Source organism: Emys orbicularis, chromosome 1 (assembly GCF_028017835.1).
Source record: "Emys orbicularis isolate rEmyOrb1 chromosome 1, rEmyOrb1.hap1, whole genome shotgun sequence".
NCBI lineage: Eukaryota > Metazoa > Chordata > Testudines > Emydidae > Emys > Emys orbicularis.
This window is the reverse complement of record NC_088683.1, coordinates 244,147,075-244,219,163: the sequence shown is the minus strand read 5'-3', so window position 1 is coordinate 244,219,163 and position 72,089 is coordinate 244,147,075. Positions and strand designations below refer to the sequence as shown.

General features: G+C 41.9%; 1 protein-coding gene across 1 annotated transcript; it reads left to right on the top strand.

Annotated features, from left to right (window-relative positions):
* The first annotated feature begins 22,731 nt into the window (after window positions 1-22,731).
* JADE3 (jade family PHD finger 3) lies at window positions 22,732-56,215 on the top strand. The gene is made up of 10 exons (XM_065411757.1): window positions 22,732-22,780; window positions 24,726-24,808; window positions 40,038-40,195; window positions 43,980-44,170; window positions 45,307-45,518; window positions 49,411-49,578; window positions 50,758-50,874; window positions 52,259-52,732; window positions 54,149-54,266; window positions 55,317-56,215. The coding sequence occupies exons 1-10, from the start codon at window positions 22,732-22,734 to the stop codon at window positions 56,213-56,215; spliced, it is 2,469 nt and encodes an 822-aa protein (XP_065267829.1).
* Window positions 56,216-72,089: the final 15,874 nt, after the last annotated feature.

The window sequence follows — 72,089 nt, the reverse complement described above, 5'->3', positions numbered from 1 at the left end:
ATCAACTTGAGGTCTAGTTAATTTCCAAATTGTTTAAGATTAGCTTCAGATACTACACTTTTTCCCAAATGCCTTTTTACTAGGTTTTGTGGTTTTATAATTTTTCTATTTGTAAAATGTTTTGTTGCTTTTTTGGAAGAACTATACAAAAGGAGAAAATGTTATAAGCTAAATTGGTTTTAGAACAATTTATACAGCCTCAAGTCTGTCTGAAGGGTTTGGACTGATGTAGCTAAATCAACTTAGTTACACTGGTATACATGTTTTAATATAGAAATGGCTTTACTCTCAGCCTATCATGCTGTGGCTGGGATGTGAAAGTCAAACTGGCTTCTTTATCAGGCATTGTCATCAGTAATAAGTTTCTTCAGGTCAAATTATGTCCTAAGGGGTATCTGGGCCACCTTGTACTCAGATAATGCCATCAATGACACCTGTGCAACCTTTTTTCCTTTAATTGGTTAGCATAGTTTTAACTGATCAGAATTTTGAATTTTAGCTATGGTGATAGTTCACTAGAGAGCAGAATTCAGCTCTGGTTCTTATAATCGCTGTTAGCTTTGCAGGGCTATCAAGAGTAAAACAGTGAAAGCTAATTTTTGTCATTAAAATAAGCAGGTAAAATACCCAGTGAACAGATATCTTAATGTGCTTTTTTATGTAATCACTTTTCAGAATAAATCTTCTTTTTTAATGTCATCTGTTTTGAATGCAAAGTTTTCAGACATGGAAGATTTGGTACAAAGCTCCTCTATTGTAATTTCAATGGGTGTACAATTTCTCTTGAACATGGCTCCTACAGTAAGCATAAATGACCTCTTAATCATTTTATTAGTGCTGTTTCTTTTTGAGGGGAGACATGTACTTTAGTTCTCAGAATTGATGCTTCTATCTATGTTGAGGCTGAGAAATTGATAAATTATCCCAGTTACTGTAATGTCACTGAAACTCAGTGGTAGGCATGACTTCTGCGTTTATTTACATTTCTACTTTAATCCTTGCTGATCTCCAGTGGAAGCTGTGCTTGCTTTAAGATGTTTTGCTTTATATGTCAGTCTCTCAACACTGTTCTCGTAACTTTTTTTTAAGCTAATGGAGGGAGACTATGAAGATCTTGACGTTTTTAGACTATTTTATTAAAAGTCATAATTTTACTCTTCATAATACTCCTTCCTACTAGAGTCAACCTCTGTAAACAAAGGCTTTTAATCCTAACTTGATCTAAGTTTTTGGCCTGGGACACAGCAAAGCTAAGCACGTCTTAAAAAGCAAATCTCATTGTTGTCTTTTAGATTTCTGCTAGGAGCTAGTGAAGTCAGTAGATTGCAAAATCTTGAACCCATTGAAGTCAATGGCAAAACTCCTGCTAACTTCAGTGGTGCCAGGATTTCACTTCTTGTTTCTTAGAACTCCATGTTAATTCTGTCAGACTGAGGTGGTGCACGAAGGGAGTGTTATGTTAGATGAGGCTTCCCTTTATAGTAATAAGGGACACTGACAATTTAAATAATCTTTTAAGGAAGAATTATTTTCTGGGTACTGCCATGAAATGTGTAGCCACAGAGGTGAGGCTATTTAGGTCTAGTTTACTGTGTGTGGGCACTCTGTCTCTACTTCCAGAATTATTACCTTCTTTGTGTTCCACACCTTATTTTGAGGCCAAAATGGAAGTCTCTTTTCTGACTTCTTGGTAAATGTCAGGGATTCCTTCTGTGGATAAAGGTAGTGCACAGTTCATAAGTGCTAATGCTGAAAATCATAACTGGGCCAGTGGGTCTTCGAATGCAGATAAGGGGCAGTTACTTCTGTAGTCATAAAAATAGTCATGAACTGAGTCGTTTTAGCACCTGTCTTGCATAATTTTGTTTTCTTCATGATAAAATCATTGTGGTGTTTAAAACAGACCTTCTTTCTTCCGTACTCCCTCTTCTCCTGTGGGGTTGCCTAACATCATGTTGAATACTGGCTAAATTGTTGATATGGAGGGGTGGCCTCTTTAAGGTGAGCTGGTGGTGGTGGTGTCATTGTCTGTGGAGCTGTTCTAAGGCAGTGGTCACCAACTGGTTGATTGTGATCGATTGGTCGATCCTGGAGCCTCTGCGAGTTGATCGCGATCTCTGGCCTCTAAAAGTCCGGTGATGCAGTGGGGCTAAGGTAGGCTCCCTGCCTGCTCCGGTCCTGCACTGCTCCTGGAAGCAGCCAGCACGTCCCTGAGGCCCTGGGGGAGGGAGGGCAGGCAGGGGTCTCTGCATGCTGTTCCTGCTTGCAAGCACCACCCCCGTGTTCTTGATGCATCCATGCTGACTGTTCCTTATCACCTTATCTTCTAGGTGCTTATGAATTGATTATTTACTCAGTTATCTTTCTAGGTATCAAAGTTAATCTGAAAGGTCTATAATTAGCTGCATTGTTCTTACTCCCCCCTTTTATAGACTGGTACTATATTTGTCCTTTTTCAGTCCTCTGGGATCTCTTCTGTCCTCCACAAGTTCTCAAAGATAATCACTAATGACTTAGAGAGCTCTTTAGCCAATTGTTTAAGTAGTCTAGGGTGTATTTTGTCAGACTCTGCTAACTTGAAGCCATCTAGCTTGTCTAAGTAATTCTTAATGTGTTCTTTCCCTATTTTAGCTGCAGTTCCTGCTCCATTTAAACAAATGTTCACTATGATAGTTGTCTGATCGCTGCTAACCTTTTTGGTGAAAAGTGAAACAAAAGATGCTTAAGACTTTGGCTGTTGCTGTGTTTTCTGTTGGCTCTCCCTCCTCACTGAATAATGGGCCTACCCTGTTCTTGGTCTTACTCTTGATTCGAATATGTACTACATTACAAGGAAAAGAGTTGCAAAAATGTTCCAGTTCTGAACTTCTTTCTGTAAGTATCGTGCATAATTGTAAAAACAAAACTTAAGACACCTTACACGTAAGTGTCCAGTTTTCAGGGTAATAGCTGTAAACCTAGTGCTTAAGGTATTGACAGTTATCAAGAATGCCTTACTAAGAATGATATTTCAGTTTGAATTTGAGGTTTTTTATATATGTACGTTAAGATTCTTCAGCATAAAAAAGCAAACCAAAAACCCAATTCCAGAATTAACCATGTGTGGGGTTTAGAAATATATCTAAACCAAAGCAAGAAATTTCATATCCCCTTCCATAATGCATAGGAGTTCTGAGTTCTTTTAGTAATCTACAGCCAGGTATCTCAGGTCCCGTCTTCCTACTCAGTCTACGGCTATGTCTACACTACAGACTTTACAGAAGCGCAGCTGTGCAGTCGACCGTGTAGCCGCTTTATGCCAGCAGAGGAGAGCTCTCCTGCCAGCATAATTAAACCACCTCTAACGAGCAGTGGTAGCTATGTCGGCGGGAGAACATCTCCTGCCGACATAGTGTTATCCACACCAGCACTTTTGTCGGCAAAACTTTTGTTGGTCGGGGTGCGTGGCTTTTTTTCACGCTGCTGACCGATAAAAGTTTTACCAACAAAAGTGCTAGTTTAGACATCGCCTAAATCTAATAGTATCTGTTCTATTGTATTTTCATGTTAGGCCTTCTATAGCAGTGGTTCTCAAAGCCGGTCCGCTGCTTGTTCAGGGAAAGCTGCAGCCAGCACATCCCTCGGCCTGCGCCGCTTCCCGCAGCCCCCATTGGCCTGGAGCAGCGAACCGCGGCCAGTGGGAGCTGCAATCGGCCAAACCTGCGGATGCAGCAAGTAAACAAACCGGCCTGGCCTGCCAGGGGCTTTCCCTGAACAAGTGGCGGATTGGCTTTGAGAACCACTGTTCTATAGAACAATCTAAAAAGTGGCTATTCCTGAGTTGTCTGTCTGTGTCTGCCTGTTTTGCTTCCTAAGTATTTCATTTTTTAGTAGCCCTTCAGATTCCTTTAAAATTAGCTTTCCCCTTTCTCTCCCTAACCCACTCCATCCCTATGATCTCTTGCTGCTGCTTCCTTTTCTCCCATGACACTTTCATCTGTGTCAGGTAGTAGAAATAATGGGTCTGCTGGCTCAGTATATGGAAAGGCGTTGATGTTTCTCTCCCTCTCAGAAAATTACTTCTCTTGAGTTCACTGTAGTCTCTGCTTTTGACTTCATTAGACAATGAGGAAAGCGATTTGTGGGGATTGGCACTTCAAGCCAGAGAGATGTGAAATTCTCCCTCTGCTCTTAATATAGTGGGAAACAGCCATCTTTTCCTTTGAGGATGACTGCACTCTCTTAAAGAACTTTGGTTTGTTGTTGAACGAGCATGTGAAAACTGGTTCACCAAAACACTATCTTTCTCATGTTTTGTGGTATTAGTAGTACCCTCCATGCTTTGCATATGACAGAACGTGTCTTGCTATTCCTGAAATTAGTGAAACAATAGAGTTGAGAGTCTGCTTATACTTGTATAGTAGTACATGATTATTGGGAAATAGGATGTGAAGTTTTTGTTTGGTTTTCATCTGAGTTCAACCCTAGTATCCAATGGAGAAAACAAATGTAAGCTTTTCATGAACAGTGCAAAGAATAGCACATTAGTTTGACTGCTGGTTCAGCTACAACGCAAGGGTTGTGGTTTTGTTTCCACTTATAACCCATGTAGTATTTTCATGGCACCATTTGTGCTGCTGTGGCTAAAGGTTTCTTTGCACTTCCATTATAAACATATATTCAAGGGGATTAACTTGGCCATTAAAAAAGTTACTCCATGCCGAAGCTTGATGTAAGAAACCTTAAGGCCAAATTTCAGATATTGTTTTTGTACTTTGTTCCTTTTCAAAATACATATTGTGGCAGAAATTGCCTTTCATGACCCTCCTGGGGGGTCATGACCCACTGCTTGAAAAACACACACAGTCAAGGGCATGCAAGATATTGAAAACTTGATAATTCTAAAGAAAATCAATTTATCAGAATTTCAGAGTGGTCAAAACCTTCAAAGTTCGTGAGGTCAAATGCCGTAGATTTTATTACACATTTTTTAACTTATTTTATTACTTCTACTTTTATAGTAAATGTAAGGGTGCTGTGAAAATTTTCAATTCTGAATAAGGGGTCCCCAACTTGAAAAAGGTTGAGAAACTTTAGGCTAAGTAATAGCATCTCTTCCGCCCCGACAAGATCCGGCATGGTGTTCTTTTTCCACTAGAGAAGAGTGGTGCAACACAAATTTGTCAGCATGGTGCTGAACTTCTTGCCAGAAGTTCTCTCATTCCAATGAGAAATGGACAGTGTAGTAACGTGTTTTTTTTTTTTTTTTAAATGCTTTTTTCCACTTTGGCAACATTCCCATGCATTGGTTCCTTAGTTTCTACTTACATTGCTACTCTTCTATATTGTGTTTCTTCTTTTCCATTTTTATTGGACTTTTCTGGCTGGAAGACATGGAGTGTATTGACTGCTAGGGATGGGTTTCAATATAATGGTTGACCATCCTGAAGAAATGTTTGAAGTCTATCTGGTATGACAATCTCTATATAGGGTACAAAATATCAACTTCTCCTTCCTTGAATAATTATAGGCCTAGAGAAAGCATTGAGATTCTGAGTATGAACAGTTGGTTGAGGAAAAATTTCTTCTATCCCAACACTCTTACATTGTTCAAGGCCATTCACCAGTTTCAGAAGACCAACTAAACAGAATTCCTGCCAAGGAAGCTGAGGTATCTGGGACTGGCCATTACAGAAATATACTGGGAAATGAATGTGGGGTCATAGCTTTTCTTTTCTGTATTTTTGATTAGACTACAGTAACTCCTCACTTAAAGTCATCCCGGTTAACGTTGTTTTGTTGTTACATTGCTGATCAATTAGGGAACATGCTCGTTTAAAGTTGTGTAATGCTCCCTTCGTCGTTTGGCAGCTGCCTGCCTTGTCTACTGCTTGCAGGAAGAGCAGTCCGTTGCAGCTAGCTGGTGGGGGCTTGGAACCAGGGTGGACCGGCAGCCCCCATATCGGCTCACCCTGTCAGCTCCCGCTCCCCTAAGTTCCCTGTGCTGCAGCTGCCCAGCAGGCTAGCAATTGCGGCTGTCCCTCCCCCCACTGCCATGTGCTGCTCCTGCCTTCTGCCTTGGAGCTGCTTGCTGTGCGGGGGACAAGGGAGGAAGAGGGGGGGCTAATGTCAGGGTGTCCCCTCCCCCCTGCTCCTGCATCCCGCTTACCCCATCTTCCATAGAGCGGGGAGGGACACACCAGGGCTCAGGACGGAGGGAGCTTGCAGCAGCTGCGGTCTCAGCAAGTTGATCTAATTAACAAGGCAGTGTACTTAAAGGGGAAATGCACATATTGCACTCATTCCTGCTGCCTTGTAGAATGAGAGAGTTAACCCTTGAGGGCTTAGCCAATTGCTAGTTCATCATTTAGCAGTAAGGGAAATATCCCACCCTCTGACTTCTCCACCTCAACCAAGCTTCACAATCATCACTGTGTACCAATATTAAATTGTTTGTTTAAAACTTTGTGTAAGTCTTTTGTCTGGTGAAAAAAATTTCCCTGGAACCTAACTCCCTCATTTACATTAATTCTCATGGGGAAATTGGATTTGCTTAACATCGTTTCGCTTAAAGTCGCATTTTTCAGGAACATAACTACAACGTTAAGTGAGGAGCTACTGTATTATAGTGGACGCATACACAAATACAGTTCAGAGCAGAGATCATTCCCATGAAAGCAGGTTTCAGCATTTCTTAGAAAAGTTAAACACCTCAGTCAGCTGAATAATAAATACTTCAGATATCCAACTCAGGCATCCTCCATCTCATAGTTCCAAAACATGACTGGGCTAATATAATATTACATTCATTTTTGTTATAAAAATGGTGTCTATTCATATGGATATTCAATAAACTATAACAAAAATAGTTAAATTTTAATACATTAATAAGAAATTTCTTTTTATTTTTGGTATGTCTAGTGATTGCCTTCCAATAAATGTGGTAGCTAGTTCTTCATAGATGGGCTTGTTTAAGGGAATATTAATACTCAGATACTCAACTGAAGTGCCAATTGAATGATTATTCTTCTAAATCTTTTTTTCTTAAGTGAATTGCAAAGCTTAAAACTAAACGTAGACTTTATAAAATCATTTTATCCTTCACTCACCTGCCAAAACCTAAATTTGGATTGTAGTTAAACTCTGAAACACCAAGGAAAAACACCTACCTCATGACCTGGCATATAAGGAGGAACTGTGGTGGTTTTTTTTTTTTTGGTTTTTTTTTTTTTTTTTTTTTGAAGCGTTCAACTTAAATTTACATATTCAGTGTTTTAATATCTTCTTATAAATGAGCTTTGTAGATTATCATTAAAGGAAAGGAATATACAAACGAAGGCTGTTAATAATTGGATTCTAACCTGCAGATGTTTCTCTGGTAAATTCAGAGTTACAATTTGCTTTGATCTCTACCCTTAGGTTTCGAGGGAACTTTTTTTATTGGTAAATGTCAGTGAATGTCAATTTCACCATACTCGTATCCTGATGAAGAAATATGTTCATCGCTATTAACAAAAATGTACAGATAGGCAAAATAAGAAAAATGCTGTTTGAGAATTTTATAATTTATTTAAGGATATTTACTTTGAATATTTTGATGTGATATTGACAGTTTGTAACTGTTATAAAGTATTAACATTTTGAATCTCAACATCTACTAAAACTAAATGTCTGAACCCCCAGAAAATTGTGCAACTGTAAAAATTTAAATCAATAATCAAAAAAGCTTAAAAATAAACATTGATATTTATTGAAATGGAATATTTAAAAAAAATTAAATTCAAGCCTATTTATCCTGTAATGCTAGGATACTGCAGGCAGATGTGTTGACTTTACATATCATGTGGGCTATGATATGTAACAAGGTGAATAAAATATGGAGTCTGGTCTTTACTCACCCCATCCCCCAAAAAGCCAAGACTACCACAGATGCCAAAGGCCCTTAATATTTCAAGTACCAAAACCCCCAAAACTAAATAAACCCAAAACATAACACCCCCCCCCCGACCCCCAACTCTCTTCTTAAATTACTTGAGTACTGCCACATATGCCTAGTATGTTGAACCAAATCTTACTTTAGGTATGCTACTTCGAAGCATTGGTGTTTCAATAGGAATTACAAAAAGATCTGTAGTTTCTCAAGTAAAGTGGTGGAAGCCACATCACTTTGGACACTTATAAAGTACACTAGACCAGTGGTTCTCAAAGTCAGTCTGCCGCTTGTTCAGGGAAAGCCCCTGGCTGGCCGGGCCGGTTTGTTTTACCTGCCGTGTTTGTTTACCTGCCGCGTCCGCAGGTTCGGCTGGTCGCCAGGGGCTTTCCCTGAACAAGCGGCGGACCGACTTTGAGAACCACTGCACTAGACCAAGCACTAGCAAGTACACTGTAGAGAAAAATCCTGCTCCTGGAGGTGATAATGAGGTGACTTCCTCCTGTCTTATTCTGTGTTTTATATCTCCAAATATGGACTGCTCATATTGTCTTGAACTGTGTATACAATCCATGTAGTAGCTTGTCTGAAATCAAGCACTCCAATTGTGTGTTTGGATAAAAATTTTGTATGTGTTCAAATACTGTAGAGCTAGTTTCTGTGCAGTTTTGTGACTGAGTTTAATCTTTTTTCTTAAGCAGGCAAAACTATTTCTGTACTTTGCATGGACATGTAGTGAAGTGAATTTTCTCCACTGATTCCTCTTCTGGAAATGTAGCATTAAAGGGTTAAAATACAAAGTCTCTGCTCTGAGGACCTGGTGTCCTCAATGACCTGCCAGTATCTAATTAGTGGCAGCACCTGTAACTAATTATTCATTTTCAAGCAGTCCTGTATAATGGCTGGGGGGGGGGGGGGGGGAGGTTCCTCTCAGTTGTATCTGTGTATGTAGGACTGTAAAATCCTGCTCTGACAAAGTACTGCTTTAGCTCTACTTTTTGTTTGATGCGGGAAAAGGAAGTTGATGTTTAGCCATTGTCTGCAGCCTGGAGGTATGGGGAGAGCGGCAGAGAAGAGATGTAGCCTTTTGTATTTCAGGGCTACTAGTTCAAAGTGTGCTTCTGTTTTGACAATAATTATGAAATGGTGTTGACCCAATTATTTCTGTATAAATTATGCCCATTTTAGTCTTTAATTACCGTTTCTACAAACGCAAGCTGAGCTCTGAGAATAGTTATCTTCCTCTTGTGCATCACCCAAAGTTCTGCAACAAAATTATATTCTTGTATACTTTTGTGCAATTCCACTGCTTTGAGAGTTTACAGAGATATAATGGGCTGGAATTTAATAAGCAATGATGCTGCTGCACAAGAATAATTTAATCTATCTATTCTCTTAGCTGGGCTGACTACAGTGTTAACAGGAGTAAAATGCAGTAAGTTTTTCATCACTGAAGTCAGAAGACCTGACCTTGAAAACATATGGGAAGATGATCTGATTAATAAGATGCCACTTGTAATAGTTCAGCATCTCAGATTAGGACCACACTTGTAATTGCTCTCCAAGTGAGTGTTTAAACTTGGTTGTCTTTTTGGAAATAGGAATTCATCTCATTAGCTGTTGCATTCAGAAAAATAGCAGTGCACATTGACTGTATATTCTGAATTGTTTCCCTAAGTGGGAAGAAACAAACTCCAGATCTGTCGTGAAAATGTTTGAGTTTGAGATAATAGACACGTAATATCTCACTGGGGAAAAGCATGCCAATTATCAAAACCTGGGTGAATGGAAATATAATTCCTAGAGGAAACAAGGTGCCATGGACTCTTGAACTGTGGGCCTGTAACGGCATAGTTAGTTGTTTATAGCAGTCCCCCAAAATTAAAGGAATTAAATATTCCCAGAGTGAGAGCCTTGAAGAAAAACAAGGAGGAATAAGTAAGAGGATCTAAAATAAAATAAAAAATGTTTACCCATCTGTCACTAAGCAAAACCTTGCATTGATATATTTTCTAAAGTTACTGTATAAGCACCTTTGTTTCCTAAAAACCTTAACTACAAAACTTACTGTATTTAACTAATAGTCTTGAATTTGGAGATTTGAAAGGTTTTTTGAATTTAGGGAATCCTTGTTAGGCACATCCTCTCAGTTTGGAACTGACCTAACCTTGTGTGTGTGTGTGTGTGTGTGTGTGTGTGTGTTCTCTCCCACTTTGTGGAAATCCATCTGAAACAAGTGGAGAGTAGAATAAAAACCTTTCAGTGCAACTATGTATCTTGGCATAAAATGTGTGGGAGATTCACAACACTTCAGTGTGACGATGGGAAGTGGGAATTGACTTGCTGCATAGAAGTTTGTGGCCCCACTGCTTTGTGGCAAACTGTTAGAATGACCAGAAATGTTTGAGGAGCAGGGACTACACTTCTCTCTTTGTAGAAACAGTTCTCAAACACTTTGATGGACACTACTGCTTCAATAGCAAATCTAACATTCCGAGGGGTAATTTAAAAGTATATTTATTTTAGTACGGAGGAAGCCTGGGGATCTCTCTATACTTTAGAGCAGGGTTCTCAACCTTTTTCTCTCTGAGCCTCCCCTCACTCCTCCACCCCCAAACATACTATAAAAACTGCATGGCCCACCTCTGCCACAACAACTGGTTTTTGGCATATAAAAGCCAGGGCCAGCGTTAGGGGGTAGCAAACAGGACAACTGCCTGGGCCCCATGCCACATGGGGCTCCGCGAAACTAAGTTGCTCAGCTTTCTGCCCTGGGCCCCAGCAAATCTAATGCTGGCCCTGCTTGTCAGCCCCCCGAAACCTGCTCGCGGTCTCCCAGGTGGCCTCGGACCCCTAGTTGAGAACCACTGCTTTAGAGAGAACAATTCAATCATAAGTCACTGTATAACTCTTTCCTTTGCCTGGACTTGTTACCTCTTTTGAATCATTTGCACTGCAAATAAAGTGCACTTTGATAGTTACGGTTGTTTTGGGACATTATTTGCTTCTCCTGTCTTTCAACGATCTATTCTTTTGATTTCTGAACAGAAAGGGTGCCTGGGTAGAGTGCCTTAAGAAAAATGTTCTATGCCAATATGCTTTTACATTAATTTAGTTTCTTAAAAACAAGTTGAAAATGTTAATCAGTCCTGATTTTTCTTATCTTTTGGTCAAACCTGGTTACTCTATGGGATAATGGTAATCGGGGGGGCGACTTTGTTGGATTTGCACTAAAAACAGCTATTTGACACAGCTGAATTTTGGTGAGAGAGATGTCTAGCTGGAAAACAATGGGCATCTATACGTGATCATGTTTAATGGGTAGTACTATAGTTTCATCTTGCGTGTAGGGCAGACCTCTTCCTGTCTACCACAAACCTTATAGATTGGGGGAATTCAGATGTTGGCTGGGGTGGGGGAGAGTTTCATTTAACTACCAGCCTTGCCTAACCTACTGTTAATTGGAGTAGTATCCAAAAGAGATTCAGATACAGTCACTATCCTTGAACTAAGCAATTTATTTCTCTCCCCTGTTCCATTTCCCCACCCCTTTTGAGAATCATTCACTCCACCACCCCACAGTTTACTTTGGTTTCTTTCCACAGTATTTCTCTGTTCAGCGCTTGCACAGAGCATTTCTCTTGTGGCTCAGTGGGATTGGAGAATGAAACTGAGGCTTGCACTGTTCCTCATGTGCTTCTGGAAAAAGGCTGTGTGCAGAAGTAGCAGCATTAAATGGGCCCTTCTATGGGATTATCGTCCATGTTCTTCTCTTCCCTCAAATTAATCTTTACTACATCAGACTGGGAGAGTCTAATGGCCAGATTTTTCAAAGGTATTGCCTAAAGATGCGGAAAGAAGTTTAGTGGGGTTTTCAAAAGCGTCTAATTCCCTTTGTGGGAGTTACGTGCCTAGGAGCTTTTGAAAACTCCTACTAGGCACCTAAATCCAAATACTTGAAAATCTGTCCCCAAGACTCCATAGCATGAGTGCACACAGTTTAATTTTTCAGTCGTATCAGGGTGGCAGCACAGGAACTGGTTCCAGTGTTCCTTGAAGATGGGTGCCAGCAGGGGAGAAGAGAGGGGAATTGGAGAGCTGACCATAGTGGACCATAATTTCATCATAAACCACCAGAATTCCTCTGGTGGTGGGGGGTGTCTAGGTCCATGGATGACTTTGTTTTTACCTGTTAAGACCCAGGTTCAGGTTCTCTGTTTTCTTTTTCCTTTAAACAGCTGATGACCTCATTAGGAGCTGCAGCCTTCCTTTTCTTCTTCAAGTGTTTGTGAGGTCATCAGCTGTTTAAAGGCAAACAGAACCCTGAGAAGATGAAGTCCTTGTTTTGACAGGTAAAAAGCCTTTCAGATTACAATTTAAAGCTATATCAACAAGCTGGAATCTGAGTCAGACTCAACTGTAAATGTGAATGTGGGCAGCTTAGGGTAGATGACCAGCTTCTGTGTTTGTATTTAGTTTATTTTTTTTAAAAATGCATGTTTGTATTTGTAACTTCTTTATCATCCTGTTTTTCAGCGTTCTTGTTAACCCTCCTGTTGTTGTCACTGTATTTAGGTGCAGCAGCTGCAACGTGTTGACTGCTAGTACCTGTAATTTGCAGCAAATTGTGTCTTTTGAAGCATTACAGTAGGAAGCTTTTTGTTTGCAGTAACCTGCATCAAGGTAGAGCTGAAATGTCTATAAGAGTTGTTGTTGGTGAGCCTAAGTATTTTTATTTAATTTGAGATTTAGGAAGATGTCATGACAGTTTTTTTTTTGTTTTTGTTTTGTTTTTAATTTGACCATACAAAAACATAGCAATTTGTTTTAGGTGAGTGAGTTCCATAGACTGGAAGTTATAGTAGTTATATCTGTGCAAAAAGTGCATCCCTTTTTTAAGTCCTAAATATTGTATGTTTTTCTGGTTTCTTCTTTTTTGGATATTATCTCCTCCTCTGGATTCCAATCATTGCTTTCCTGCCATAAAATGTATCCGTGATGCTGGAGAGTGCAAAAACATAAGCCCTGTGACCAGATACAGGGGGGTGGGGGAGACATACATACACACTCACTTGGTGACTGTTATCCATGTTATCTCCAACTTGATAGCAAGATGTATAATTTGCAAGTGTTTAATGTCATATTTGTTCTCCTTCCTGATCCAGTAGCTACTCTAATAACTTGCTGTATTGAGGGTATGTTTTTCTCATAGAACTTTGTGTGTGCAGCAGAAAAGGAGGTGCCTTTTGAATTTGTCTTCTGTCTCTTATTGGTTTAACTAGTGCTTGCTTGTTCATTCCTAGTTTGTAGTTAGTGCTTCTAGAATTAGAATCTCTGTGCAGAGGACATGGTAACTTATTAGTGTTAGTACTTACATGAGCAGTCTCACCTAAATTATGTCTTCATCTGCCATGAAGTAATGACCTGACAAAGTTGACAGAGCTCTGTCACATGAGTGTTGCATCAAAATTGGTTCTGCTTTAGGTTTAAACTTGCTGAGTAAGAACATACTGGGTTTCATTTTATTTCTGACCCTTGATTATTAAATATAGTGCTACCTGTGTCAGGTAAAATCAGAGTTTATCCTTCTCTCAGGAGTTCTATAAAATGAATAATTAAAAAGAGTAACAGCATCTTCACTTTTTGGAGATTTCCTATCATGCATGAATTCCGAGAATGTGACACCAATATAGCTGCTCTCTACAACACTGCCTTCCAGCATAGGGTGTGAGGCCTTTTGTAGACGTAGCCTACGTGATCGGGCATTCTAGCTATTTCCATTTGGTGATGGATTCCTTCCTACAAAGCATACACATTTCAGGTTAAATACTTGGAGCTATTTTGTAGTTATATATAATATGGCTTGCCTAGTCTTGGGACATTGGCTCTCACATCTGATCCTTTAACATACTGTGCTCTCAGCAGTAGAACAGCCTGGTCATGAGACATCAGTTACCACGGAGTATATCAGCATGCTGAACCCACACCTGTTTTTACAGGATTTGTTACATCCTTTGGGTAGGATTTCAATACTAAGTTTTCCTACACTTGAGGACCCTGCTGCTCACCTGCCCTCCCACTCACTGTCTAGTGCTTCTCTTCAAGATGTTTCTGCCCACTTCCTTCAGTGGGAATCCTGTCCATTTCTGAGATACTCAAGAAAATGGAGATCTGACTCCATTGGTGCTTTATCAAGTATTGCTTTCTCTTCCTGACCATTCTGTAGGATGAGTTCTCATTCTCAAATCTATTAAATATCTTTGGCAAATGGAGGAATCTCTGTGAGGGCTCAGATTGACTCCAAATAGGTTCCCATGGTGGGGGATCCATGAGGATTACCGTTTAGCAGCCTTCTCCTTTCCAAACTCAATTTCTCCCTGCCAATAACGATCCTGGCCTGATGGGTGATTGCAGTTCTTGTATAGATGTTCTGGAAAGTAATAGCCTCTACTCAAGCTAAATAAAAACAAGTCCTTTTAGGTGTCCTGAAGACTATAGTGGGAACTTAGAATTACTTATCACAAGCCTTTGGAAGTAGTGTCTTAGTTTTTACAGCCTGTAATACCCCTGATGGAATCTGGGAATGATGAAGATAAAACTTCCCTGAACTTGGCATTCTTGAAGTAAGTCAGCTCAGTGACACTAGTACAAGGATCTGCAACTTTTGGCACGCGGCTCGCCAGGGTAAGCACCCTGGCAGGCCGGGCCGGTTTGTTTACTTGCTGCGTCCGCAGGTTCGGCCGATCGCAGCTCCCACTGGCCGCGGTTCACTACTCCGGGCCAATGGGGGCTGCGGGAAGCAGCGCGGGCCAAGGGATGTGCTGGCCGCCGCTGTGTACTGAAGGCTGAGGATCTCCATGGGCAGGTCTGATCTTTGCTAGCACTGAGAAGCTAAGCAAAGTTCTCAAAGTACATAAATCTCTCCGGGAGATGGGGAATGGGGATGCCTGTGATAGGAAATCCTCTTTTACTTGTCTGTTCTGGAAACTTTTTGTCTTTCAGAATGTGTCAAATGTCATGTTACGATTTCTCCTTTGGTAGAAACTTATAAAGCTGGGCTGATATCTTGCAAGAAGGTAAAGTGTCCCTAATGGACTCTATGGAAAGTACATTCTACCTTTAGAGTAGATTGCTTCAACAGAATTGACAGCCCGGGGGGAGGGGGGTGACTTGAGATGGAGGAACTGCATTTGCTATGGACTAGATGTGGTGGCCCATAACTATTCCCTGGAATTCAGGCCTTTTTCTCTGTGACCATTTTTCTTATTTAGCAGAAATGGGCAGTGTCTGGAGTAATGGAAGGCTGTAAATTTAGGGCCACATCCCCATGTTGATGACTGGCTAACTCACACTCACTCTGAAGTAGAAGCCATGTTAGCAATAGCAAGTGTCTGGGTGTGTGCTTTGAAGGCAGTGAGTATAGTTACGCATAAAATGATCATCTTGATTCCTTCCTTGGTGGATTTACTAATGTATCCAAATGGACAAGGTGTTTCTATCTGGCACCAGAGTGGTGAAAAGCTGGGACCATATTTCAGCCTCTTATCCAGCGTGGGTCTTAGCAAAGCAGTCTTCACATATTCTGGGTGTTATAACATCTTGCCTGGACTATTTCTATGTGTATACTTTCACGGTACCATTCAATCATTTTGTTTCTGAGCTGGTGGTCTTTACAAGACTATTCCATGGATCTCTCTTGAGGAGGAATGATGAAAACTTGGGAGTGGGGGTTCCCCACAACCCTCTCCCCTCCTACTCTAAACATACACCGGACAGTAATAACATGGTATCCTGCAAGGCTGAGAAATTTGTTGGAGCACCAGTGTGCTCCAAGGATGTATGGTCTGTGATGGAGAGAGTTTAGTCAACAGTCTCACTCTCCTGTCTTTGCTCAGGGTCTAATGCAGGGGTCAGCAACGTTTGGCATGCGGCTCGCCAGGGTAAGCACCCTGGTGGGCCGGGCCAGTTTATTTACCTGCTGACGCGGCAGGTTCGGCTGATCGCGGCCCCCACTGGCCGCGGTTCGCTGTCCCGGGCCAATGGGGGCGGCGGGAAGCGGCGCGGGCGAGGGATGTGCTGGCCATGGCTTCCCGCCGCCCCCATTGGCCCGGGACGGCGAACCGCGGCCAGTGGGGGCCGTGATCGGCTGAACCTGCCGCGTCAGCAGGTAAATAAACTGTCCCGGGCCGCCAGGGTGCTTACCCTGGCGAGCCGTGTGCCAAACGTTGCCGACCCCTGGTCTAATGCTTGCTTAGCACCTTGCTTTACCTGTGTTCATGGTATGACATTTGAAAGGGAGAACTTCATTGAGTTGCTGTTTTCCTATGAAACTATTGCAGTGTACCATACTCAGAGGACATTTGTGGGTTAGTCTAGAGAGGAAAACCCTAATACATTGCCACATTCAGGTATGAATTAACTTCCTTTTTCAGGAGGGCCTTGCAAAGGGGTTGAGTTAATTTCCCTGAATCTGAGAAGCAGGCACTCAGTAGTAAAGGATCTGACTCAGTTTCTTTTCAAAGGGATTGGGAAGCATTGGGTTTTCTGGGTTTGTTTTTAGATCCGCTGACACATTGCCTCCTTGGTTCATTTTAGCCTGCTGTTGAATGATTTGATAAATCAGCCATTTGAAACTTGGGTTCCCATTTGGTTCCTTACTCTAAAGACAAGGTTCTTGGCAGCTGTTTTTTAATATATGAGGAGAGTTGCAGGGTTTTTTTGTTTAATGGAGGGACCCTTTTGTTTTCTATGTAGACGGGGAAGTGGCTAAGCTGTTCTCCCAGCCTGCCCCCCAGAAGTTAGTTACTTTTAGATCTCAAGAACCATACTTATTCGAATCCTAAAGAGTGTGCGACTCTGGCACCCTTTTCCTGGTGGCCTAAGTATCCAGGAGACTTACTTGACAAGATGAGACCACCACATTTTTGGGATGAAAGCTTACTCTTCTATGGTTGGCAAGAGCAAAATGTCTTTCATACAAGTTGTGCAGGGCAGCGACTTGAGCTTTTCTGCATACTTTAGTGTAGCAATGCAAATTGCATTTAAATACATCTTCTGATGCAGTGTTGGACTGCCATTCTGAGATTGCTCTGCACTCACACATTTGATCTTGGAACTGATTTGGTGGTCTCACTCTGTGGGGCTCACATAGGAAAACCTTCAAGGAAGATTACTCCTAGAAACTGTCTTCCTCAGAGGACAATCCATGTAGTATAACTTGAATTCTAGAGGAGCTGAGCAGATGGTCCCACCAGGATGATGCTAAAACTTTTTGGTTTTATATTGTATCTGGGAATGGGCAACAGGGCATGGATCACTTGATGATTACCTGTTCTGTTCATTCCCTCTGGGGCACCTGGCATTGGCCACTATCGGAAGACAGGATACTGGGCTCGATGGACCTTTGGTCTGACCCAGTATGGCTGTTCTTATGTTCTTAATACCCAGGCGTAAAAATGCATGGAACTTCTGACCCGTTAGATACCTTGCAGTCTGTTAGCTTGGATGTTTCACCCATATGGTATGTTAGTGGTGTAAAAATTTTTGCTCATGGCTACTGTATTTACAGTTATTGCTGGACTCAGACTGGAATATAACAATATTGCTAACCTAGGGATGTTGTCCTTTGAGCAATGAGTTGGGTTTTTTTCCTCTACAGGCTGGAACAGAGGTGTAAATCCACTGTCTGAGCTATTATGAGAATGTTCCAAGAAACCTAATTAATAGGTTTAAAAAAAACCAACACATTTTAACTATGGAATTGTTTTCATAGTTGTGCTAAACACTTTAGAGCTTAGCTGCTTTCTTTCCTTTCTCTATATCTGTAAATGAAAGTAGCTATTATGTTTGCCATTCCAGCTCATATCTCGCTGTATAAGCCGTAATTAAATTTGGCATCTCCTGTCTACCAACGATCTTTGCCAAATGCAGACTAGGCTTTGTGTACTATTTCTATTATAGTGCTGTCCCTTGACATGTTTATCCCCTTCAGGCAAATGTTTGTTGCACTCTTTAAACAGCTGAGTTCATAGCACATAACAAAGCAGTTCTATCACACTGTAGATTTATAACTGATCCCAAACTTTCAGCACCTTTAACAATTGCTTAAAAAGCTCAACTGAATATAAAAACAAAACCAGCAGCAACCACTCAAACCATCTGTTAAAAGGCAAATGAGGAATAGTACCCTATGCACACCCAAGAAGTAGCCTTCCAGCAGTGTCCCTCTTTGCAACATATCCAGAAAGTCAACAGATTAGAGCTATTTCAAACCAAGGGGGAGCAAGCTTCAAAGCCAGGAGAGCACCCTGTTGTAGAGAAAGCCAGCCCTTTTATACTGAGGGGACTTCAGCTTGAACATCTCTGGTGATTTTTGGCATGAGGTGACATGTGAGCTCTTAGGCAAGAGACCACCAAGCCATTAGGGCTTTGTTGGTCAAACCTTAAACTCCAGTCTTAGGGAAGACAAAGGTAATCTTCATCAGCAACTATCACATCGCCAACAGCTAACCCTAAGGGCACATCTTCACTAGTAACATTAAAGTGCTGCTCCGGCAGCACTTTAACGTGGCTGTGTAGTTGCGGCACCTCCATGAGGGGAGTAGCTACCAGCGCGGGAGCGCTGTCTACACTGCCATGTTACAGCGCTGTAACTTGCAGCGGTCAGAGGTGTGTTTTTTCACACCCCTGAGTGAGAAAGTTGCAGCGCTGTAAAGTGGCAGTGTAGACGAGGCCCAAGTCTAATACCCCTACAAACACACTGCCCCAGAAACTTATTTAAAGTGGAATCCCTCCAACTCTAACACTTTAGGAGTCCTTGAGATTCTCATGCCCAAAAGGATTCACATAACAGTTCATTGGTCTGATGCTAGCCCACTCTATGCTTATTTTCTGTGTGTAGTTGAAATTCTGCAGGGCTGGAAAATGTGAGGAAGATCTCCTGTTGGGACATAAGCTTGGGCTGGGGTGTGGCTGCTTTGTTTCTACAAAGCTGCTTCAGTGTGGAAAGAGTCACTATTTAGTAGACCTCGCCCACCTGCAAGGGAGAAGGGACTCACTAACCCTCCCCCCCCCCCCCCCACTGGGCCTGAGCCCCGAACCCACCCAACCTCACCGGCCGCCGCCAATTCCGAGAGCGAGCCGGGGAGACCTCACCCACCTACAAGAGGGAAGGGACCGTACCCCCTGAGCCCCAACCCCACCGGCCAGTTCCAATGCCGAGAATGAGCCAGGGAGACTTCACCCACCCACAAGGGGGAAGGGACCTTTAAACCTCCTCCTACGGGACCTTACCCCTCATCGGCCACCGCCAACTCAGTGAGTGAGCCGGGGAGACCTCGCCCACCCGCAAGGGGGAAGGGACCCATATCTCCGCCCCCCCCCCCCCCCCCGAGCCCTGAACCAGCCCAACCCCACCGGCCACCGCCGATAACGAGAGTGAGCTGATGGGACCTCGCTCACCCGCAAGGGGAAAGGGGCCTATATACCCCCCCCCCCCGATGGGCCTTATCCCTTGAGCCCTGAACCCACCCAACCTCACCGGCCACCGCCAATGCCAAGAGTGAGCTGGGGAGACCTCGCCCACCCGCAAGGGGGAAGGGACCTATTAACCCCCCCACCCCCACTGGGCCTTTCCCTGAACCCCGAACCTACCCAACCTAACTGAATCCCACCACGTGAGGGTCGCCCCATCACCATTACCCAGCCCACCTACTTGTACCCATGACTATTTGTACCCCCTATGTGGATGATTGACCCTCACCGCTTACCAACTGTGTCTTGATCTCACCCACCGCTTACCCCCCCATTGGAGACATCACAGTCTGTATGTATTATGTGTGCTGCCAACCCCAACATAACAACATCCCCCCCCATACTCTGTATGTTCCCCCAATGATCGACAACTGACTCTTCAAATCTTTTGTACCGTTTATTTTTAAATATTCTCTAATAAAAATTAGTTTCAGGTGAATCTTGCATAGTAAAGGCCAAGTTAAGACTAAAATAGCCATAGATGTGATAATTGTTTTCTTTTCTAGTAGACTAACAGACGTATTGGAGCATAAGCTTTTGTGGGTGAATACCCACTTCGTCAGAAGAAGTGGGCATTCACCCACGAAAGCTCATGCTCCAGTACGTCTGTTAGTCTATAAAGTGCCACAGGACTCTTCGTTGCTTTTTACAGATCCAGACTAACATGGCTACCCCTCTGATTCTTTTCTAGTGTAGTTCAGTTCATAATTCAGTTTTGTTTAGGATTATATTACCCATTGTACACATTACATTAACCTTGTTAGCAGCTGTTTTACTTTAGCGTGTATTAAAACAAACTTGGCAACGCTGTCTCCTGCACAAACTTACACAAGTGCCACCTCAGCCAAAAAAGACTTCAGTAGAATAGGTGTCCTCGCACAAAGAATTTTGAAATCTTAACTTTAATAATGCAGTTTTTCCCCTCAATTTCTCTGTCTATAAATCTTTCTCTTTAGAGGAAGGACATCAAAGGTATGCTTTAAACATAAATTTGCTATTAAGATTATATTCTGTAAATTCAAGCCTGTAAAAATGCCTGGCCGTCCCTCCCTGTCAATCTCGGAGAGAGTCCATGCCCCCTTGTCTCATTCCAGCTGTCCCTGGCTACTTCCTCTTCTCCCCCACCCCCGGGTGTACCTGCATCCAGGGGTCATCCTCCATCTCCCCAGGAAACACCGCTAATGCTAGTCCCAGCAGCTTCTTGGGGTCTGGAGTGGTGGGGCACTCTGGAAGCTCAGGCAAGTCCTTGGGACAGCAGAGGTCCTCCTCGGCATCCTGCTCCAGCAGTAGGGGAGAAGTGTCTGTCTCCCTTGGCAGCTCCAGCCAGACTGAGCTGCAGGGTCAGCCTTTTATACTTCCTGTACCGCCCTCCTTCTTCCGGGGGTGCGGGCCTGGCTTGCCTGGCTTCACCCACCAGGGTGTAAGTGGCCATCCCTGCCTGTCATGCTCGGAAGGAGGCCACACCCTTTTCGCTACAAAGCCCTTCATTGGTTTTCAGTTTGAGATTTCGAGTAATTTAACAATTCCACTAGTATTCAAAGCCTTCTGAAAGGCTCCCTGTATTGGAAATTCTGTTTATTCCAAGGGCTTTGGGTAATCTCAAGAACCATTGATAAGTGTTTAATACAGGGGTAGGCAACCTATGGCATGCGTGCCAAAGGCGGCACGCGAGCTGATTTTCAGTGGCACTCACACTGCCCGGGTCCTGGCCACCGGTTTGGGGGGCTCTGCATTTTAATTTAATTTTAAATGAAGCTTCTTAAACATTTTAAAAACCTTAATTACTTTACATACAATAGTTTAGGTATCTATTATAGACTTATAGTAAGAGACCTTCTAAAAAGGTTAAAATGTATTACTGGCACACGAAACCTTAAATTACAGTGACTAAATGAAGACTCGGCACGCCACTTCTGAAGGGTTGCCAACCCCTGGTTTAATACAAACTTTGCTAGTCTTTTTTTAGCAGTTTTTATAGGAAGGAAGTTTTCATTTAATAAAGTAAGCTTATGGTATGGACAAGCAATTCTGGTACAGCAAACACTTTAATGTGGTGCTGCTGCCTTTCAATCAAGCATGGTGAGGCATTGGGATACAGAGGTGCAGATACCCAGTTTAGATGTCCAAGATTCCTTAATTTTGTGAGAAGGCTATCACTTTAATTAGTCAACTATTAATTTTTTATTACACGGTCACTGGGGCATATAGACCTGTAAAAATGTATTTGGATTGATGCTGACACTATTTGATTGGAATGTCAGATATATTTTAAATTATTCTTTTTTCTTTTGGCTCAAATTTTCCTTCCTCTCTCCTTTTGTCTTCTAAACTTTTTAAAATAGCAGCCTAAAAAATGTTGGATTCTGAAACCAGTGATGCAGTCATAGATTTGTTATTGACACTGTCATTTTTCAGACTTTTGAAAGGGCACTTCTGGTATCTAAGCTTTTCTTTTAAATAAAGCTCTGGTCTAACTATTTAAATTACGATTCTTCAGTGTTGTCTGAATACCCTCAATTTAAAATATACCCTTACATGTTCACACAACCCTCTTTTCTTTTTTTCTAAAGGTGGTTTGTACTTATATCTATCTCCCTGTCTTAGTCTATTGCCATCTTATTTCTGTGCTTCTGCCCACTCCACTAGCAACTGCCACCATGGCAACTCTTCCTTTAGCTGAGCAGATGGGATATAGAAAGCAACCAGTGTTGAGCAGGTTGAACTTGCTTCTAAAAAAAGTTTAAAGGGGACATTTTGTTTGTGATTAACTCTAAGGATATTAAAATCTCATAAATAGAGCTCTGTGTGTCAGGCCACTGACATTTTGTTTGTGATTAACAATTGCTAGATCACCAGATAGTTACATACTTGAAAAAACTCTTCAGAGAAATCCTGCTTTGTGTGACTAGCCTCCTGTGAACCAGCAGGATCCACAGAGACTTTGGGCATGTCGACACTGCCCCACAGTTTGGATTACGTTAGTGTGAATAGCAGTGTGCACCAAAGTGCTGGATGGTAACTCCCCTGTGTGAATGCTGCAGATGTGAACTAAAAGGTTCCTATTTTTCATTTAATGTAATCATTTTGAAACAGGATTAATTGAGGCAAATTAGGAACTTCTTAGTTTCCGCCTGCAGCATCACACGGAGAAGTTACAGTGCAGCAGCTTGGTATGCGCTGCTATTCACAGCCCCATAGTCCAAACTGCGGGGAAGTGTGTAAGCAAGTCCTTTGATTGCCTGGTAGAATGGATGGTATCAACTTTCTTTCTGTCTTTAGGATGCGTCAGGATGAAACGCCACAGGCATCTAAGCACCAGTGACAGTTCAGACAATGAGAGTAAGTAGTATGCATTAATCTTCCCTTGGTCTATCACCCTCTTGTGGTTTCCTCCTGTGGTTTGAGGGCAAACTGTTTTACCTCTTTTTAAAAAAAAAAAAAAAAAAAAAAAAAGTTTGATTTCCTTTCCTTTTTTGCTTTTCTACAGAATTCAAAATACTGAAATCTATTATCAGAGAGATGAAATTACAAAACCCTGATAATTTCAGGAAGAAAATTTGAATCTTGTGCAGAATTTAAACATAATGTGTACATCTTTCCTTTTCATAGAAAATTCCATAATGCAGGAGAGCGTGCGCTCTCGAGGAGAATTGGATGTAGTCAGAAATGAATGTGTGTGTGTGTGTATGTATTGTGTATATATATATTTTTTTTAACCATGTGTTTGTGTTACGAGGCCCTAATTCTGAAAGCTGATCCATGTGAATGATTGTCTATGCCTGTGCAGAGCCTCAGTGGAAAAATTGTAATTGTAGGGGTAGAGAACTGTTTGCGGGAGAAGGTATATGTATCTGAAAATACTTCACTTAAGATGTGTTTTTACACTCATGTTAAGTGTGCCTAGAGATGAATGGGACATCCTTTTTAGCATTTATATAAATGGCAATTGGGCTCCACAGGGGTTCAGGATTCTACCCATGCAGATCAGCTTGCAGGATTGAGATCTAAATGGAAAAGATATCTACCAAATGTCTTAAACTTTGTCTTAATTTTCTTGGCACACTTTTGGTTTATATTTTTGTCTTTCCCTTTGAGATACTGAGTTGTGGGTGTAGAGGCCCTGGATCAAATTGTGTAAACTCTTCAGGGCAGTGACTGATCTGTTTTTTATTAAGCATTGCATAAATCTATGACACTATAAGCAGCTGATGTTGCATTTGAGTCACACAAACATGATATATTGCATCACAGATTGAGCCAGTATCTTCTTAAAAACTTGCAGTGCAGTGACAGTGATTTTTGTGCATCTCTGCACTTTAGTTTAACACCATCTTGATTCTCTAGTCTCCCTCAGTCCTCCTGTACTCTTGCTCCCTCCAGTATTGCCTGCATTGGGTGGAAAGCTAAGTTCCCTGTAAGCTGCGTGGCTGTGCAGCAGGCTCTCAAGGGCCTTGCAGGCAGGGAGAGGTGCCCCTCCTCTGGCCTGGCCCTGGCGGAGCTGCTGAGGAGAGGAGAGGTGCTACTCCCCCAGCCCCGAGCTGCTGTGGCAAGAGAGGGGTGGGGGAGTCCTCTCTCTCCCCACTGCAGCCCTGGGGCAGCCTACACCCCAAACCCCTCATCTCTGGTCCAACCCCAGAGCCCGCATCCCAACCCTCTGCCACAGCCCTGAGCCCCCTCCTGAACCCTTCATCCCCAGCCCCACTCCAGGGTCCACACCCCAGCCAGAGCCCTCATCCCCCCAAATCTCAACCCTCTGCCCTAGCACTGAGCTCCTCCTGCACCCCAATCCCCTCGTCCACGGTCCCACCTGGGAGCCCACACCCCCCTCCAGAGCCTTCACCCTCTGCACCTCAACCCTCTGTCCCCAGCCCTGAGCCCCCTCTCACACTCCGAACCCCTCAGCCAGACCCTCACCACAGATCACCTCCATATGGGTGCACATAACACAATTGATTCCGCACATGAATGTAAAAAATTAGAGGGAACATTGCTGGTGGAAAGGGAAGGAATCTGCATAATCGTGTCCTCTCTGCTCTCACTTGCTGGGCATCAGGCAGAGCAGGGAATATTCTGATCACTGTTTCACTTATTCTTTCTGAAAGTACACGTATTGAGAAGAGGCTGTGGTCGGACCTACAGACTTCATGAGAGTTCCTGTTTGGGTACAGCTGATCCAGAAAGATGATTCAAGTCTATAGTGCCTTGTAATATATTGAGGAATTACATGAAATTCAGTGAGTTGCAACTAAACTCTTGTATTTTTTTTTTTTTTTTTTTTAAATAGGTCCTTCCACTTCCTTTTCCTCTTGTTCCAAATACAGGAGTAAATCAAAAACTCCAGCAAATGAACAAAAGAAACCTGCTGAGGTGAGAACAAGGGTTAAAGTTTAGATTGTGGTAATCTGATTATTTTGTAATGTATGTATTTTTTGTCTCTAAGCTTTTTTGTTCCAGCCTCATCCCTTCAAATCTAGCTCTTAACTCTGCTGTGTCCCCCTGCTGCCTCACCCTTTCTACACGCCTATCACCAATTGGTTCCACTCCCCTGTGCTTGACCATGTCAACCTAGTCCGTCCGCCTGCTGGCTGAGAACCTCCCTTCCAACCCCCCCCCCCACCCCTCCCGAAAAACCACAAATGCCCATGTGTGCCGGTGTGACTATTGATAGCCGAGGGAAGTGTGAACTGACAGCATGGGGAAAATGTTTTGATTCTTCAGAATTTAAACCAGAGATTCATGCCTCAAGGTAACAATGTATGCTGTACAAAATGATAGGCTTTTTAGCCACCTGCTGTGATGGGAGTTGTATAAATGTCTAGATTGGGTTCATCCAGGAAAACATATGCAGCAAAATTCTTCTATATTTGCAGGGGCGTGCACACAATGAAATGCTGACTACATTTTGTGAATGGACCAGTGATTGCCTGTCCTTGTAAGAATTCAAGAGCAGGTGGAAGTCCCGTAATTAAATGCTGCTTACTGGCTTAATGTATTTTTTTTGGTGGGAAAAGGCAGTGTTTAAAATGTGTATCTTGTTCTCCCAAAGTTAGTTTTTAGCAAGTGTTAATTAAGTTCCCCAATGTTAGTATATGTTTTAAAAGAGAAACTGAACAATTGTTTTGAAGCATGGCGGAAGATTGACCAACAGTATATGTAGTGGCCTGTCATTTGCACTGCCAAGAAAGTCTGTCTTTTTTGGTAAAATGTTTCCTTATGAAATCACATCCTTCAATAATATGCTTAGATTCTAGTTTTAACCACTGAAATCTTGCTAAGGATTTGCTCTGTACAGTAATTCAGCCTTCTTACCAGAAAGGTGAATATGAACTGCAATGAATGAGACTATTAATGTCTGCCACTATTTTAAAAATTCTGTATCATCATCCCTTTACCCAGGCATGCTCTTATCACCCAGTTCCCCTGGTTCCTTAAGCTGTGACTCTACCATGTGTTCCTGCAGGAGACTCTCCTATCTCTGCTATTTTTGCTCCAACTCCCTTCCACCTGTCTTTTTATACACACGTACATATGAACAACAATAAATATGAAGACTCCTCAAATGTATAGCTGCATGTAGTAGCTATTGGAAGCTAAAATTAGGCACGTGTCTCTCATACTTTAGTTTCCTTTACACGTTACGTTTTCTGTCTCTTAACTGTGAGTACGTATCTTTAGCCCCAAAACATGCACTCAGTCTTATTGGCAAACCAAACCATGTTCCAAGTATGAATCTCCTTTTTCAATGAAGCTAGAGTGTAGTCTGATGAAAAAGAACTGAGTGTCTGTGAACTTCATCAGACCAGCTATTCTAATAGTGCTTGAAATCCTGCTTTCTTGCTATTATGTTTAAAGGGACACTCGCAACTTGATTAAAAAAAAAAAAAATCTCAATGTCAAAAAATACAATTTTCTTGTAGAATGTCCTGATTTTTCATTTCTTCTTTTAAGCCCTTCTTAAGGGAACATTACCAAACTCCTTGGGTCCAACCTCAACCCTTTCCCCCTTTCTCTCTCTGCATGTGACTTTCAGTTGTCTCATAGACTTCAAGGCCAGAAGGGACCATCATGATCATCTAGTCTGACCTCCTGAACAATGCAGGCCACAGAACCTCACCCACTCACACCTGAAATAGACCCCCTAACTGCTGGCTGAGTTACTGAAGTTCTCAAATCATGATTTAAAGTCTTCAAGTTACAGAGAATCTGCCATTTACACTAGTTTAAAGCTGCGAGTGACTCATGCTGCAGGGGAAGGCAAAAAACCCCCAGGGTCTCTACCAATCTGACACAGGGGAAAATTTCTTCCTGACCCCAAATATGGTGATCAGTTAGAGCCTGAGCCTGTGGGTAAGACCCAGCAGCCAGACCCCTGGGAAAGAATTCTCTGTAGTAACTCAGAGCTGTGTCCCATCACCAGCCGTTGGAGATATTTGCTACTAGCTGTTGCAGATTGGCTGCATGCCATTGTAGGCAGTCTTATCATACCATATCCTTATCATATCATAAACTTCTCATGCTCAGTCTTCAAGATAGTTTGATTTTTTTGGCCCCCATTATTCCCCTCAAAGACTGTTGAAGAACTTCACTCCTTGTTAGAAACTGTCATCAAGCTTAGGCTTGAAATTAATCGATAACCAGTTTATATTAATTTTTTCTTGTCAACATTGGCGCTTCACTTAAATATCAGGGAGGGGGAGGAGTTATTTACTCTCTGATGTATTTATAGAGCACAAGCATATCTCCCCATAGCCTTCTTTTGATTAGGCTAAACAAACCAAGCTCTTTGAGTCTCTTCTCATAAGGTAGGTTTTCCGTTCCTCTGATCATCCTAATAACCCTTCTCTGCACCTGTTCCAGTTTGAATGTGTCTTTCTTAAACATGGGAGACCAGAATTGCATGCAATATTCCAGATGCGGTCTCACCAGTGCCTTGTATAATGATACTAACACTTCCCTGTCTGTACGGGAAATCCCTCGCCTGATGTATCCTAGGACTGCATTAGCCTTTTTCATGTCCGCATTGCATTGGCGGCACATGGTCATTCCGTGTTCAACAAATATACCAGGTCTTTCTCCTCTCTGTCACTTCCAACTGATAAATCCCCAGATTATAACAAAAATTATTGTTGCTAATCCCTAAATGCATGATTTTGCACTGTTAAATTTCATCCCATTTTTATTACTCCAGTTTACAAACTCACCCAAATCTTGTATGATAGCCTCTGTATTTGCAGTACCTCTCAACTTTGTGTCATCTGCAAATTTTATTATAACGCTCCCACTTTTTGTGCCAAGTCATTAATAAACATGTTAAATAAGACAGGTCCCAAGACTGATCCCTGAGGGAACTCCGCTAGTAATCTCCCTCCAGCCTCACAGTTCACCTTTCAGTATGACCTGTTGTTGTATCCGCCTCCTCAAACAAGGAGAGCAGGTTGGTCTGGCAGGGTCTACCTTTTTAAAACCACATTGTATTTTGTCCCAATTACCATTAACTTCTACGTCCTTAACTATTTTCTCTTTCAAAATTTGTTCCAAGACCTTGCATGCAATTAAGATCTAACTAATAGGCCTGTAGTTCCCAGATCACTTTTTTCCTTTCTTGAAACTAGGGACTGTGTTAGCAATTCTCCAGTCATAGGGTACAACCCCCAAGTTTACAGATTCATTAGAAATTCATGCTATTGGGCTTCGAATTTCATGTGCCCGTTCCTTTAATATTTTTGGATGGAGATTATCTGGGCCCCCCGATTTAGTCCCGTTAAGATGTAAATTTGACGTCCACCTCAGATGTGGTAATTTCTACTTCATTATCCTCATTTCCATTAGCCATCCTGCCACTATAAGATCCTAATTTTCCTTATTAAAAACTGAGGCCAAGTATTTGTTTAGGTGTTGGGGCATGCCTAGATTATCTTTAATCTCCACCCCATCCTCAGTGTTTAGTGGTCCAACTTCTTTCTTTGTTTTCTTTCTATTTATGTGGCTATCAAACTGTTACTATTGGTTCTAATCTCCTTTGCAAGGTCCAGCTTTGCTTGGGTTTTGACAGTCCTCACTTTATCCCTATGTTTTCTGACCTGCAAGAGGGTAGCTTTCCTTGCTATCTATCCCATCTTTCAGTCCTTGTAGGCTTTCTCTACATCCAGCTTGGTCTGCAACTCTTCTCTACCAATTTTTTCCCCTTGCTTGGGATGCAGGCTTCAGATAGTTTCTGCAATTTTGATTTAAAGTAATTCCAAGCCCCCTCTACATTCAGATCCTTGTGTTTTTCAGGCCAGTCCATTTCCCTAACTAATCTCCTTCATTTTTTTAAGTTTTCCCTTTTGAAATCAAGGCCCCTAGTTACAGATCTAAACAATGAGGATGGGGTGGAGATTAAAGATAATCTAGGCAGCCAAGAACTTGCCCGAAGCCTGGAGGGACAGAGTGGCCGACCGGGGTTGCCGGAGGAGCACTGTGCCAGGGAGGAATCACCCAAGAAAGACAAACCAGAGCTGGACCCAGTATATCTGTTGCTTAGAGCTGTATGGGTCTGAGAGTACTGGGGCTGGTAACTTTGCATTGGGAATAAGAAGGGAAGCTGTAGCTAGCTAAGTGGGAGGTTGTCACTCTGTGTGGATTTTCAGAGAGTGGCAGAATAGGGCACCAGAGGGGTTTGTTGGGGAAAGTTTACTGGCACCAAAGATGACTAGGAGCACCTGAGACTCACTGCCAGACTGGAACTTTGCCCAAAACTCTTAGTGTAGAGACACTGCTCAGTATCTGCCCTTTCGTATTGTGGTACCACTGGGCCTGCGGGACCTCGTGTTGGATGTAATCCTGTTTTACTGCTCCCCCTACATTCCCCCCTTTGTTTCCCCCCCCCCTCCATTCATCCCTCTGTAAACAAATATTTCCCTTTCCTATATTGTACTATTCCGGTGTGTATGTTTACTCCAGGGGGTTTGGAACAGGTGCCCTTGGGGTGGAAGGTAGTTTCCCTGCTGCATTCCTGCGCAAACCTTTTCTTGGCCAAAACTGCCTGCAGAGAGGACTCCATCTTGGCCACGAGGACACTAAATTTACACACAGTATTTCATATTGACATATCTGACTCTGATATGCTGAGGTGCTTTGTTGCCATACCAGCCTTTGCTCTTTTCATGCAAGTTACCCAGTTTCATAACCTGGACGTATGAAGCTTTTATGTAGAGTGATATTGGGGGAATTACCTGCCACATGAAATCATAGGGCCTGATCTTGCAAGCTGTTGATCACTGTCTGCAAGCATTTGTGCACCTTTCAAGATCAGACTCTGAATGAGAAATTGGGCATGATTCTCGTGGGTTCCATGTATGAATGGGCAGTGTGATGGCATATTTTAAATTAAATGTTGATAAAAGCAAATTAATGCACAGTGAAGGAAAAAACTTCCAGCTTAAGTATATTAATTCAGGAAGGCAACCTGGGCTTAGATAACTCAATGAAGATTTCTGCTCAGGATGCAGCCGTGGTCAAAAACAAAGTGTTGGGATACATAAGTAATGGGATGGTGAATAATATGGAGACTGTTATAATTCTTTTGTGTAAATCTGGGTGACCAGTCAGAGTACTGCACAGTTTTCCAAATGAGGCTGCACCACTATCGCAAGAAGGATACTGTAGAGTTACTAGACGGGGGTTCAGAGGAAGGTGATGAGAATGATCAAAGGCCAAGGAAAAACTCTCATCTGAGGAGATTGAAAAGAATGAGATGAATAAGAGGGGACATGATACAAGTATAAAATAATGAATGGTCTACAGAAGGTACTTTTAGAGCTTCTGTTCTTCCTGTCTCATAACACAAGAACAAGGGGATATTAAATGAAATAATAACTGCAACCACAACTTCAGTATTGAAGCAGTTTTAATGTGGGAATTGCTTTGTGTGTGTCTTTAGACTCTGAACACTTTTAAGTGTCACAATTCAAAAACCCTGTATCTGGTTCACTTCAGATTTGGTAGAAAAATTCTACTTTGGCTCTAGAGATAACCCACCAATTTGAATGATTTTATGTAAACTTAAGTGGGGGCAAAACTAGTCCTCTAATTGAAATTTATCACTTAAATACCAAGATGCCAAGAGCCTTTGAAAAATGAGACCGATATTAAAGGACATATACATCTGGTCTGTGCAGAATTATAGTGTGAAAAGTGCCCACTGCTGGGCCATGCATGCTTTGCAGCTGTCCATAATGTGCAATTGGATCATACAAACACAATAATTTTTGGTAATGCATATATGTAGTTCCTTGGGAAGCCTTCATCTCAGAGCAGTATGGTCCCTACAAAGCCTCAAACCTTAGTAAACAAGCAATCTTTGGCTGTATCTATTGAAAAGCATATTTTATACAAAGATTAGAAATGTTCAAAACATTAATATGTGGGAATATTATGTTTGATATTTTTATTACAGGATAATTGTTTTAATTTCAAAGTAAATAGGTAAAAAGTACCAAGAAATATCAAACTAGTGAAGATAAATTGTCATATAAATAGGTTGCACCCTCTCTTCCTGAGCCTTAGGTGAGGGGTTAATGTAATAAAAATGAATATTTTGCCTAGGCTTCTGTATATTCTAAGTGGTCTTTTGGTACATATCCCTTCATCTTATTTTAAAAGGTTTAATAGTGATTGTCCAACAGTCAGGCAGCTGTGGATAGAGGTGGACATGAATTAAAATGGTGCTTGGTTTCAGCTGCAAAACCTCTGCTGAAAATTATATCCTAGGATATGTACCTGCTACGCTGGGTTTAACCCCATGACAAAGACTTTGGTCCTTGGAGGTGGCAATGAACACTAAGCACATGATTTTACAAAAGGTTCTCCAGGGGAATGTGCTTTTAGTAGTTGGACTTCAGCCTCTTTTCCTCCCCAGCCTCTTTGTTCTCTTCCCCATGTCCACTTCCTTGTTTCTTACCCTTCTGCATTCCAGTGTGGGTGCTGTTTTCTCTTCCTCCTCAATGCCTAGGTGCCAGTCTCTTGTGTGCTGAATAATCTTGGAAGCTATCATCTCAATATTGGTGCCTGCCAGCACAGTGAATCCCCCACTACTGGAAGGAGCAGGTGCAGGGAAGTCTTACTCCTCCTGTAGCCCTAGGATTGAACATACTCATTTGCTTTGTGGGTTGTCACATGTGCAGTTCATTCCCCACATAAGTGCAGCGAGGGGAGAGTGCATGCTTAGTACAGGTGGAACTTTTGGAGAATATATCTAACAAGTCTCTACTGAGCATGTGCTATTCCTAGGGGAATTCTGCACCCCAGAAAAAATAATAATTCTTCGCACAATATTTTAAAATTCTGCAAATTGTATTTGTCAAAATCACACTACATAATCATGCCAGTTTGAATTATTTTGGTAATTTATTTCAAAATGCCTGTCAGCAAGTATGTCTGCAACAATACAGACACACACACAAAATTTTCCCCAGGAGTAGAGTTAAAGAAACCCCAATGACAACCCAGTTCCTGTTTCTCTGTCTCCACCTTCCTTCCGCCCCCCCCCTCCCCCATGCCTCCCCCGCCAGCCCAGCCGGGGAGCCAGACACCCACAACCCCTCCCCTTCAGCGAGGAATTCTATAATTATCATCTATATGGAGAATATACAATGAAGTGTATACAGTGATTTGAGCATGTAAAGTGTTATGAAAGAGCTTGTTAGTGGAGCAGCCTTGTTTTCCCCACTCTTCTAGCTGACACTTTCTAACGTAGGATTTTTTTTATTTGTTTTGGTATTTGTCTAGTAAAATGGCTTCTTGCAACAACCACATCAGCATAGCAGCTGCTTCTAGTTGAGTTGACTGGTATTTGTGGCTCTGGTTAGAATATTCTGTATATTTTCCTTACTAAATAAATAAACAAAAATAGTACTTGATTTTGAGCTTGCCTTTCTTTCCAGTAGGGAGGTGCTTAACTATAATAACAGTTAAGGACATGCTTTACAAAAGATATTCCGTTAATGAGATATGACCACATGAAGATCTTTATTGAATATTTTATTGTTGTTACTGTTTGTTGTTTTTTATTTTTTGGGGGGTAGGAAAGTAGTGCTCGTGTTTACCAAGTAAAACAGCATTTTGTGTCAGTTTGTCTTAGTTTCTTGCTTAGTAAGCACAGGATCTAGTTTTTCAGAGAGCACATTCTAGAAGCTGTTCTGAAATGTTTTTTTCCTCTTCTGACCTGTGCCTTCAACCCTTCTGCTTAGGAAAGGTTAGGGCCAGGAGCCAGACTGCATACACTGGCTCCCTCGAGGAAGCCCTATAAACCTCAGCTATCTGCTCTGTTCTTCCTGCCCAGCAGGACTACAATAGGAGGAAGAGTAAGGGTTTTAGGAGACCTCTGCCCCAATCCTCGTCTGTGTCCATGCCTGCTCCCTCTCTCTCCTCCCCCAGACACTTGGCGGGGTCCAAGCAGGCCTTTTGATGGGATGCTCGGGGCAATTTACTAGGCTGAAGTATGGACCCAGTTTTTGTGAACTGTTTGTTCCACTTTTATCGGGCGTGAGCCCACATTACCTTGGGCAAAAACTAGATCCTGTGTTTACTAAGAACAAGGTAGCGGATCACCTCAGCAGATCCTTCTCCAGCCACCATAAGTGGTCCATCCGTCCAGACATCGTGAGACGCCTCTTCCAGAAATGAGGGACTCCCCACATAGACCTGTTCATGATAAGGCACAACAGGAAGTGTCTTCAGTTCTGCTCCTTCCTGGGCCACAGGGTCACTCTGTGTTGGTGTGGCTGACAGGACCCCCCATTTGAACCCCTGGCAATGTGGTGCTCTGCTCTACCTGTCCTGCAAGGCAGACTTCCTAGTGGCCATTACTTCTGCCAGAAGGGTCTCAGAAATCCTAGCTCTTAATCGGAGCTGCCTTATACGGTCTTCTTCAAGATCAAGGTTCTATTGCAGCCACATCCAGTAACCAGGATATTTTCCTTCTGGTCTTCTATCCAAAGTCTCATGCCAATAGAGAGGAACAGAGACTCCACTCCCTGGATGTCAGATGTGTACTAGCCTTCTATATAGAAAGGACTAAATCATTTTGAAAATCTACACGGCTTTTTGTGGCCATTGCAGACATGATGAAAGGCCTTTCAGTCTTGGCCAGAGAATCTCATCGTGGATCACTTTCTATATCCGCACATGCTACGACCCGGCAAAGGTCCTCCTGCCCTAACGGTGCATTCTACCAGGGCTCAAGCATCTTCGGCTGCGTTCGTAGCTCAAGTTCCTATCCAGCACATGTGTAGAGCAGCAACATTCTTGGCATCTCATTATGCCATCACCCAGCATGCTAGACACGACGTGGGTTTTAGCCGAGCGGTATTACAATCAGCATGCCAATGAACTCCGAACCCTCCACCGCCGCAACTGTTTGGGAGTCACCTACATTGGAATGGACATGAGCAAGCACTCAAATTAAAAATGATTAGTAAACTTCCATAACTATTCTTCGAGATGTTGCGCATGTCCATTCCAACCCCCCTCCCCACCACCAGCCCATCTGTCAGAGTTAGCTGGCAAGAAGGAACTGAGGGGGCGACGGGTCGGCAGGCCTCTTTATACCGACGCCATGGGGGCACCAGAGCCGACCTGACGGATACCACTGAAGGAAAAACTTTCTGGCAGTGGTGCTCAGGGTGAGTATACACTTATATTGGAATGGACATGAGCAACACAGCTAGAAGAACAATTATGGAAACTTAGTAACTGGTTTTGTGTGTGTGAGGTAAATGGGTGAGGAGGGGACTAGATATACTAAGGGCTTGTCTACATCATGGGGTAATGTGCACTATGAGGGTGTGACTTTAAAGCGCATCTGTTGCACACTAACTGATCCATGTAGATCCTGCTAGTGCTCATTAAAAGTTCTGTAGCATGTTTTAACTTAGTATTGTTTCAAACTGTTACAGTACTACGTTAAAAGTGCACTAGGGAACTTTAGTGCATACCAGCGGGGTCCACAAAGACCAGTTAGTGCATGACACACGTTAGTGTGCTTTAGAAATCACACCGCAATAGTGCCATTGCTGCTTTGCATAGACAAGTTCTGATAGCTGTGTTGTAGGATATGGATATCCAATAGGATATGGAGTAGCCAATTAGAATTCAGCATGTGCTTAACCTAAGAAATAAGGAGAACATCCTTTTATTCGTAAGTACTCCATTTCCATATAGCTTTCAATAACTATATGAAATTGCCTTTTTAAAGTGTTACATGGGGACACTGGATTTGTTTGTAAGACATACCTGAATATTTATTTATATTATAAGTAATTATGTCCTGCAAATGTATACTGGGCAATAATAAACATTCCCAACTTCCTGTCTTACTGATAAGTTTCATCTTCAGGATTCTAGATTGTCATATAATGGTGTATTTAAAGTCTCTGCTTTGTATCAGGACCATATTGAAATTATTTGACTCACATGCAGCTACTGTACTATCTTCAGATTAGCTTGCATCTTAAATGTGCATAGAGGTTACATATGCAAGTGACTTTTTGAGGTCTGTTTTTCTACAGACTTCATATTTTAGGATCTAAAGTGATTTTTGATAAGCTTGCAGTCCCTTGGGATGACTCAGGTTTGAGGTTATATTTCCTGTTTTAGATAGAGATCACTGCCTTCACTTCCTAAGAGTGCAGATAGAACACAATCCCTTGGAATCACTACTGCTCCAAAGATCTGGCCAACGAGAGGGAATTTTAAGACTGCTCCAAAATATATACAACTATAAGGAAAGCTAGATTTCCAGACACTGTGTTCCCTTTTGAAAGAGGTCCATTCTTTGCCAAATCTGTTTGGCATAGTGACAGTATTGAGGACAAATGCTGAAAATAATTTAACTGAATTAATAACTTAATAATAATGAATTAATTATCCTACTTGCACCAGGTCTTGTAGTAGCGAAGAATTGTAAGGTGACTAATATTCGATATGTTTTTGCTCTCTGAGTGAGAGCTTTTAACTGTTGGAAGAGGCTGCTTGGTCAAAGGTGAAAAACCAGGTTTGTGGCTGATGGACAGAACTATAGATGGCTTTGTAACAATGGCAAGATCTCTGAAAGAAAAGCTAAGTTACAACATTTCGGTAACTATGAAAGAAAACTGTGTACCAAGGAAACTTTGGTCAGATGTTGGGTTCCTTATGATTTAGAGCGGGGTAGTCAATTTTTTGTGTCAAGGTCCACATTTCTTGGTCAACGTATAGTCAAGGTCCAGACTCCAGAGAAAATAACAATAATGATAAATAAAAAGATTTCAGGGTCCGTTCAAAAGCGTCTGGTGGTGCAGATTTGCCCCATGGTCTGCCTATTGACTACCCCTGCTTTAGAGCCCCTATATGCCTAACAATTACATCTGATTGATTGGCCACTAGTGATACCGCTACTGTAAATCTATTTTAGTGTCTGAAGCAGAGTATCTGGTACTTAATATTGCTGAGCACAGACCGTGTGGTTGGTACTGTGCAACAAAGAAAAAAAATAGTCCAGGTCCCAAGGGACTTGTGTTCTAAAAATATAGATGACACAACTCTCATATATAATGGATGATGAGAAGATGAACTCAACTTAAAGCTGTGTTGTGAGAATACTGACTTCTCTAATAGCGCTTTCACTGCTAGTACTAGTAATCACTCTGTTTTGATATGAAGTCTTCTGTGGCTTTAGTTTCAGCCAGTACTTACAAGTGGTAGTGTGTAAAGCACTGCCTTAAATAACATTAAATAGTGTCTTCTCAAATAATTAAGCCAGTAACTGCTATTTTTAAATATATTGAGTTTTTCTGGGACTCTTCAGAAGTGTGCCATGTTAGTATTTCTTATACATCCCCTCCTCCTCCCCCCAGTCCTCTTCCACAGTAAAGATGGAAATCACGTGGGTTTGAATTGGTATAAAACACTTTGTTTTATTTATTATATTACACTGCTTAGAAAAATTGGGTGTTTCAACAGATTTAAGTTCTCGCTCCAGTATAGGGAAACTTCAGAGCTAGTTATTGCCAGTATGCTTCTAATCAACAATGAGATAGCTAGGGCAAGCTTTAACAACATGTCTGGGGCCGGTGCTGCAATTGGTTATAAATTACTCTCCAAAGTTTGACTTTGGAGTTAGTAAGTAGCTTCTAAAGGTTTGGTTACTTGAGGAATCTTACAACAGAAGACTTCTGTAAACTGAGTGCTCTAATATAAGGACATTAGGTGGTGGAGACTCTGGGGTCTGTTATAGTTTATTTATTTTTGTTAAGCTTCTGTTTAATGTGCGCTCCTTCTTCTATGTATAAAATAAGCTGATGTGGTGGTATGAGCTGCCATTTCTGCCCCAGATTACCGGCAGCCTACCTTAATAAGACAGACATGGTTGTGTTCATTTTAAAATAATACAAACATGCTTGTATAATAATGAAACTGTCTGCCTGATTGATTTAAAATGGAGTTTTAATAACTAGACCCAATTCATATTTCAAGTTTTGCTAGATCACTTGCTTTAGGGGGGGAAAAAATGGTTACTCTTTTTCCAGTAGGCCCATGGTTAGAAATGCTCAGATTCTTTTTACAATGAGTTTGCAAAAAAGCATGTTTAGCTGTACCATCCTACACAGCTTCAAAATCTATTTCAGACTGAGGGTGTAGGCCAATAAAATTCTGAAGAGGATTCTAAACCAATCTTAAAATGGCTAATACCATCAGATTGAAGAGGATAAAAGGAGCTGTGAATCTGAAACCTCTTACTGTTTTTATCTGACATTATCTCAGTGGTACCAAGAGTTCCACCAATCCATCAGAGATAATTTTCCCTTCTTTTGATTTTTGCCCATTAGATCACTTTTGGCTTACAGGGTTTTTTTGTTTTGTTGAGCGTGATCAGCCATGACGTCCACCTGAGGCCAGTTTCTTTGAAACAAGCCATGGTAACTGCTTTTGCTCAATGTATAAATACATTCGTAGTTTACCAGTGCATTTATTAACTTCTAGCTAATTCAAACTGTAAATGTGCCCTTCACTTAAATCACTTTGCTAAATTGTGTGTACCTACCTTTTTGAAGAGACAAACTAGAGGAGGCAGTCTCTGGAGCTTATTCCGTTAAAACAACATTGTGTTTAGTTTCAAGAAACTTAATTCCTTTTTTAAACCATATCAGTGCAAAAAGAACTTAGTGCGATTACTCAGTGTTTGTGATTATTATTATTTTTTTTAGAAAGCATGTATTGCATTATACGGCTTGTACTGAATAATGCTGAAACAGGATTGTATGGTTGCTGTCGTAAGACGCACAGAATCCTGAATATAATATTGAGCATTGTAAAGTCTCTTTAGTTTAACTTTAATTCTTAAGATACTGTCTAGTTTCAGTGTCCTATACACTGAGGACAGACCAGTGTCTGGAGGGTGTTGGGTAGGTTGAGGAGGCAGAGGTAGGAGAAGAGTGTCTGGCCACCAAGGCAGAGGTGAGTAGGGACTCTTGCCTAGGGTTCTGAGTGACCCTACTTCAACACCCGTGCTGGGACTGATTACCTACACTCTGCCTCCCCTAGTTGCTGCTAATTGACCACTACTTCAGTCTGGAGCGAGTGAGCAGCAGGGAGATAGTAAACCTCAAGATAGAGGTAGAGGGAAATGGGTATAAAGTAGGCTGTTGATTAATTGCAGTTAACTATCTTGATTAACTAAAAAAAAAGTAATAGCGATTAAACAAAATTACTGTATATACTCGATCATAAGCCGGTTCGTTTATAAGCCGATCTACCCCCACCCCCAAAGATGGATAAGTAAAAAATGGAAAAATTTTTATAACACATTCATAAGCCGACACTATAATTCAGGGGTCAGCAAATTTTGGCTCCCGGGCCATCAGGATAAGCCATTGGCGGGCCAAGATGGTTTTGTTTACCTCGAGCGTCCGCAGGCACGGAGGTAAACCTAAGTAAACAAAGGTGTCCTGGCGCGCCAGCTGCTTACCCTGACAGGCCAGGACAGCAACTGGTGGGGAAATTTTTTTGGGGGGAGAATCTGGGAGTCAGGGGAGTAACCCCTGTGACCACCCCCCACATGACCCTTCCCCTAGCCTGGGACCCCCACACTCTCCCCATACCATCCCTTCCCACCTTATCTGGGGAGGGCCAGGGGAGGATGTCTCTGGCCTGGCTGGAACTGCTCTGGCAGGCTGGGCAGCGCAGCCGCAGCCACAGCCTGCTCTGGTGGGCCAGACCGGGCGGCGCGGCGGCAGCCTGCTCTGGGGGGGTGGGGCCAAGCGGCACGGCTGCAGCCTGCCAGCCCTGGAGCTGCAGCTGCTTCGGAGGCTGGGAGGAGAGCAACGTGGCCAGAAGCGGAGAGACTCTGGCCCCTCCTCTTCCCTTCTGGCTCTGCTGCCTCTCCTTGCTCCCTCTGTTGGGGGGAGGGGCTGTATCCCATCTCTCCCTCTCTATACCCGTTCATAAGCCGACCCCCTTCTCTGGTGCCTGTTCTCACTTTCAGGTGACATTGTAAACAAGAAGTGGGCAGCATTATCTCCTGCAAATGTAAACAAACCTGTTTGTCTGAGCAATTGGCTGAACAAGAAGTAGGACTGAGTGGACTTGCAGACTCTAAAATTTTACAGTTTTATTTTTGAATGCAGCTTTTTTGTACATAATTCTACATTTGTAAGTTCAACTTTCATGATAGACATTGCACTGCAGTACTTGTATTAAATGAATTGAAAAATACTATTTCTCTTTTTACCATGAAAATACTAGTAATCAAAAATAAATATAAAGTGAGCACTGTACACATCGTATTCTGTGTTGTAATTGAAATCAATATTTTTTAAATGTAGAAAACATGCACAAATATTTAAATAAATGGTATTCTATTGTTTAACAGTGCAATTAATTACGCTATTAATCACAATTTTTTTTTAATCGCTTGACAGCCCTAGTATAAAGCCCACAGTGGTTTTCTGTGAAGAAATGGGACTAAGGAGTAATGGTCTCAAGTTGCAGTTGGGGAGGTTTAGGTTGGATATTAGGAAACACTTTCACTAGGAGGGTGGTGAAGCACTGGAATGGGTTACCTAGGGAGGTGGTGGAATCTCATTCCTTAGAGGTTTTTAAGGTCAGGCTTGACAAAGCCCAGGCTGGGATGATTTAGTTCGGAATTGGCCCTGCTTTGAGCAGGGGGTTGGACTAGATGACCTGCTGAGGTCCCTTCCAACCCTGATATTCTATGATTCTAATGTCTCGGAGGGTATGGACTAGCAATGTGAGGCTCCCAGTCTGGTGAGGGTGGGATTTCCTGGTGCTCAGTGGGATTGGGGAGGCCTCAGGAGGCAGAAAGGCTCTTGTGTGAGGGGAGGGAGGGAGCAGGAGTAGGGAAGGACACGTAGCTTCTGCTGCAAGACAGTGAACAAGGGGTGTGTGGGGCAGTGAGTTGAAAAATTACAATTTAGAAAGACTTTAAGACTACGTGACAAATAGACCACATTAAATGTGTTAACAGGTTGGTTATTGTGTTAGGGGAAGGGAGAATGATTAAGACTCCATTTAATACACCTGCCTTCTCTCAAATAGGATATCTGGGTTTTCTTTGCAGGTGTTCCGGAAGGACCTCATTAGTGCCATGAAACTCCCAGACTCTCACCATGTTAACCCTGATGAATATTACCTCTTTGCCGACACATGGAAACAAGAATGGGAAAAGGGTGTTCAGGTCCCAGCCAGTCCCGACACGATTCCACAGCCTTCTCTTAGGTAATTAGTCTTAAACATTGAATGTGTTTTGGTACTGGACAAAACATAAAATGAGTCTCAAGGATTTACAATCTAATTGCAGCTAATGCTTGCTTGCTTGGTATACTTAAACCTGCCTCCCAAGTCCAAAAATCTTTTAAAATTAAAATACACCTCTACCCTGATATGACGCGACCCGATATAACACGAATTCGGATATAACGCGGTAAAGCAGCGCTCCAGGGGGGCGGGGCTGCGCGCTCTGGCAGATCAAAGCAAGTTTGATATAACGCGGTTTCACCTATAACGCGGTAAGATTTTTTTTGGCTCCTGAGGACAGCGTTCTATCGGGGTAGAGGTGTATTACCTATTTGGAGATGTCAGTGGTACTTGGGGCTGGGAGAGAATAGGCAGATCTGAACTGAAGGCAGAAAGCAAACATGCACTACTCATAACTAGGATCAAACTGAAAAACAAAAAGAAAAATGCTTTCTTTGAGCATTTGGCGCACTGCATAAAACGGTCATCTAACTTATTGTGACCAATCAAATACAATTCCAAATAGAAAACAGTATTCTGTTGCATTGGTCATATTACATAAATCTACCCATAAAAACAGGACAACATAAATTGTAATAATGCAGCAAACACTTAATCCACCTCAGATGGGATCTAGTCTCCAGCAGTGACTGATATCTGTCAAAGCTTCAGAGGAAGGTAAGAACCTCCCAGAATCATTTTTGGGGGGCATGAGCATCCTTCCTAGCCATCTCCAGTAACCTGTTTCTGCCCTGACATAAGCGGCTGGGAACTTTCACTGTAAAATAAATATATTACAGTCAAAATGTGTGTGTGTGTGTGTGTGTGTGTGTGTGCGCTATTCATTCTCCTAAACTCTCTACCACTTCAGTGTACATTTTCCTTCTATTTTCCAGTCTAATGCTCTTGATCCTGCAATTAGTTTTGCATTGGTGGACCTCTGTGCACTAGCAGAGCCTCTTTGACTTGGGGACTTAAATAATTACAGTCTTCAGAGTTGCTAATCATTTGTGAGCCCCTCCAAGAAGACCTCTAACCACTTTCCCTTTTTGAAATGTGATGACTGATACTTTGGGGATCACCCAGACCAGTAAGGGGTTCTGTCACCATCTGCCCTGTAACCTTGGGTCTTTTATGCAGTATCTCTGGTTCAGATCTCCGACACCAGTAGCCAGCCAACAAGCAGAAAGTCTCACCCTGCTCTCTCAGCCTAGTTATCCTTGCAAGGTGATACCAACAGCCCTTGCAGTCTCAAGTCTCCCCAAATCCATTCTCCTTAAAAACTCAAGTACCAGACAATCAAACTGGTCCCCCTCTGGTTTGTCACCCCTGAAGGCATGAAACTAGACCCCCCCCCCTCCCAGATACCAGCTTTATTTGGCATACACACTCCATATAGGTTGCACAACAGACACCTACTTGAGGTATAAATAAACCAACAGTTTATTTCATAGAAAAAACACCGATTCAAGGATAAAATAGTAAAGGAAAGTGAACATAGACGCAACCTCAGGCTTTACTCTTCCCTTTTAGATAAAACAATACAAGTTACTTATCACCTTTTAACAGCTTTCCAGCGTACCCCCAGCTATAGGGGGAGATTCAGCATTCATGGACAGCCTCCCGCTTAGACTATCCCTCAGTTTCTGGATTAAAAACTCAATCCCAAGCCTGCTTTTAAAAGGCTTTTTTTTCTCTCTCTCTCTCTTTGACAACAGTGACTTCATGGTTCAGGTTAAGATTTTGTCTGGTTATTTTTAGGAAAAGTCATGGACAGGTCATGGGCAATAAACAAGAATTAATGGAAGCTGCAGCCCCCCGACCCAGGGAGGTGGACAACCGGAGTCCTGAAGTCACAGAGGTCACAAATAATCATGGAATCTGTGACCTCTGTGACAACTCGTAGCCTTATGCATGGTGTGACAAAGTTCCTCCTCTATCTTGGTGGGTCCTGCGCTTATTGGAGGATTTTCTTGCTGCAGAGATTCACCATGTGGGTTGGTGAACAGCCCAGAGACCTTCCCCTCTGGAAGAACCCACAGTCCAGGTCAATTGGGAGGTTTGGGGGGAACCCGGGCCCGCCCTCTACTCCGGGTTCCAGCCCAGGGCCCTGTGGACTGCAGCTGTCTATAGTGCCTCCTGTAACAGCTGCATGACAGCCGCAACTCCCTGGGCTACTTCCCCATGGCCTCCTCCAAACACCTTCCTTATTCTCACCACAGGACCTTCCTCCTGGTGTCTGATAACGCTTGTGCTCCTCAGTCCTCCAGCAGCACACCCTCTCACTCTCAGCTCCTTGCGCCTCTTGCTCCCAGCTCCTCATACTCGCACCACAAACTGAAGTGAGCTCCTTTTAAAACCCAGGTGCCTTGATTAGCCTGCCTTAATTGATTCTAGCAGCTTCTTCTTAATTGGCTCCAGGTGTCCTAATTAGCCTGCCTGCCTTAACTGGTTCTAGCAGGTTCCTGATTACTCTAGTGCAGCCCCTTCTCTGGTCACTCAGGGAACAGAAAACTACTCATCCAGTGACCAGTATATTTGCCCTCTACCAGACTCCTGTACCCCACTGGTCTGGGTCTGTCACAATGGTTATTCAGGGTGGGGGAATCCCCTCTTGACTTGGTATCCCGGGGGTGGGATGTCTCAGTGTCTTCTCATGAAGTCTAATGGTACATCAGTTGTCTTTTCCTGGGCTGGACAGTAGACTGGTTATGAAACAGGATTCAAGTAAACACTGGCTTGGGAGGGGCCCTCCTTGCTTGACTGCTCACTGCCCTGCTGTGAAGTGTAGCTGAAGTTGTAGTACAGATGGAACACAGTTTTGGTATACATAAATACATAGATTCATAACCATAGTTTGTATACATCTCTCCTAATGACCATCATATTCAGAACATTACAAGCTTGCATAAGATCTTACTCAATATATTTTTGTAGTACAATGATACAGTATGCAATCAGTTGGTTCAACTGCTCATTCCAACTACTCATTCCAAGTGGAATGTAATATTTGAGATGTAGATATGCAAATAAAAGTGAATTTTGACATAGTTCAAAATTTTCATTGTTTTAAGCACCAATAGGTGAGATTTTCAAAAAAGGTTAAGTAATTTCAGAGCACAAGTTCCACTGAAGTCAGTAGGACTTGTGTTCTCAAGTCACTTAAGCACTTTCGAAAATCCTATTTTTAGGTGCCTAAATTTAGGTTTTTGACCATAATTTCATTTTAATGCAGCACAATTGAGCATCCTAATTCTGTTTTGTTTTAACTCTTTAGCTGAATATAATCTCTTTACTGAAGTACTATGAAAATCAGTTAATTCAGAAACCATCAGTAAGAAACATTTCTTGTTCTGTATTATGCATGGTCTTACTACTTAGTTAAATTTAATCCATCTGTCTGCTCAGTTCCTCAGGCTGAGTAGAGTTGTCACACTTCCGTGTAGTTTAGTTTCTTGTCATCAATCTTCTCTTTCTTACCACCTATGGTGCGATCTAAAGACTTTCTTATAACCAATCCTCTAGTTCACTGAGTGAGGGCTCAGTAGAAACCAAAACTCCACTTGTCAGCTAGTGACCTTAACAGAGTTCCTGAGTAGACTTTTTCATTGTAAAAACACCACCCTTGTCAGTCATTGGGCCATTGGAAGTCAATGGAAACGGAGGGCATTTTGCACCTGATACCAGACACTTAACATCTTGCAGGAATGGGCCCTAACTAAAGAATTAAAGCTAACCATGCCATTTCTCTTAATTTTACATTTAGGGTTGTAGCAGAAAAGGTGAAGGAAGTACTGTATACACGACCTAGGAAGTACATCCATTGTTCCAGCCAAGAGCCCACAGAACCTGGTTACATCAATATTCTAGAACTGGCAGAATCTGTGTGTCGCTATGATTTGGATGACATGGATATCTTTTGGCTTCAAGAATTAAATGAGGAGCTTACAGAAATGGGTAATTTTACAATGCAATTTAATTATTAAAAATTGAGTTGGGAATTCAATAAGTGGTCTTGGGTATTTGTAGAGATGAGTTTAGAAGAAAAATGTTAGGGAAAAATAACTTTAGAATGCTGACATTCTGTCAAGAAAGCGTTTACAGCAGTCATTTGCTACATTAGCTTAATTTGAAAGATTTACAAATTGTGGCTAAGAACTTTTTTCTTCATATCCTTCATGATTACGTGCAGCTTTTGCAGACTCCAAACAAATATCAAGTGGGTTAGAAACCATTTTTTAAGTCCCTAAAACTTGAAATTCCCCTTGTGTATAAGAAAAAAGCTTGTATTTTCATTCCTTATAAATATGCACAGTATCGCTACAAAATGTGGACTTATAGTTTGACTTTGAGGAAGACACAGTCTCTGCCTCCTGGAGCTTGCATTCTAAATACACAATACTCAGGATGTTGTGACAATCTGATTTTAGCGTGGCAGATTCTTTTAAAACAGGCTTCTCTTACAGTGGATTTACATTAATCTGAATGGACTAAGTGTGTGTTTTTTAAGGAAGAATGTGAATGAAGACAGGGTGATATGGACAAAACCCAGATTCATAACTGCTTGATAGCGTATTCATTTATCATTTTATTAAAAATGAATTTTTCCCTGCCATCATGCTAATCACTGGCAGTATACTAGATGTGTTGGTTTTGGAATATTTTGTGGGATTTTATAGCAAGATATAAACTTTCTTTGATAGAAAATTACTCTTGGGAGTAAATGACTTTTTGAAAAGCACATTGTACCACATGGCATTGTTGCGGTTTCTCTTCCACATGTTGATTTATTTGCTTAAGTTGTGGTCTTGAAGAAAAGTTACTGTAGTTTAGCTTTTTACTCCAAGATGTGGTTTGTTTATTATTTTGTTATAGTTTTGAAGTTAGCCAGTGAACTTTATTAAACCAAATGTAACTAGTGGAGAATAAACATTTTGTAAATAAACGTTTTGCGTCAGGATTTACATAAAGATGAAAAAGTGGTCTCTGTTTCCTTTATTAGTTGATAGAAGTGTATTTCTCTTTTGTGTTTTCCTGTGTCTTATCTTTACTCATAGTTTGTATATGCATTCTAATCCCTTCCCGTCTTGCAGGATGTGGGCCCCTTGATGAGAACACAATGGAGAAGACAGTAGAAGTCCTGGAACGGCAATGTCATGAGAATATGAACCATGCTATTGAGACTGAGGAAGGGCTGGGCATAGAATACGATGAAAATGTGATCTGTGACGTGTGCCGGTCCCCTGACAGTGAAGATGGGAATGATATGGTGTTTTGTGACAAGTGTAATGTTTGTGTCCATCAGGTTTGTGTCCGAAGAGATGTTGAAATTGTTTTTGTTGGTGGGTGTGTAATTTGAACTAGCTTTAAATAGCAATTTGGAGGGCTTTTAAGATCTTCTAGGCATGGAGACTGCTACTGCTTGAAGGTGGACTTTTGTATTCCTACAAATAGTTGGTTATGCTGTCTAGCACCGTGAATATCGAAGTGATGTGGTCTGAGGACAGGGGGAATGCAGGTCTAATCCCAGCTCTGGCAAGCATTTCTCTGTGGCCCAGCGCAAATTCTTTCCCCATCTTTAAAATGGGGATGATACTTGCCAATGTCACAGGTATATTGTAAGGATGAATTAGTATTTTAAGGTGCTTTGAAGGTAGAAAGATGCTAAGAACTATAGAGCCTTCGTTAAGGAAGTGACTGGGGTTTTCCATCCTTGTTTGGCCAGTTAATTGGGGCCAGAATCTGACTGCCTAAAGCTGGGCATCTAAGCCAAATTTAGGCATCTAAGTAAGTGGACTGATTTTTTTCAGAAGTGTTAGCAAGCTTGTTCCAGGTGCCTGTCAGCCAGGGATATTTCTTATTATGACATTGCAAACATTAACTTGATCTTGAAACTGCATGAGTTCAGTGGGGCATCACATAAATACAGGGATTCCTACTCGTAGAACAGACTGCAGGGTTCTGATTTCTACAGAGTTCTTCTTTGGAAAAGATGATGCTGTAAATGTTTTTGAAATTAGACTAAGACTTTTCTTATTTTGTGACAATTATAACTGAACACTCAGTGAACATAACTTACATAGGCCTCTTAAAATCATGCTTTGTTGTGCTGGACATTAGTGTTAGCAGGATTAGCATAGTAACCATTATCAATTTTTTCCCCAGTGGTGGTGGGTTTTTTTGTACCTCTAATTTAGCAAAGCTCTGATGAGTGAATGCATTGACTTTGTTAGTCACCACCTTCACAGACTCAAATGGTGTAATATAGCATCTTTTGTAATTTACCCCTCTAGATAGCACAAAGAAAAATGTAACCAAGTTTCTCTAGTTTATTTCATTAACAAAAAAACCTGAAGCCACTTTTCAAAAAGTCAGTTTTTCTTACCCCAGGTCTACACTACACACTTACATTGGTATAACTGCATCACTCAGGGATATGAAAAATCCACACCCCTGAGTGATGCAGTTATATCAACCTAACTCCCAGTGTAGACAGTGCTATATCTACAGCAAATATAGCTACCGCCTCTCGGGGAGGTGGCTTAACAATGCCGATGGGAGATGCTCTCCCATTGGTGTAGCAGCGGCTTCACTAAAGCGCTGCAGCTGTGCCAATGCAGCTTTTTAAGTATAGACCTGCACTTAGTTTAGGCTTCCTAGAGTAGGAAATGAAGCCATTAACTAGAAAATTCTGAATCAAAGGAATTTGAAATTGGACTTAAGCTACTAAAACTGTTGTAAACTGAGTAGTAGTAGCAGTAAAAATCTAAGTGTGAATTTAACATAAGAATGGCTGTCCTGGGTCAGACCAAAGGTCCATCTAGCCCAGTATTCTGTCTTCCGACAGTGGCCAATGCCAGGTGCCCCAGAGGGAATGAACAGAACAGGTAAGCATCAAGTGATCCATCCCCTGTTGCCCATTCCCAGCTTCTGGCAAATAGAGGCTAGGGACACCGTCCCTGCCCATCCTGGCTAATAGCCATTGATGGACCTCCAGGAATTTACCTAGTTCTTTTTTGAATCCTGTTACAGACTTGGCCTTCACAACATCCTCTGGCAAAGAGTTCCACAGGTTGACTGTGCACTGTGTGAAGCAATGCTTCCTTTTGTTTGTTTTAAACCTGCCTATTAATTCCATTGGGTGACCCCCTACTTCTTGTGTTATAAGGAGTAAATAACACTTCTTATTTACTTTTTCCACACCAGTCATGATTTTATAGACCTCTCTCATGTCCCCTCCCTTAGTTATCTTTTTTCCAAGCTGAACAGTCCCAGTCTTCTTAATCTCTTCTCATATGAAAGCTGTTCCATAGCCCTAATTTTTGTTGCCTCATTCTGTACCTTTTCCTATTCCAATTTAAAATATCACATAAAATGAAAAGCTGACTTACTAAATCATTTCTTAGGCAAGAGCTCCCTCTATTGGTTTTTTTTTAAGTACTGTTACATCTTTCGACCTTGCCACTCAGATTTAAAAAAAAAAAAAAAAGTTTACAGTGTTGAGAGATTAATTTGACTTTGGTGTTTATTATAAATATTCTGACAGATTCAAAAGAATTTTGTCTTCCTCATTTTGCTACTCTTTGTATTCTTATGCTTAATTTTCATACTGAGATCTTGAAATCAAAAAGCCAGCATGAGAATATGCATTTTTTCAGAATAAGGATAGACTTTCTCATAAGGGGATATTTTAAAAATCTGGATTTTATCTAAGGGGAAAATGTCTACTACAACTTTAATAGTCCATATTGGAAAATTCACTTTCTGTAGCCACTGGACCTCAGCATCCTTGCAGGTATTATTTTGTTACTGTATGTTCTATCTAATGCCTAAGTGTATGTGTGATATTCCTGAGATGAGCTGAGTTGCTGTGTGAACTTTGAATTTTCAGATGTTTCTGTGATTATAATTTCAGATGTCAACATGTGTATTGCTTTAGTCTAGAAACACTAACTCTGTGAAGTCTATTGAGTGCCTTGAGGCACTAGAATCCTTAGGGTTGGTTGGCATTTGGGAGACTTAAATTAAAAACAAAAAATCTATCAGTAGTGTTGCGGGCCCTAGTGTAGACAGGCTTCTGGTTCTTTAAGCTCTGTGTCCTCTAGTGCTGCTCAGAGCATCTCAAATAAATTGAGTTTTAAAACCGTGGCTGCAGCTTGGCCCATCTAAAAGTAGGGCTTTCGACATTGCTAACCCTGAAGCAGGAATGGCAGAAAACTTCTGACAAACATCTATTAATAAACAGGGCCTTAGTTAGAGTAGCCACGTGGAATCAGACATTTGTGGAAACTAGTAGTTTGAGACTTTCAGCACATATATATTAAAAATGAGTATCAGGATATCTATTTCCATTTCTCAAACTTTGCAAAGCATGCATTCCTCAGAGCTGGAAATGGTGGACACAGAGAAGATTCTAGGATGTTTCCACAATTTTTGCTGCACTCTGCAATACTTTAAAAATTCTAAACTTCCATTTAGGAAAAAAAGCTATTTCAGCTGGCAGGATACAACCAACATAGTTATGCACTGTTGTAGTAATCCAACCTGACAGAAAACAGTCTCCAGCCAAACAGCTGTAGCAAAGGTGCGAAGATGGGGGGAACCCTCAGTGACCTTCAAAACATATACCTGGAACCACTGTAAACGGTATTATTAATCACAGGAAATTGCTATTTTTTTCATGTAATTTTTTTAAATCAATTTTGATTAAATATCCAGAGCTACCATTGTAGAAAGACAAATGAAAAAGTAAGCATCCTTCAGCACCATGTTTTACATGTTGTGTATATTTTAACATAAATTTTACAAAGAAAAGGAGAAATAATTTGTTGTAGGAACCATAACTTTTGCATCCCCTGACTGTTTTAACTGTAATCGTAGCTTTTTATGGAGAGATTATCAAAGATACAAAGGACAGTTAGTGCCCACCTTTTATTGACTTTCAATGGTAGTTGGGTACCCAACTGCTCTCTTTGCCTCTGAAAGCCACCCACCCCATTACAATTAACATTTAATTTGTGTCTATTTTGATCTGTGTGTGTTTGATAAGGAGGTACTAATTACATCCAAGAGAAAGTGTTGAGTTTGGGTAAGATTTGTAGAGTGTAATTTTTTAAAAATATAATAGTCATTGATGTAAGCCTCTGATATTGTCTCACCTATACGCTGAAGCAGAGAGAATTTTCCTTTGTCCCAAGGCATGTTATGGAATCTTAAAGGTTCCCGAAGGCAGTTGGTTGTGTCGCACTTGTGTTCTGGGAATACATCCTCAGTGTCTCCTGTGTCCAAAGAGAGGAGGTGCCATGAAAGCTACTAGGACAGGGACCAAGTGGGCACATGTGAGCTGTGCCCTCTGGATTCCAGAGGTAAAACTAATTTATGTACCTTTTTAACACATTCTTTTTCTCATCATTATCCTTACCGCTTACCGTGCCCCATCTTAATGTTGAGTTAAGGAGATAATAACTTAATACTAGATGTTATTCTGATGAGGTTTGCATGATTTATAAAAATTGGACCGTCCAAGTCATGTACAGCTAAGAATAGCGGTCTTTTCCTTCCTTTTATTGTAGTAAGCACGTTTTAGCCATGTTACAAGCATCTGACTGACTTACATGGAAGCATTACTGTTGCAAGCCATTAGTTCATGAGGTGCCACTACAATTTATGGACAATTACTTATTTAGTTTTCCTTCCCGTTTACTTACACACTTGACTTATTTCCTGATAAAATAGCACGTGCATCCTCAGTGTAATGTATAGCTACAGAGCAACAGTTTTCGTTGAGCGATTTGAATTTCTCTGTTTAATATCTTTAACAGTTGCTGTGTACTTTACCTGGTTTCACAAAGTTGCATAGTGACATAGTGATTGTTCTGAAATGAGAACATCATTGAAATTAATGCAGTATGTGCAAAGTGTGTTTTCAGATCACTGGACAGTAATTTTTAATTTCCTGTTAATGTAATTTTCTGAGAATTTCTGTATTATCTTGGTTTAAAAGAATTTAATCACTGCTAAAGTAGCCTTACAAATTCAGCCAGAGTGTAACAATGTTTTATCTTTCAAAGTAGCATCTTTCAAAGTATCCTAAATCTCTTAATGAAAGAGGAAAATTAGAGCATTTATAAAATGGGCTATACAGTCAGAAATCTATGTAAGGAGATGGATTATAAATCAGGAATTTCAGTAATGTGAAGGAATATAGATTTACATAATTGTAATGAGACGGGAATGACCCAAAAATTGTGGTGGTGGTGGAAAGATGGATCGAGATTAATATTGAACCATAGGCTAAGCTCTGTGTGCATTCCTACCTGCTGGACTCTGCAGGGTCCCAAGCTCTAAACTTCTTCAAGTCCCTGCTTTCAACTATGAGAAGCAATCAACTGCTTCTCACGTTTCTTTGCCAGTTTACCAGATGCTGTAGCAATGTAGTTTGATTTTACTGGAGGTATTTATTTTCTTACTAATGTACTGAAAGGTAGAATTTTTTTTTTTTTAATTGTCCTGATAAATGCTTCCTGCACTATTGTTGTTTGCAGGTTAGCATTGCTTGCCCAGAAAGGATGGAACCAATCACAAAAGTGTCTCACATTCCGCCAAGTCGATGGGCTTTAGTCTGTAGCTTATGCAAACTTAAAACTGGTGCTTGCATTCAGGTATGTACCAGTTCTGCAATGACTTCTGTCTATCTGAGCATGAAAAATAGAATTTGGATTTAAATAGCATTTTTCACATTCCTAATGCTCCATAATGGTAGTGACTGTTTGCAAACATGGCAGCTGCCATGCTCTTAGCAACAGCTCATTAAACAGTCTTGGACATTAGGAAACTTTTGAGCTGGAGCGGAGATTTTCAAAGTGTGTGTGAGGGGGAGTGATGAGATTATCAGGGGGTGGGAGCATGTGGACCTGACTGGGCTGAGATCAGCAGGGGGCTCTGTCTGGCAGAAAAAGGGGACAGAGCTCTGTGCGGGCTTTCTCAGCTACTGGGACTAGTCTCCCTGTCCATCTTGCTCTTTCACTGCTGCAGCAGCCACAAACCGGCAGTTACCCTACTCTGCCGAGGAGGCTGGCAGGGGACCAGAAGGGTGTAGCTGGGGAGTACTAACCCTGCCCCCTCCTGAACCCATCAGTCCTTCAGTGTGGCCTGGGGACACAGAGCCCTGTCTGCTTCCCCTGCCATACAGAGCCTGCGCAGAGAAGTGTATAGGGCCACATTGAAGGGCTCACAGGGTCAGGAGGGGGCTGGATCAGCACTCACCAGATGCAGCCTTCCACTCCCTGGCTGACCCTAGCCCTTCAGTGTTGCCCTGTTCAATTGCCTTGTGTGGGGAGGAGCAAGAAAGGCACCTTCTGCCCTTGGACTCCTGGGTACCAGGCACACCCTCCTGCCCTATCTCTTAGAAAGAGGGGTGTGTGCATGGACCCGAATCTCTGAAGTGGGCTCAGGAAAAGAAAAAGGGGGGGGGGGAAAGGGAACTCTTGAGCTAGTGTCCTGGTCAAGACAAAGAACTGCCTTTGAATAAAGCTATGGGATGTTTAACTACCAAGTGGACAATTGCCAGAGATGGACAGAAGTGTCTTCAATTTAACATCTTACTCACAGAAGAAGAAAAGTTCTAAACTTACATTCCTTTTGAAACAGGATGTAATTATAGGTTCTGTGAAATCAGAGGTAGAAAATACTGGAACTGTTAGCCAGATAACCTAGTTCCGCTCAGATTTGGTTTTGTCATCTACTCAGATCTAAGATGTACTAAATATTTATAAGTTTGAATTTCCCAACTTAAGATTAAATTGCAGTTTCTATTATAACACACACTTATTATTTATGGGATTTTAATGTGGAAGAATTGACTTGCTTTGGGATGAAACTTAGCCTTCAGTTTCTCAGCTGAGGAGTACCTAAGGCTCATTAAATTTTTAAGTATAACATGGAAAAGTGTATTTAAAGGGGTGGGTTTTATGTAACTTAAGCATTCCTTGGTCCTTTTTCTCCTTTCGTTGCTACTATTGGCTGACTCTAGTGTTTCACTCATAGTGCTCTGTGAAAAGCTGCATCACTGCCTTTCATGTCACCTGTGCCTTTGAGCATAGCCTAGAGATGAAGGCCATTTTGGACGATGGGGATGAGGTCAAGTTCAAGTCGTACTGCCTAAAGCATAGCAAAAACAAGCAGAATTCGGTGCCTGACGTTGATGAGAACCCCAAGAGCATGGCAGACCAGAAGCAAACAGAGAGTGAGAAAACTAGTTTGCGTGCTCAGAAACTGAGAGAGCTGGAGGAGGAGTTCTACTCATTAGTTAAAGTGGAAGACGTTGCAGCAGAACTGGGCCTTCCTAAAATTGCTGTGGACTTCATTTATAATTACTGGAAATTAAAGCGGAAAAGTAACCTTAACAAACCATTGTTTCCTCCCAAGGAGGATGAAGAAAATGGCTTGGTGCAGCCAAAGGAAGACAGCATTCATACCCGCATGAGGATGTTCATGCACTTGAGGCAGGATCTAGAAAGGGTAAGAGTGGATGGTAAAGGTTTTTTGACTACATACCTGTAGGTGAGCGAGGTTCTTGCCTTAAATGCTATGCTTAAAATTTCTTGTAATGCTTTTTTCAACTTTATTCTGATGAAATCAGAAGTATATTACGTCCAACTTTGTCTGAAAAGTCCCTTGACGTCAGAGTCCGAGAACTAATGTGTAAACTTCCACCAGAAACAACTGTGGTGTTGATTTCAGCACAAGTTTACAATTTTATTTTTTTACAGGAAAACTCTTCACAATGAATTATTTGAATGTGGTGACATTTTGAAATGTCTGAAATGAGAACAAAATTTTCTGAACTTACTGACAATTTTTTGTGGAATATTTCAACTTTTTGTCTCATTTTGGGATTAAAACAAATGTTGGGGTTTCTTATAGGACAAATTCTTTTTTTGAACAGGTCTAATTGTGTGCCGGGGGAACACTCAGCAAATATTGTTCAACAGAACATAAGCTGTCTGTGTCCACAACATTTTTGACACTTTATCAAGAGATTTAGCACCTGGTTCTGCTACCATTATAGTGGGTGGAAATGTTGCTATTAACGTAAATGAGTGAGTGAAAGCAGAGGGCTATAACCCCTGGAATAGTCTTAAATCCTCCTCCCCCCCTCCCCCCCCAAAAAACTATTAAAGTGATTATCCAAAAGGACTAATTCCGAAAGCCTTTCAAAATTGGGTGGGAACTGAGAGCATCATTTTAAAGGTGACCTGTAAGTCACTCTGTCAAATTTCAGCAATATGAGAGCTAAGAGGCCTAATAGCCAGACTGACTCGGGGGTCATCCTTAACTTGAATCTTAAGTAAGATTCATGAAATCCCCATGTCAGTATGGTTTCCTAACATGGTAAGTGTGCTGTTAAGAAAAACAATGTATTACTTTATAAAGTTGCAGTAACTTCAGAAAAACACAATATGGCTGTATTTAAAAATGAAAGGACTGATCAGCCTTCCTGCAGGCCAATCCCACACAAGTGCTGTACCAGCTGGAGTAATGTACCAGAGTAGCAGCTGGTGATCCGAATGGACTATGTGGTGTGGGATTTAAGAGAGAAAAATGGGAGTTCTAAAATCTGCTTGATGGCTCTTCTTTTAACCTGCTTATTTGTTCACTTGTTGCCAATATAGATGGGAATTTGACCAACTGATTTGCAGATCGCTTTTAGCATCTTCTTTAATGATTTTTTTTTTTCTTTTTAAATCTTTGCAATTAAAAATACTTGGCTTATAGTTGCATATGATTCTATAAAATTCACCATGGAGCTTTTCTATTATAGGACTTTACGTGTGTGAAGATGCTTTGTTCAAGAATTCAAATGTTAATGTAATATTCTTGACCACTTTTTAAAAAAAGAGAAAATTCTAAAATCTCTGGGGGTTTTTACTGTAGGTAAGGAATCTCTGCTACATGGTGAGCAGAAGAGAGAAACTGAAACTGTCGCACAGTAAAGTACACGAACAAGTCTTCAATTTGCAAGTCCAGCTCATTAATCAGGAAATTGCTGCAGGTAATCTATACATACAAAATAACAGTAATTGTATCTGCTAAAGATTCTGACTCTGGGTATGTCTGGCCTATGTCACCGTTGGCATTTTAAACACTGTAAACCTGGGTTTTTAATGAGTTCTTCTGAGTATGCACTCTCCTTGCCAGCTTTCTTAATTAGCAGCACATGCACAGCATTTTCATCTTCTCCAGAGTCATACTTTGGTATTCCATCCTATCCTAGATATTTATGGGGTGCCATATACAGATGAGATACCAATCACTGTAGCATCTAGGCACCACAGCTGTATTACTGGTATCTGCATCAGGTAGGTTGTGGGATTTTCTCTTTGGGTTACTGTTCTATACTCCCATTTTCCCCACAGTGGCTATATATTGCACACTTTTATTGGTCTCTCCCCAGTTGAAGGAAAATTGCTAACTTGTTAATTATTTCCTTCAGACAGAGATGGAGAGAATGATTGACAAAAATTCACACTATTCTCATGTCTTTCATATGTCATGAATGTTTCAAACAAGTTTCTCAGTTTGAGATTTGTCATTTTTGTCCACCCCACATAATGTTTTATGAAGTTAAAAATGGATAGTAGCTGCCTTGGAATGCTAATGTTCCAAAAACAACTTTGTGCCTTATTTTTCTAGTGAATGTCATGAAACAATGATTGAAGCTTCTGGAATGAGGAAGACTATGTACTCTGTATAATTATTTTTAACTGAATACAGGGGCTGTGTATTTATATAATATAGTCTGTAATATATTGGGTGAAAAATGTTTTAAAGAATACATAGCTTTAAACTATAAATTTGGAGAAAAAATTGTCCTTACAGAATAGAAATATTAAAATGCTTACATAAATTCTGTTTGGTGCTTTGGAACAATTTAATTTTTAATTAATGGCTTCTCCTTAACATCCTAAATGCATCTCAGTAGTAATTGTTAGACTAATTGAAAATGCCCCTTAATGTGTGCATAGGCAGGAAAACTATTAACTAAGTTTAATGAAAGTCTTACCACCTTTTAAATACATCTTTTCTGTTTTCTCTCTCTCAGGCCATTCTCTGACAAGTGCACTAGAGAACACGCTGTTCTACCCACCTCCCAGAATCACCTTGAAATTAAAAATGCCCAAGTCAGCGCTGGGTGACTGCAAAAATAACTCGCTGAAAACTGGCAACAGACCCCTTTCTCCAGACAATACCGCAGTTTACAACAAAAGGAATGTGCAGATGTCAAAGGAGTCATTTGAAATTAAAGCAAAATCATACTCTAGGTATCAGCATGACAAGCGAAGTAATGGGTTATTGGTAGGGATTGGCAAGAGTAGGAATGAAAGAAAAGATTCTGGACCTGCACAGTCACCAGAGTTTCATCGTGGGCAGTCATCTGGTAAACCATTAGCACTTCAAGCTGCATTGCATGGACAGTCTTCCATTGGGAATGGAAAAATGCAGCAAGAGAACTCAAGACTTACAAAATCCAATGGTTTAATGGGCAGGGCTGGAGATGTAACTCAGAGAGACAGGTCCAGCCAGACACTATATGAACAAGAATCTGTGCTCACTGCTCATTTGGCTAGTCAAAGCAATTTTAGAAAATCTACAATAGAACATTTTAGCAGGTCCTTTAAAGAGGCTACCAACAGTTTGGTGAGGACTACAGAAGATCTGAGGTGCTGTGAAAAGCCAACAAAGAGGCTTTCTACAAAAGAACGTTTGTGGAGCAAACAGACTCTTGAATTCCAGACAGGAGGAGCTCCATACCAGGATAATGATGGGTATTGCCCTGATTTGGAGCTAAGTGACTCTGAAGCTGAAAGTGATGAGAATAAAGAACAAGTCAGATTAAGGAGAAGCAGCTCAGAGAGAGAGAGCCAAAGTAAGGACTTTGGTAGAGATTGTCACAATAGAAACAAAAAAAATATTATTTCTCACAGTTCAGTACAAAGGTGATTATAAACACCTAAGGGGTAACTCAACCTTTACATAATCCAGTGTATCGGTGCAAACCTAGGCATCAGAGGGTTTCAGAAAATGGTGCAGGACCTACATTAGGAAGAAATGCAGTGAAAAAGAAGAGAGTAGTTTTCAGTAGTGAATTGGCCTGCGATTTTAAAGGGATAGTCAAGGTTGTGTAGAAATCAATATGCTTTATTACAGGTTAACATCTGGGAGAGTATGGAGCTGTTAATCTTTGCATAACTCCAGGAGCTGCTTCCTTTTTACCTGCCTTTTGTGTAAGGCATTGTTAAAAATGTCAATTTTGTGCTGCTGGACCAGGTATTAAAGGAGTCCTTGCATTGCTCTGTAACATGCTGTAAAAGATTAATGCAGACACTAAAACTGCATTCCTGTTGCACCTGCAATATGACCCTGATCAGCAAAAACTTAAGCATGTGCTTAAAACTTTAAGCACATGACTAGTTCCATTGACTCCAGTGGGAGTATTCACACACTTTAAATTTAAAGCACATGTTTAAGTTCTCTGTTGGATTGTGGTCTAAGTGACTACTAAATGGGGATCCTGTTCTGCAGAAAGGTTAGAACTCCAGTGATGCTTGTAAACCCTCTCTGCAGGGTAGAAGCAAGTATCACAAATGCTGCCAAACTCACTGACCTCTAGATGTGCCCCCATACTTTGCTCCGGCTAAAGGTTGTGTTTCTCTTGACAGTAATTCACTTTATTTTGTAAATATTCAACTTCTAGTACTTCAGTTTTTTTATCTTTGTACATAGTTGCTTGTTGTGGGATGCACTTGTAAATATTTTACCCAGCTAACAAGTAAAGATGTCTAAATTTGTGGATAGTGTTTACAAAAGTAGATGTACTACTTCAAAGAAAAATGCTATTTGACACTTAAATTTTAGGCAATCACCGATGATGCTAGGTTCCTCTTGAAACTTGAGATTTCACATCTGGAGGCATTTATACCTGGTATGTTAAAAAAATAAGCTCGAACTAAAAATCATTTTGTCTGACCTTTTTTATATAGGCTAAAATTTCCAAGCCTAGGTGACTAAATAGGGGTTTAGGAGCTTAACTTTAGGAACATAGGTTTGAAAAAATTTAGCCAGTCATTTATTTGAAGCACATTTTTATTGCTAGATAAATCTGGAAGCATATGTAAGACATATGACTACATTAAGCTGCTTAGCCACCTCTAATTAGTTTCTATTTCCCAAACTAAAAGTGCTTTGCACAAGTTTTAAAAGTTGCAAATGCTAATATGCTAACTTTCACCCAACCTCAGAAAAAAGTCCCATTTTATTCTTTACTGCACGTGGTTTGTTTTGTTTGAATAAAAAAAACAACTTATTTTCATAAGTTCTGTTAACCAAGAGTAATTCTGTGTCTGATGAAATGACATTTCAGTCATAAATGGGCAAAGCCCACTGTCCCACAACAAGAGCTGAAATGGAGCACAGGTATTGCAGAGGGCCTTGCTTTATAGCCTCCTTTGCTTGTGGTGAATTTCATCCAAAAGGAAATCATTAAACTCCCAATATAAAGATATTTAGCAGAATACAAATGACAGCTTGATTTTCTTCAAAGCCTTAATTTATTTTATTGCTCTTAGTTTGGGAAAGTACAACAAAATAATTTAGATGATTAAACTTTGAAATATTCCTCACAATAGTTACTGGTCAGGGGCTAGAGAACACGTCAGTAGTGAAATACAAAATAAACCTTGCAGTTCTGTGCTCTCTGTTTCATGAATCCTTAATTTTCTTTCACTTCTTGATTTTCTGTATATTTGTGTAATTTGTCTTTCTAGAGATGTATTTTTCAAATTTTCTTTTGGTGTAAATATGCAGTAGCATTTTTAGGTTTCCATATATTTTATTTTAATGGGAAGTACTTTTTTGTTCCTAAGCCATGGGTCATTCAAAATGAGTAAACAAATATCCACTCATTTGTATTCTAGCTCCGATTCTTAGTTCTCCTTCAATATTTATTATTAATCCTTTTTCTGGCCATACAATTATGTGGAGCTTATCTTGGGAACATTTATCTTGGAGGCCAGCAGAGCAGTCATGTTTCAGGCCCAGCTGCATATGAAAAAGATGAGGGGAGGGAAATGGTGCTTCAGCAAAAATCCAAATTATTGCTTCATTGGGGATGTAACTCTTTCCAGTGTGGGCAATAGTTTTGCTAATTTTTGCATGATTTTAATAGATACATGAAGGAGCCCTTGGTTATGTAGTTCTTAAATATAGTCCCCAAAGTGTACTTGCTAGTTTTTTATTGTGTGTTCGGTGGCTAACTGTTTGAAGTATTACCTCTTAACCTTATTTGTTAATTTTTGTTTTTTGCATTTTGTTTTTTTATATATATATATATATATATATACATATACACAAGCGCGCACACAATTTTCCAAGATGGAATCAGTCTTTTACAGATGTCCCCTTTTTACAAGTACTTTTTCATTAAATTATGAAACTGCTAACAGTATTTTCATTTGTTGTGATTTATTCAGGGATTTATCCTTTGTGGTAGGTTGCTAAACCAATCAATTTAACAAAAGTGATTCCACACCTGTCAAGTGCAAATTAATATTTTTGTATACTCAGAAGCATTTTAACAAGTTGGCACTTTAGCAAAACTGTTTCCCGCACAAATTCCTGAAAAAGAAACTCCAAAGATGGTGATTGGACAGGATACTTTGGATACTGACCTCATCCAGGCTTATCTGGTAAAAAAAATTAACTTTTTTGTTTTTTATTACTCGCCATCAAGGTAAACATACAGGCAGTTTACCACACAAGCCTTACTTTAACACTTGTGTTCCTCCTTCACTGTGGAAAGTGACCTGCATTTTTGCCTGGCTGGGTACAACTAAATATGGGGGGGAAATATAAATGGGCCATGTACACTTGTTCATACACAGACATGGTGCTGTGGCATGGTACAAATGAGGTGGATGGTTGTTAGGGATTAATGGAGCTAAGCCACATCTCTGGGGTTTTTTCCTTATGTACAACACCCTGAAGTGTACCACCTGCTGCCACTGGTTGGAGCCACAGTACACCTGGCTACTGTTGAGTCACTTCTGGCTCTTCAGGAAATTTCATGCAGCAAAGGCACAGAACGGGAATGCAGTTTCCAAGGGGCTAGCCCCTCAAAGGAAAAGAGTTGGGCTGTTTGTTTGTCAAAGGGATGCGCCCTGAAAATAGTCACTGGTCCATTCCTTCTCTCTCTCTCTCTCTCTCTCTCTCTCTCTCTCTCTCTCTCTCTCTCAAAGGTGGAATAGATTTTTCATTTGTTCTCCCCTGAACTGGAAGAGTAAATGTACCAAATATTCTAATTCTGTACCAAATTACTTTCCCCCCAGTCACAATTCAGATTCCCTAGCTGGGGTTTTCCAACTGCTGTCCTCCAGGGTCTTAACCCCAGCATACGTAGCTTCACTGTCCCCACATTTGGAAGTAGATGGCTAGCAGCTTCCAACCTTTAACTTGCTCCCCTCCCAAAGACATAGACTGTTTTTTTGATCTGGTCCTGACTGGCACCAGATGCTTTCTTCAGAGGCCACATAAGATTTGTTGAGGATTAAATCAGGACAATTAGCCCCTGTCTTTTCTAGACAAATGGTGGTTAAGGCAACTCAACTGATTCCTAAGTGTCAGGAATCTGCTTGTTTTGATTCCCAAAAGAGAGCCGGAAAGGGAAAATCCCAAAACAAGTCAATACTCTTTCCTACTCCATCTGTATCACATTCACTGATTTAATCATAGCACATATATACGTTTTTTACTGATGACAGAAACCTTCCCTAAAGTACATACCCCACAAAGCACCAGACTGCCCTGTCACTGCTCAGACTTCCTGCTAGCTTTGCCCTGCTTTTCCAGACTCAGGAAGAATTTTGAGTGCGTTAGGGAGCGTGTGGCGGGGGGGGAGGGGCGCAACAGTGTATTCTTAGCATAAGTGTTTGGTTGGAAGAGTTCAGAGCTGAGGGGTGGTTCTGACCTGTGGAGAAGTGAAGTAGGTAGTATGAGTACTACTGAGCAAGTGGGAGTTGAGTTGAGGAAGCCTGAAGTTTCTAAGCTGGTAGGGGGATGGGTTGAGTGCAATGAGGTAAGAGTTGATTAGTGGGACAAATAAGGAGACATGGGCTGAGTTGGAAGGTGCACCCCTTTTGCTACCCAATTCACCTTATCCCCAGCAAAAGGCTTCCAGTGACGCCTCTGACCAGTGTCCTCACGTTCACTTTGAAAATATAGTCAACTTCCAGGATAGGGTGTAGGGAAGGGTTGAAGATTGCTACCTGCAGCCCCAGTACTTATTCTGGGCACCACCACTGTTAATAATAGGGGTTTTATCAATATGAATTTGGGATGGGTACATTGGTTTCACCACTTATGCTTACAAGTGAGTTAACCCAGATTACCCCAAACGAGTGCCAATAAAATCTGTACACTACCCCCACAGCATTATGTATCTTGGCTATGCCCCCCTATTTACAGAGGGAACAATTTAGTGTTTCACAGCTATTATTGATTCTGTTTTTTATCCTGGCACTTATAATGTCAGGGTCCCTTTGCGCCATGCATCCCAAACCTCAGAGGGAGAGAAATTCTAAATGTTAAAATTTCTAAAAATTACCCCAAATATCTTTTTTTAATACTTAAACGTTTTGATTTTGATTTCTGATACCTCTGGTAGGAGAGAGAGGTAAACACAATGTATCTTTTAAAAGGGGGAGGGGAGGAATCCTCAAGGAATTACAGACCAGTTGTCTAACTTTGATACCTGGGAAAATACTGGAAGAAATTATTAATCATTTATAATCACCTAGAAGATAATAGGATAGTAAGTAATAACCAGCATGGATTTATCAAGAACAAATCATGCCAAGCTGATCTAATTTCTTTCTTTGACTGTTACTGCCCTATTGGATGAGGGAAGCTGTCAATGTGATACTAGTAAGGTTTCTGACACAGTACTATGTGACTTTCTCATAAGCAAACTAGGGAAATGTGGTCTAGATGAAATTACTGTAAGGTGGGTGCAAACCTAGTTGAAAGACCATACTTGGGGTAGTTATAAACAGTTTGCTGTCAAACTGGAGGGATGTATCTACTGGGGTCCCATAGTGGTCTGTTCTGGCTTCAATACTAGTGAATATTTTCACGAATGACTTGTAGTGGAGCGTATGCTTGTAAAATTTGTGGATGGCACCAAGTTGGGAAGGGTTCTTAGCACTTTGGAGGACAAGACTAGAATTCAAAATTACCTTGACAAATTAGAGTGACCAGACAGCAAATGTGAAAAATCGGGACGGGGTGGGGGGTAATAGGAGCCTATATAAGAAAAAGACCCAAAAATCAGGACTGTTCGTATAAAATCGGGACATCTGGTCACCCTACGACAAATTGGAGAACTGGTCTGAAATCAACAAGATGAAATTCAAGATGTGTAAAGTACTACATTTTAAGAAGGAAAAATAAAATGCACAAATACAAAATGGGGAATAACTGGCTAGGAGGCAGTACTGAAGGATCTGGGGATTATAGAAGATCACAAATTGAATATGAGCCAACAACGTGATGCAGCTGCGAAAAGGACTAGCGTCATGGGTATATTAACAGGAGTGTTGTATGTAAGACCAGGGAAGTAATTTTCCTGCTCTACTTGACACTTACTTGGAGTACTGTGTCCAGTTCTGGGCACTACACTTTAAGAAAGATGTGAACAAACTGGAGAGAGTCCAGAGGTCAGCAACAAAACATAAATGTAGAAAACCTGACCTGTGAGGAAAAAATTAAAAAAAAAACAAAAACAAAAACAAAAAACTGGGCCTATTTAGTCTGAGAAAAAAAGATTGGAAGGGGGCCTCATAAGTCTTCAGATACATGAAATGAGAGGAGAGATTGGTTGGCAAAACACAGGAGATGTGATCAAAGTGCATGATGAACTGAATACATCACATGGATATCACTTCCACACGAATACTGGGGGGGGGGGGTAAGTATATCTAAAAAATACTATTAATCTTTTTTGTTGTGGGCAGGCAATTACTACACAAAGAACTGAAGAGTTAATTCTACTTTGAGTAGATGCAGCCACTTAGGTGTGTGCACACCCAGCATGCCAGGGCCGGAGAATTTTACCTAGCAGTACCCATGGGGGGGGGGTGCTCACACCTCATGGCTTTAGCCTCTCCCCTGCCTATATGAGGTGGTGCTGCCCTGCCCCCCACCCCCCAGGTCCTTCTTACCACCAGTGGCTGGAGTCGGAGCTCTGAGGTTTTCAACCTTACAATCCTCTATTCAGTGACAACTTTTCTAGTTGTATATAGTTCATTAGTATCCCTAGTAAAGTGTTAGTTAGACTTAGTTTAATTGTTCCCTGGTGATGCCCTCACCAAGGTTTAAACATTATCTGTTGTGTGGGGGAATGATCCCCAACAACAATCCCCACACACGGCGCTTGTTATGCCTACGCGATGCCCATGGCAAAGAGCGGTGTTTGATTTGCAGATTGTTCATGAAACAGACTCAAGTTGCGGGGATCTTCATCTGAAACAACACCTGCTCTGACAGGCCACGTAGCCTGTTTTGGCACCAAGGCCCTCATCAGATTGCAGGTCACCCTCAGATTTGGAGAGTGCTGCTGCTTTGCATCCTGGAGCTGGCACATTTCCAAAGAAGGAGAAATTGTTCCTCATCAAGTGCACCGAGGAAAAAGTCACATAAGACCAACGGAGGCTGATCCAGGTCCTATGGGGACTCGTCTCCCACCTCCAGAAAGCATGTGGTTCAGCATGGGGTGAATACTGGTGTGTAGGATAGAGCAGGACCAGTCACCCACTCCCCAGCACTGTGCACAGAGGCCAAACACCCTGTATCGTTGAGTCCAGTTCCAGCCCTGGGCGTCCGTTGAGTCCAGTACTGATGAGGGCGATGCCAGCACCAGTTGCTTCCATGCCGGTGGTGTATCAGGCAGCAGCAGATCACCTCTACTTTTCTGTCCCAACCTCTCCCTTGGTTCAGGACTTTGGCAGGGCTGTGCCCTTTATAGCCCCATTGGCTGTGTGGGCTGCTGAACTTATGGATCTGTTGATGCTGCACCCCGATATTTCCCTTCTATACACAGTGGAAATGGGGTTGGTACTGTACTTGGCATGAGGGACCTCCTCAGCACCTAGAACATCTTTGGTACCCCCTGTGACTGGAAATGCCAATGTTGCCATAGCAACAGTCACCACTTTCCACTTTGGCACCATTAGTTACTTCGGTACTGATGACAACTTCAGGATCAACCTTGTTCCATCATTCTGGGCTATGGACAAGTCGGACTGGCTGCTTGCACTATCAGGGCTGGCCCCACGGCTGTCTCCCAGGTCTCCTCGGCGTCTGAGGTTGAATCTTATTCCTCTTGCTTTCCATGGCCTGAGCGAGGGGCGTTCATGGAGTGCTATGGGTATCAAGATTGGTGCCTGTCTCGTGGTTGGGACAGGGGCCCCTGCTCCGGCACCTACTGGCTACCAATGCCCTAACCATACCAATGGCCTCCAGGGGCCACTGCTCGGACATATAGATCCCACGCCTCATGCTGCTTGAAGTCGAGATCATTGGCCAGGTCTGTAGCAGTGACCATCGATCTGCCACAAGTCTTGGTACCGGTGAACCTTCCCCTCTAGGAGCCTCCAGATTCATCCTGCCTGGGCCTGTCAGCCTTGGAGCAGGATTCAGCTCTGGCACAGTTAACTGCCTCATTCTCATCCCTGGACAATTCCATGGTGCCAGGCTCTTCCTCCCCTTCGGTACCGCAGGATTTCAAGGTGCACTAGGACCTGTTGTGGTGCATGGCCGTTTCCCTAGGTATTCAAGCGGCATTCCTGTGGGAGAACAGTCACAAGTTAGTGGATATCCTACAGCCATCTGCCCCTGGAAGAGTCGCCTTCTTTATTAATGATACGCTCTTTGAGCCTGCTAAGGTCCTTTGGAGCACCCTGGCTTGGCTACTGCCCGTAGCTAAGTACATGGAAAAGCACTACTTCATTCCTACGCACGGATTTGTGGGTTTTTATTCTCATCAAGCCCCAAATTCCTTGGCAATAACTGGTGAATGATGGAGCCTAACAGGGCAGGTTTAAGTCCACTCCCATGAAGAAGGATTCTAAGTGACTGGGAGGGGTGCTGGAACAATTGGTACAGTGGGGGTGCTGAGAGCCAATGAGCCAAACAGTAAATGCTGCATATGACAGAAGCCACTTCAAGCCAGGGGTGTGGCAGCACCCCTAGTTCCAGTACCTATGGTGACTGGACCTGATGGTCAGGCAGATTTACACCTCCTCTTCCTTGCAAATGCAAATTGGTAATCAGCAGGCACAACTGTCAAAGTACAACTTTGTCACCTGGATGACTGTATAAATTCACAGACCAGCTGCCTGAGACCTGGAGGGAGGAATTCAGGCATTTGTCACCAGCAGTGTTCCAGTTGTCACTCCTTTCCACCCTATCCCTTCCATGTGAGGCCAGGCTGGCCTGCTTTCACAACGTTTGGGGTTTGATCACCACCAACAGCTGGGTCCTAAGCACCATCGGATCAGGCTGTGCCATCCAGTTCATTCTACTCCTCCCTCTCTGTCCCTATTCAGGGACCCCTCTCACAAGATACTGCTCCTTGAGCAGGTTCATGCTCAGCTCATATTGGGAGTCGTGGATGAAGTTCCATTGGATCACTGGTGTCAGGGTTTCTGTTCCTGGTACTTTCTGGTGCCCAAATCCAAGGTAGGAGTAAGACCTTTCTCAGCATTTGTGGCCTCAACAAATACATCAGATACCTGAGGCTCCGAATGGTCACTCCATTGACTATCCTCCCCCCATTGTCTCAGAACAATTGGTTTGCTTTGGATCTTCAGGATGCCTACTTTCATGTGGCAATTTTGCCAAGCCACAGAAAATTCCTTTGATTTGTCGTAGCGGAGAGCCATTTCCAGTGTACGGTGCTTCCCTTTGGCTTCTCTTCTTCCCCTCAGATTTTTACCAAATGGCCATCGTCATGGCATATCTCAAGAAGAAAGGGATCCACATCTTCCTGTATCTAGATGACTGGTTACTGAGGGGCAGATCCAGATAGGAACTCATTTCTCATATCAGCTCCACCCTGCGCTTGTTCAACCCTCTGGTCTCATCCTAAACAATGGAAAGTCAACTTTGGTTCCCACTCAGAAAATAGAGTTCATTGGGGCTCTAATAGACTCTACCAATTCGAGAGCACTTCTGCTGACCAACAATTTTTCAGGCATTTGCCATCTCTGCCTCAGTCTGCAATCTCAGCCTTCCATGACAGTTTTTGGATGTGCCTGGGACTTTTGAACTGCATGTCCGCTTGCATGCAGGTGGTCCAGTTCACAAGGCTGCATCTTTGCCCTCTCCAAATGTGGCTCAGGACAGTTTACTGCCACTCTTCGCTCCTTGGACAGATTTGGCCGTCTCCCTCCACTGGTCCTGGATTCCTTACAGAGTGGACATGTCTTGAGAATGTTGATTTGTCAGGGCATTCTTTTTGTCTGGCCCTTACGAACCAGGACTGTTATCACCAATGCCTCCCTGATGGGCAGGGGAGCTCATCTGGGGTCGCTGAAAGTAGTCCGAGCAGAGTCCTCTCTGAATGTCAATGTGCCGGAGCGTCAGGCCATTTACAACGCGTGTCACGCTTTTCGGGCCCATATTAGGGGTGCTGTGGTTCATATTTACCAACAATACCACTACAATGTATTATGTGAATAAGCAAGGGAGGAGAACACTCAAAAGTGCTCTGCCAAGAGGCAATCAGGTTGAGGCAGTTTTGCATTGAGGAGAGTATCCCTCCGATGGGTGACCACTTGGCGCAAGGTCTAGAATCATCTCACGGACCATCTCTGCAGGAATTTTTTTGCTGAGTCACGAGTAGTCTCTGAAGATAGCATCCTCCACACTATCTTTGCAACCTGGAGTGTTCAATGATCGGCCTGTTTGCTATAAGGGACAACAGGAAAAGTCACCTGTTCTGCTCTCAAGGGGGGCCTCAGACCGGGCTCCCTGTCCGATGCCTTGCATCTCAGCTTGCAAGTAGCTCTCTTCTGTGCTGCTAGTAGTTTTATAAGAGAAATCAGACTTTCAAGGCTGATTTTAAATTATTTAATATACCTTAGCAATCATTCAGTGCAATGGTCCCTAGAGAAGGTGTTTTCAAACTTCCCCCACTTGGGACCCCAAAACCTGGTGCAACTTCTTATGATCCAGTCTCATAATCCCTTGTGGTCGCAGGAGAAAATGGTGGCTGATTTGGGGCAAGGGGTGCTAGATGGAGTGAGTTTCTACTGGCTGTGGTACGGACCATGAGGCAAGTGCTGGTTGGGTTGGGGATCCGTCTTCTGGTTGGGAGACCACATGTATTTGAGTTTGCTATTAGGGTTGCCAAAAATTCAGTGTCTTGTCATTTGCCAATCACATTAGCTGAGCAGTGAAACTTGGTAGTGAATTTTCTGTTTCTGTATTAATGTGAAATGTTGACAGTGTAGTAGTATAACCATGTTAGAAATGTGAGCTTAATTTGATGCGGCATCAAGTCTACCCACAGGCATAAGCCTTTGTTATTCCGTCTAAACATTTTTAGCTTCTTAGGGAAGGCTTTTTGTAAAGTGGGTATATGTTGTTCAGGACAGACTGTTTGCATGAAAACTTATGTTGAAACGTGATTATGATACAGACTAGTAAATGGAAAATCAAAGAGACTTGTAGAAATTTGATCTCTCCTTGGTCTACTTGCCACCTACTAAAGTAAGTGTGATCAAAAAGCATCTGCTTCAATGTTCATGCTAGGAACCATTGTCGCTAAAAGTAACTTCTTGGCAGTGCTGATTCCTGCTCTATAGCCAGCTGACCATAGGTACTGATATTATAGTATCTAAATTACATCTAACAGCTAGACTAGTTAATTTTTTTTCTAAAGTAGGATATTGACTACGATGGGCAAATTTCTAAGAGTAGACTGCTATTAATGGATGCAACAGTATTAAACAAACATGACTCTTGCTCTTTAAAACATATTGCCAAGGGAGGAAAAGTTAAATGTGAAAAAGGCACACTGATCCAAATTTTCAAATATAATATGTTGGTTCTGAAAAGCAAGTGATGCCCAAGGAAGATCAGAAAACATTTTTCCTCTGTTAGGGTTGGTGCAAACAAATCTGGGTCTTCAGCCATGAGCCCTACTACCCAGCCTGCCACCTCCGACTTCTACTGGCTCCAAATTACTATGCCATTACTTAGGGTGGAGAGTGTTCAGAACTGGTGAAGGGGGGTGGCTTAGAGGAATTAGTAGGCTTTCCATTAAACAAAAGGAGAGGAAAACTTGTGATATGTCCTGCTTGAGACAAAAAGTGAGGTATTCTGACATTTCGGTCATCCTAAAGTATTAACTCGACAGAGCTCTCAGTTAGTACACATCAGTGTGTGCTCCATATCTCTTGGAACTAGAGTGTGTGCAGTAAACATACTAGCACCGCAACCAGTCTGTCCAGTGGGATAACTTGTCTGGTGAAGCCCCCTTGCAGCTCATTGTTTGGCAGCTTGTCTGAACCATCCCTCTAAGCTTCTATCGGCAAAAATCCTCCATGGTCAATCTTTGTTAGTTTAAAGCCTCAGCAGCTAGCATGAATGAAAACCTCAAAGCATGCAGGAGAAAATGCAAAATCTCAGAGGGTGAATCTACCCTAGGTACTCCCCTCTGTGCTTCCATAGGCAAAAGTCCTCAGTGGTGAATCTTTTTTAGTTTACAGCACCTTAATTTTTCATTTATCCATTTAACATTTGTATTTAACATTAAAGAACCAGTAAATTCCATCCTCTCCGTTTCATAATTAAAAGTCTTGTATTAGCATTTTATAACCACAACTACTAATGCAGGAAAAATGTTTAGTATCATGCAGGCTAACCATAGTTCAGAGTTCAAAATATTTGTTGTGGAAGCTAGAAAAAGACAGCACTAGGGTTGTAGTTCAGTAGAGCATAGAAGAGCTGTTAATTTTCTCTTACGCTATGCCCTAACAGTAGCTTGTTTTAATGTTTACAAGACATGCTAAAGAAAAAAAGCAGCAAGAGCTGAATAAAAATCCCAACTGCAAAGAGTAAAGAAACTGACCAGATTGATTCGAGGTGCAGCTATCTCCTACTAAAGAACTTTTGCAAGCTGTAATTTTATCCACATTTCATGATTGGCAAATTTGTGGGATTCACGTTTTGCAAGAAAAGGGGAACAGCAGCCAAAGCCCGGGTGGGGCTGCTGTGAAATCACTACTAGGTAATGAGCAGTCATTCGCTACATGGCAGTTACTCTACCCTTGTTAACACATCCAGCTGAACTCTCTTCTTGTCTATATTTCTTCTCTCCTTTGCATAAGCTATACAAAGCAAGCCTTTACTATCTAGGCACTTTTCACTTAGCTAAGGGCTTCCTCTCTGTTTATTCAGTCACACACATCCTCTGCACCCGTGCCCTGGCACAGAATCTAAAACAGTGGCTCTCAAACTTTTTTTACTAGTGACCCCTTTCACATAGCAAGCCTCTGAGTGAGACTGAAGGGTTAAAATCCATGTGCATGTTATATAACAACCTGATATATGGATTGTGTCAGCTCTTTCTCAGACCCAAAGTCCAGAGTTTGGTCTGGAGACCAGAGGCCTAGCTAATAGTGATTAGCTAAGAAAAAAGCAGAATAAACAAGATGACATTGCCTTTACTAAGATCTGCTTGGTCAGTAGAAATGCCAGATGTTGAAGCAATAACTGAATAATTATGTTTCATCCAATGTTTCAAATTGAACAAAGGATCCCTGTTCCTATTGTATTTCTCCTGAAGGGAAAACAGTCTTCCCACAGATCCAACCTTGAGTTTATGAAAATTGGCACGTCAGTATAATGATATGGCATCCTTCCACCTCCCTTCCCAGGGACCAATGCCCTGCCTTAAGGCATAAAGGAGACAATCTGTATTACCATATCCTTTCACTGTTTCTTTGCTTTAATCCCTAGGAATGTACCTGTTGGACAATCAAAGGAGTTGCTCCATTCCTATGGACCCCAAATCAGAATTCAACATATATATTTTATACTAATAACATTTTATCAAAGTATTAATTAAATGTTAACTTGCTAACTTGAGACCATGGGCGGAGACATTGTGTAACCTTTTAACCATTGGCTATTGTGCTATCTTGTCTTGCTGCAAAACCTATCCCGGGGTGTGGAACTGCCTACCCCGTCACTTTCCCCGCCCATGGAAAATCTATATATTTCATTGTAATCAATTGATTGACAGTGTCTCTGAGCCTAATAAGCCAGATGACACTCCGCCAGCGCTGTGTGTAATAAACCCCTATGCTTTGACCTCTACACGGTGTGGATTTATGTCCTTCAGTGACCCCCCCCCCCGATAAATATAAAAAAAAAAGTTTTTAATTTATCACCATTATAAATGCTGGAGGTAGGGTGACCAGACAGCAAATGTGAAAAATCGAGACGGGGGTGGGAGGTAATAGCCTATATAAGAAAAAGACCCCAAAATCGGGACTGTCCCAATAAAATCGGGACATCTGGTCACCCTAGCTGGAGGCAAAGCGGGATTTGGGGTGGAGGCTGACAGCTTGCGACCCCCCCCCCCATGTAATAACCTCACGACCCCCTGAGGGATCCCGACCCCCAGTTTGAGAACCCCTGATCTAAAACAAGGTGATCTCTAAGAGGAAATCCAGCAGCTGTTTAGAGGACAGACTTGTGGGAAAGGGTGGAGTGGGAGGAGAGTTTCATTCCTGAACACTATAACAAAGTTAAATTTAAAATAAAGTCTACAATGATATTTGAATCCAAGTCGAGGTACTTGATGGTGGAATACTAATGAGAGAGAGCTGCCCTTGCCCAAACAGGCACTGGAGCTTTGCAAAGTTAAAATGTTCTTTGTTTTGTCACTTGCTAACTTCTCAAGCCTGAGAGATTTAGCAGCTGGTATATAGCAACCAGTATGGAAAAGGAACGTGATGGAGAATTACTGGCAGAAATTTCTCATTAATTGGGTGTCTTAATGCAGGAGGATAGCAAGGTTCAAAACTGAGGAGGAGGCTGTAGTGAACTGAAATCCCCAGAACCAAGAAAAAACAAAGCATCACAGTATTTAGAAAAAGAATCCCATGACTGATGCAGGAGGAGAGCATGAAGGCTCAGTACTAATGTGAATCATAGGATATATTGTTTGCATTTGCTAAAACCAAAGAACGTAAGAACCAAAATGTCAGCCAGCATGAAAGAAAACCTCAAAGCATACAGGAGAAAATGCAAAATCTCAGCGGGTGGATCTATCCTATGTACTTATCTTCACAACCCCTCATGAGGCAATGAAGCATTATTATTTTGCCTGTTTTATACATGGGGAAGCAGAGGCAGAGAGATACAGTGGCTTGCCCAAGGTCATACAAGAAGTCTGTGGCAGGAGCAAGATCTATTAAGTCCTGGTCCAGTGCCTCAACCAGAAGCCTACATTCTTCTCTCTTTATTCCCCTTCTGGAGTTTTAGAGAGGAATAAAGTCACCAGAACTCACGAACCTCAATCGTTCATAATCACCTGCAACTACTTTCAAATAGTAAATCAAGTAGGTCTACAGACATAGATGTTACTACTTCTTTGCGTGATGGTCCCAACATGCATTCCACGTATGGAATAACACGGGAGGTGGCACAAGACAGGAGGCCCAGAAGATCGGGGTTCTGACCTTCGACCAGATATGACTGGCCAAGAAATAGGTGCCACCCTGTGCCATGGGGACCTCCTCTGTCAGTTGATCCATTCTACTGGCAATATTGGGGTAGCGGGAGCCCTACCCTAGACACCTAGGATTGGTGCAGGAGTCCTACTTGCCATCGCCTGGACACCCACAATGGGCCCTGTCAGAATATTCAGAAGGGAAAGGTGAGCCTGATCTGCTAGTTCTGGGAGCAATCTCGTCTTCACCAGATGAGGCGGTAACTCCGTCTTCTCTGTCTCTGCCAAATGACTTTTTAAACAAAATCAAGAGCTCATGCACAGAGTTGCTTTGGAGCTACAGATTGAGCTGAGGAAGTCTAGGAGCCTCAGCACAGTTTACTAGACATTCTGTAGTTTTCCAGTCCCAGTCCAGTGGCCTTTCCCCATCAACATCGTGGACACAACAAAGACAGTTTGGCGCATACCTACTTCTTGTGCTCCCGCCCCAAGAGGGTCAAGAATGGTTATTTTCTTGCATCCAAGGGCAGAAAGTTTTTGTTCTCTTACCCACGACCCTAACTCTTTGGTGATACAGGCAGCTATAGAACGGTCCAAGCAACAGCACTCAAAGATTCTGATAAGGGACACAACCGACTTGACTTTCAAGGGAGAACGGTCTTCTCTTCCACTTCTCTGCAGTTCAGAATCTCAAATTATCAGGCCCTCTTGGCCAAATATGATTTCACAAATTATAATAAGTTGTTGGAATTTAAGGACAAACACCCTGAGGAGGAATAGGGCCTGCTTCCAGGCCTTAGTGGATGAGGGCAGATTGGTGGCCAAAACTTCCCTCCTAGCTGCAGTGGATGTGGCAGATACTGCTTCTAGGGGGATGACTATGGTCACTGTTATGAGGAGATGCTCGTGTTTACAATCTTCAGGTTTACCTAGAGAGGTGCAAAGTACCATCCAAGATCTGACCTTTGATACGATCAACCTATTACGTAAGAAGACAGATGAGTCTCTTCACTCCTCAAAGGCTTGAAAACAATGCTTCATTCACTGAGAATTTATGCCCCTGCCTTGAACAGAAAA

Excerpts from the sequence above, each read along its gene's own strand:
- JADE3 (XM_065411757.1), top strand. The coding sequence starts at position 22,732 with ATGAAACGCCACAGGCATCTAAGCACCAGTGACAGTTCAGACAATGAG. Across the intron at positions 45,519-49,410 it reads GTAATGTTTGTGTCCATCAG|GCATGTTATGGAATCTTAAA; the intron begins GTTTGTGTCCGA and ends CTTTGTCCCAAG. Across the intron at positions 54,267-55,316 it reads TAATCAGGAAATTGCTGCAG|GCCATTCTCTGACAAGTGCA; the intron begins GTAATCTATACA and ends TCTCTCTCTCAG.